Consider the following 69389-nt stretch of genomic DNA (forward strand, 5'->3'; position numbering starts at 1 on the left):
TGGGGCCAAGGCGATGGTCGCCCACCCAGGAGACCTGGCTTGCAGCTGCCCGGCTCCCTCCCAGCCCCCTCCGTGGTCCCTGCGTGGCTCCAGGCGTCCCGGCCTCAGGGCTGTCCCCTGCCGAGGGACGCCGCTGTCCCCAGGTCCCGTCCCGGGCCTTGCACCATCCCCCTGGCCCAGACAGCTGTCCCTCTCGGGGGGTCGAATAGCCACCATATGTCACGGCTGAATCCCTCGCATTCATGGGTCTTCCTCCGAACGCCCACCTGTCCTCCAGCTCGCCCCAGCCAGACTCTCCCACCCCGGGGAAAACAGCCCCTTGTTGACAACCCGAGTGCACCCCCCGGTCCCTCCGTGACACGTGTGGGGACAGCCCGGCCAGGGCCACCACGCAGGGGGTGGAGGAGCCGCCTCATGCATGCCGAGGATGCCCCTGGCATGGGGCGACTCCGGATGGGAAAGCCCATGGTGGGGTTTGCTACGGGGGGTCCTGCTGGGTGAACCCCTCCTCCGGCTGCAATTTGGGGCTGGGGGCTGGGAAGGGGAAGGGCCGTGTCCAGGCCATGGGGTCAGGGAGCAAGGGAGGCCAAGGCGGGGCAGAAATGTGGGAGGTTTAGGGCTGGCAGTGGGGCAGAGCATCACCCGATGTGTGCAGGCAAGCAGGGGGGACAGGATGCCCAGTATGGTCCCTGGACTGGGAGCCAACAGACTGGTGGGTCAGGCCACCCAGTATGGTCCCTGGACTGGGAGACAGCAGACCGGTGGGTCAGGGCACGAGGTTTGGTCCCCAGAGTGGGATCCCAGCCACTGGTGGGTCAGGGCACACAGGATGGTTCCTGAACTGGGATCCAACAGGCTGTGGGTCAGGGTGCCCACTAATATCCCCAGACTGGGATCCAGCGTACTGGTATGTTGGGGCACCCACTATTGTCCCCAGACTGGGATCCAGAGGACTGGGGGCCACCTCTCTGTTGCTACCCAGCCCCCCGTCCCAGGTCAAACCTGTAAGGGCAGTTAATAACCAAAATGCAACCGTTGTCCAGCCGGACGTCATATCTCCACCGTTATCCCTGATTTCCTGATGGGAAAACTGAGGCACAGAGGGGCTGAGAAGCGAGGTGGGGGCCAAGGGTGCTGAGCCCCATGGGGACACGGTGCTGCAGGGGCATGAGCAGCCCCATCCCACCACCCTCCCAGCCCACCAGTGAACCCAAACTGGGCGAGCTGGCACATAGGGGTGAGGAAGGTGCTGCCGGCTGGTGCTGCCACCACTGCTCCCGTCCCAGCCGGGGACAAACAGCAGGACACCGGCCCCATGGCTCCCCATGGGCTGCGCCTAAACCCAACCCCGAATCCCCAGCAGGCTGAGACGTGGCTGTGCAAGGTACCGGCTGGCGGGGATGGGGTTGAAGGGGCAGGTTCTGCCGTGGCCCCATCGCGGCCGAGCAGCTGTCGCTGTCCCAAATCTCCGGCGAGCAGGCACGTCGGAAATCCTGGGTGTCGGAGGAGAGGTCTGCTCCACATTCCTCGGCCGGGAGCGGGGCGAGGGCCAAGCATCTCCCCGCCGCCTGCAGCTGCTCCCAAATATGTTACGACTTGTCACTGTGGCAGGAAGGGATGTCGGCAAGCCTGGAAAGTGAGAGGGGAAGTGGGGTAGTAGGGTGCCCCGGGGGGGGAGCGGGAAGGTGGGTCCCATTGGAAACGGCACTTTGGTGGGACCCCTTTCCTGTGCTGAAATCCCAGTGGGATGATCTCTTTGCTGGGTCCTGGCCACCCCCAGCCTCTCTTTCCCCATCAGTGGGATGGTGCCCGCGCCCCAGGGGTGTAGATGCTGCCTCCACCACCCAACTCGCTTCACCAGCCCCTAAAACCTGCTGCTTTTTCTGCCCTTTCCGATGGAAGGAGCCAGCTGGCACCGTCCCCACCACCGCTGCTTCAGCACGGGGACTGTGCAGCTCCGTGCACCAGGCAGGGATGTGCAACCGGTGTGTGCAGCTCCGTGCACCAGGCAGGGGTGTGCAACCAGCGCAAGCAGCTCTGTGCGCTGGGAGGGACATGCACTGGGTGTGTGTAGCTCCATGCCCAGGCAGGGATGTGCAACCAGTGCAAGCAGCTCCGTGCACCAAGCACGGGTGTGCAACCAGTGCAAGCAGCTCTGTGCAGCTCCGTGCACCGGGTGTGTGCAGCTCCGTGCACCAGGCAGGGTTGCGCACCGGGCTGCAACATGCTTATGTGCTTCCCCAAAACTCAGCAAATCCAGACCATCAGCTACAGTGGGAAAGCCAAACAGTCAGGGCAGCCCCCGGGCGTCTCTCCACGACCCCGTCCTGTGGACCTGGCCACCGGCTTGGGAAGCTGCCCCGGAGGAGCAAGGACAAACCCTCCTCGCTGAGATTTTCTCAATGGATGGGTATTTTTAGCTCAGGCCTCGTGGCTGGCCGTCCCCGCCGGCTGTGACAGGGTGAGCCGTCCCCGCGAGGCCTCCGCCAGCCGGGGGAAGGTCACCCCGTGACGGATCGCAGCACGTTCTGCCCGGGGCTCACACAGCGTCGCCTTTGTGTGCCTCCCAGCCGCCACCATCCATCACAGGCTAACCTGACAGCCGGCAGCAGAACCCTAATCCCCCGCCGGCTCCGAATTACCCGGGGCGCAGCCTGCAGCCGCCGTGGGCACCCATGGGACCCGGGAAAAACCGTCCCGCTTGTCCGTACCCCAGCAGTCGTCTTTGCGGGGTGCTTGGGGGGGGTGCGGGCTATGACGGGAGCCTCCCGGTTGCCCAGACACCAGCATCCCTTGATGATGGCTACTTGCCTGGCAATTATCGTTATCCCTGATTTGTTATCCGCCGGGATGAGCCCGCTGGACACATGGACCCCAGACCCCACTGCGTCCCCTCTCTGTGTCCAGGATTAGGGTCATCCTTGGCAAAGAGGGTCCAATGGAGGAGCAGAGCCTCGGCCAGGTGGGCGCGGCGTTATCCCGGCTCCCCGTACCTGTGGCAGCATGGACAGCCTGGATGAGCCCCCCAAAAGGTGCTGGAGCGAAGGCAGGTGCTGGGGCTGCTACCCCAGCTGGGGTCCCTCTTCCCCAGCCCCCTTCCCGCGCTGGCACTGGGTGCCTTTTCCTCCCCATCTCCACAGGCTGCCTCCTGCCTCCACTGCCCGCTGAGCCGCGGGGACATGGTGGCCTCAGTGGCCCATGGGGGCTGGCTTGCCCCCATCCCTCCCTGCTCCTCTCCTGGCCGGGGAAAGGCCACCGCAGCGGCCGGCGCCTGCTCCGCCAATGCCGCCCCTCTTTTATGAAGTGCTAAATGCTTGACCGCTCTCTTGTACGGGTCTGCCACGTGCCCCACAGAGCCAGTTATGTCACCGCCGGGTTCCTCATCCTCCAAACACCCTCTTGCAATTAAAAAAAAAAAAACATTTATATGGTAGAGCCGGGGCAGTCCTGCAGGCGTCCCTCGCCCAGGGACCTGGCTGCAGCCGGGGGGGCTCACCAGGGTCATGTCCACCAGCAAGCGCCGCTGATAAAGGTCCCCAGGAGCGAGCCAAACTGCTTGATGTGATGATGTGAAGATGATGGGAAGCCCTCGGGCTCAGGTTATCTCCCTGTAACAGCTTTGCGCCTGCCCCTGGCTCCTTGGTAAACTCTCAGGGATGAATCCTGCCTCTTCCTAACTGCTTCTCGCCTAACTCAGGGGCCAAGCTGGTGCCCTGATTTCTTTCCTTCTTGAGTATTTCAGGGGTTTGATTGACCCTGGGGAGCACAGGGGCTGTGCCGAGGGTGAACCTCAAGGCTGCGGGTCCTGCTTTCCTTGCTGCAGATTTTTTATAGATGCTAAAACCGTGGGGACAGCAAATCCCCAGGGCTGAGACCCCGGGAGAGTTGAAATCAGGGTGAGGACATGTTATAAGGCTCCTGGCACCAAAGAAATCACTACAAAGAGAGAAGAGCATCGTGGTGGGCTCCAAAAAGGCTAGAAATCAACCCAAAGTGAGCAAGGGTGCTGGCAACGGGTGCAGGGAACGCGCTGCGGCGCAGCCTCTCTGGGAAGGGGGGATTTGGGGAAGGAAAATCCTGGCAGGGCTGGCCCTGCTCTTTGCTGACATTCTTTCCACTGACCGATCCCTCGGCTGGAATCTGGCCCGGAGCAGGAATAGGAGGAGATGGGAGATGGTTTCTGACGTTCCTGATGGAAAAAAAAAACCCAACCTTCTGAATTAAAGACAAAGCAGGAGAGACGCAGTTGAGCAGTTGGAGTCAGTAGGGAAGGGCTAGGGATGGGTTGAAATCCCACCTGCGCTGCTGCTTGTGCAGGGTCTGTGATTGTGCCTCAGTTTCCCCATTGGGAAGGCGGGAGCGATGCGTCTTTGCTGGGAGAAGGGTGCGGCAGGGTGGCGATGGGGCTTTGCTTACCCGCACGTACAGAGGCCGGTCCTGGAGACCAGTTGGGATGAGCCAGAGCCGGGGCGGGAGGGGATCCAGCCCAGTTCAGCTCCTCTGCCGGGGCATGGGGACACGTGGGGTCCTTTGGGTTTGGTGTACGGGAGAAGCCACGAATGTGGATTTTGTGCCAGAAATGCCGCTCTGGGATAAGGGACTCGGCCAAGGACCTTCAGGAAGCCCATGGTGGAGGGAAGGCTGAGCCTGGCGTGGTCCTACCTGCTCCTGCCTGCCTGCTCGCTCCATTCCTGGGGGCGGGCAGGAGGGACGGGCAGCGGAGCGCGGGGGCTGGCACCGGGACGGGTGCTGCACGGCCAGGGTGCCCACGGGGAAAGGGCTGGACCCTGGGGTGCTCCCGGCATCCGGGTGCCCGTACCAGGGCTGGATTCCTCCGCTTCGCCGTGGCTTCAGCAGAAGCAGGATCAGGCCCTTATGCTGTGACATGGGCTGGCAGGATGGGGTCACGGGAAACTCGGGAGGCGAGCGGGAGCGGTGTGGGGCGGAGCGGGGTGGGGAGGTGGGAAAGGCCAAGCGGCGGAGGGTGCTGTGCCGGCGTGGGGTCCGACTGCAGGGAAGGCGCGGACCCAGGGTGCAGGGTGGCCGCCACGAAGGGACGAGGGTGCCTTGGCCGGGCAGGCCACGAGGCCAGCGTGGGCTCCCCCCAAGCCGGCCGTAACCGAAGGGACCAGATGATGCGGGAACGCGGCGGGGAGCTGGCAGCCCCCTGCCGTCCCCGGTGGCACCCCTGGGCTCGAACAAAGCCCTTGTTCGCGGGGCGGCCGAGCTGCCCTCCCCGCCGTGCCAGCTCCCCCAGGCCCCCCCGGCACGGCTGCGGTCCGGGCAGCGTAATCCCCGCGGGGAGAGCACATGAAATCAGATGGACAAGTTTTGATGTGAGGCAGCAGCTTAGGGTGGGCTCAGGTTTCCTTTAGGTTTTCTATATTTATCTCCGTGATTTAATGCCAGCGCCGGGGTTTAAATGGCACCAAGCAGTTGGCGTGAGGAGAGGGAGCAGCCGTCCCCAAGCCGCGCACACGTCCCCGAGCCGCCCACGCGCCCATGGAGCTCTTCGAGACCAACCCTTATTTTTTCCCGGACCAGAGGTTTTACGATGGGGAAAATTTCCTGGGCTCCCGCTTGCAGGGCTATGAGCCGGCAGCGTTCCCCGAGCGGCCCGAGGTGGCCCTGTGTCCCGAGGGCAGGGTGGCTTTGGAGGAGAAGGACTCAGCCCTGCCCGAGCATTGCCCCGGGCAATGCCTGCCCTGGGCCTGCAAGGTTTGCAAGCGGAAGACGGTCTCCATCGACCGGCGGCGGGCAGCCACCCTGCGGGAGAAGCGCAGGTTGAAGAAGGTGAACGAAGCCTTCGAGGCGTTGAAACGCAGCACCCTGCTCAACCCCAACCAGCGGCTGCCCAAGGTGGAGATCCTGCGCAGCGCCATCCAGTACATCGAGCGCCTGCAGAGCTTGCTCAGCACCCTCAACCAGCAGGAGCGGGAGCAGAGGGACCTGCGCTTCCGCCCCGCCGCTCCCCAGCCCGGGGTAAGTGCCCCTGCGCGTCCCCTGGCGTCCCCAAACCTGGGCTGGGGACCGGCACGGGGGCGATGCCCCGTGGGGGTGATCCCAGGCGGAACCATCGTGGGCAGCGCTGGGGCACTGGGTCCTGCTGGGGGGAGCAGGACCCCCAGCCCTGGGTGCAAGGCAGGGGCTTGCCCTGTCGCGGGCTGGTAAATCCGTCCGGCACAAAGGCTCGGGGCAGCGATGATCCAGCCCCAGCTCAGATCCCCGGCAAAGGGGCTGATAGGAGCTTTTTCCCCGTGAATGGATGTAGTGGGGGCTAGGGGGTCCGGTGCTGGATGCTGCATTAAGCGTGGCACATGTGCCTGGGCTTGGGAAGGATAACAAAGGCAAAAATGAGAGAAAATAATATAAAATTAAAATAAACAAAGCAAAAAAAAAAAAAAGACAGAATAAGATAAAATAACATAGAATAAAATAAAATAAAATAAAATAAAATAAAATAAAATAAAATAAAATAAAATAAAATAAAATAAATAAATAAAAAAATTAGCACCGCCCCTGCTCACAGACACAGGCACACACTCCTGGTTTCTCCCTGTACAGTCTTGGGGTGGCAGAACCCACAAAGCCCGCAGTCAAACACCGTCACGGGAGTCACCGCCTGCTGCCTCCCGCGACCCCCGCAGATATCGGTGCTCCTGGGTGCCGAACCCGCAGCTCCCCTCCCCTCTCCCCCGCCGCCCTGCCATTGCCGGTGCCACCGAAGGTGCCGACTCGAGAGCTGGGCGAGGAGGCGCGCAGCCGCTGTGTCTTGCTGCAGCCCCGAGCAGCGACGCCGCGAGCCAGGCCCCGTCGCACCGCAAGATTTTGGTGGTTTAACCGAGTTTTTGAGAGATACTTTTAGCTGCCGTCTGATTTCTGGGGGGATGTCTGGGCATGCACTTCCCTGCTGCTGTGAGGCTTTGTATATGGAAATGTATAGATAGCTATAGGTATAGATGGTATAGGCAGAGATTGTATAGATGTAGAGGAATTGGTTTAGTGGTGGACTTGGCAGTGTAGGTTAATGGTTGGACTGGATGATCTTAAAGGTCTTTTCCAACCTCAACAATTCTATGATTCTACATAGATGTACGTACAGGTATAGGCATTGATGATACAGATATAGATTATATAGATAGATGTAGATGTTGAAGTTGATATAGATGGAATGGATATGGATATAGCTACAGCTATATAGATAGCTATAGACAGATAGAGGTAGAGATGATAGATATAGATACAGATGTAGATATATAGATATAGATATAGATATAGAGATATAGATATAGATATAGATATAGATATAGATATAGATATAGATATAGATATAGATATAGATGGACTTTATAAGAGGCACAGAAAAGAGGGGTTCACAAAGATTCATCTCCTTTCAGAGTAAGGGATTTAAGGACCAAAATAGCAGGTACCCGGCTAGCCCAACATTTAGAGCTGAACAAAGGACCGGAAAAGCTTTTAGGCTCCATCATCTATATTCTTGGGACTTCCTGGTGTAACCCCAATGCATCCACTTGGGTTTGATTTGGTTGGGTTTGTTGGCTGCTCCTGCAAACGTGACCCAAACACGACCCACACCAACTGCGTCGCTGCTGCTCCGAGCCGTCCCTTCTCCCAGGCACAGCCAGGGGTTTACGTATTGAGTGCAAAATCCAGTATTTTGGGAAAACAAAAATAACTACCTGTAAGAATTTCCTGCTTTAGTAGGAAATAAATCCAAGTGTTAATAATTAGCCTGTGCTGCCACGAGCCCGTAGACCCAAAGTGCCATTTCCAGGCTGCTACAAATAGTTGGGTGCTTGGGGTTGCTCCTATAAATCATATTTTGGGTTTAACCCCGTCTGGCATCCAATTCCAGATAAAGACACACACACACAAAAAGTTAATTCAGAGCTTTGCTGAGCAACGCTCTCATTTTTCAGGCTGTCAGCTCTTTTCTCTGAAATAGCTGTTCAGCCCCAAATCCACAAATCAAACTGCCAGAAGTTCTTCCCCAGAAATCCCCTTGGGATGGCCTGAGGGTGTCCAGTCTGTGTGTTGTTTTTTATGAGCCCGATGAGGTGATTTTCAGCAAAAAGCTGTTTTGCCCAAGGGCGTTTTCCATCTGTAGCCTTTTCTCATAGTCTCTGGGTAAAGAGACACTTTTTTACCTGCCGTGAGCAGATGGCCCCGCTTCTCCTGTGTCCAGAGCCCAAAAAGGAGTTTTTTCAGCCTTTATGGTTAACGAAGCATCTGATGGGTCCTGGGGACCCCGAACGCTGCTTTGCAGGCAGGGAGGGACATGCCCACCTCCTCAGGGATGTTGTGCTGCAGTGATCGGGCACCCGGGGTATTTTTGGGGTGGCTGGTGGGCTTTGGCCGGGCTTGGAGGAGGTGAGACCCATGGTCGGCATCTCGGCTCTTTGCAGGCAGCCAGCGAGTGTGGGTCCGGCAGCTCGTCCTGCAGCCCCGAGTGGAGCAGCCAGCTGGAGTTTGGCACCAACCCTGCGGGTAAGGTCCTCCCCACCTCGCCCCGGCGTCCTGCAGCCTCACTGGGCTCTGCGGGGGGAGGCAGTGGGGTCACCACAGCTCTGGAGCAGAGCACGGCTGAGCCAACCTGCCCCGAGCAGGAGATCCTTGGAGCAGGGTACAAAAGGAGCCTTGTCCTTCGCTCCCCACCCCGCTGTTGTGGAGAGATGAGCTCCCTCCGGCTCATAAATCCTTCCTTGGCTCGATGCTCAGCGAGTTCAGGCGTCTCTCACTGCCTGATTTCACCAAGACGCCTGCTCTTCGGAGCTGAGTAACGGGACTGCAGCAGCCCCGGGCCCCAGCGGCTTGGTCCCCATCAAGGGTTTGTCCGTCGCCGTCCCTTGGCTTGGCTTTGCCTGCTGCGGTGCTGAGCATCGCTGAGCATCGCTGCTCCGGGCTCCCCTTCCCTCCCCACGCCCCCTCTGCAGCTGCTGATTTTTTTTTTTCCCCATTATTGCAGTTATCCATCCCCCTGCCAAATCCACCTGTTTTTTTTTCCCCAGAAGGCAGAAACTTAAATCTCATTTTCCAGTGGGGAATAAAACCTAAAAAGTGTCCAAAAGTTTCACTCCCCATTGCCCTCGCCAGGGGAAGGTCTCATCCCCCCCAGGGTGGGAGCTGGGAGCGGGTCCCCAGGTCACTCTGGCCGTGCGGGGGGTCACGGGGTCCCCCCTGCGCGGAGCCAGGAGCCGTCCCCACCGTCACGGTCCCCGTCCCCGGCAGTCATCAGCCGCTTGCTCCCTGCAGATCACCTCCTGGCCGACGATGCGGCGGAGGACCGCAACCTCCACTCGCTCTCCTCCATCGTGGAGAGCATCGCCGTGGAGGATGTGGCCGTGACGTTCCAGGAGGACCGGGTTCAAAACTGAGCCGGCGCAAACCCCGGCGGCTCTTCGAGCTGGTAATGGGGTGGGAATAAGATGCCGGAAGGGTCCAGCCGCTGGAAATCGTATTTACCCCTCCGGCGTCGTGGACTGCACCGCTGAAACCACTCGCCTCCTTTCCCACTCCTCGCGAAACGCTCCCACTCAGCCAGCTGAAAAAAAAAAGGGGGGGAGAGGTGGGATTTCGGCAGCTCTGCGGCCCCACGCTGGCGCGGCCCCGGTTCCTGTGAGGGCGGCCGCCCGGCTTCGGGCTCTGCTTCGCTCCCCGTCTGGGGGTGATCGGTTTTTGGGGGCCAATGTGTGTGCTGGGTTCGCTTGCTGATTTTTTTCCAAGATGCTCTTCGACCAACGACTCTCTCTGGCTGGTGCTGAGCCCCGCGGAGGCTGCCCACGCCGTCTTTTCTACTGAACGCTGTGTGGAGTTGCTATTTGATTTTTTTTTTAATTATTATTTTTGCTAACTTATTTGGATTTTTTTTTTTTTTAAATAAAGGCATTCTTGTTTGAATGGCTTGGGGCTTCCTTTACTGCTGTCCTCCTCTGCGCAGGTCTCCCCTAATTCCCAGGTTGGGGATTTCTCTATATCAGAAAATTTCTGATAGAAATAGATTTCTGATAGAAATAGATCTAGATTTCTCTATATCAGAAAATCCAGCTGCACCTCAGCGGTGGGAATTGGATGTTCCACACTTAAATCAGCCCTGCAGAGACCAGTGATTTCACTGTTTGCAACTGGTGCTCAGCCCTGTACCCCAAAAACTCTTGGGGGAGCTAAGATTAATTATATTTTTAATTTGGGCTCTAGAAAGAAGGCTCAAGTCGGCACTGTTTTAAAATCCTGTTTATTGGAACACACATACATCCTTTCCTGACCCGATCCAGGGTTTGGAGTCCATGCAGTACCAATAATATGACGAAAGAAATAGGGCATCAATATAAAGGGCTCACCGACTCTTCAAATTAAAAAAATATTTAATACTGTATTAGGCAAATAATACACCGAAAAGACATCGTGACTGTATAGCCTCTCAGATATTGCACTTCCAGACAGCACATGATAAGTATAAGGTCATTCCAGCCATCAATAAATATCACATCAGAAATAGGGGCCACACAAGGCAAACGTGGCATGAGGAGATGAAGAGATCCTACCCTACGGGGGGGAAATGGGAAGAGTTAAGAGCCTCCTGGATTGATCCCTGCCCGTAGCCTGGAGGCAGGAGGGGAGAGCATCTCCTCTGCACCCGGAGGGGAAGGGATGGGCACGTCCTGGGGCGGTGGGTGCCCCCGCCATGTCTCCCCAGGCACCCAAGGAGGGTCCATTCTCCCGCGGGTGCCAGTACCATCCCAGCCGGCATCGAGCCGAATGGGGTGGTTCCAGCCCTTCCCCACGCAGCCCTTCGTGGACCCGCCGTGCAGGCGCAGCCTCCTCCCCGCGTGGCATCTGGCAGCACCCCAAAACGCAGCGCCCCGGCTGCCCACCCCTTGGCAGCCAGCCACTCTCCTTGCCCCCACGATGGCCGGTTCCCGCTCCGTCCCGTGCAGCGCCGACCCTGGCACTGGCTCCGGCCCCTCAGCCCCTCCTGGGGGCAGCTCCTTGCCTGGCCGCCTCAGCGTGAGGATTTTCATGAGCCTGAATCTTCCTTGGCGTCGAGTCCTGTGGGCAGCAGCGTCCCTGATGCCCGGGGCTTGGGCGAGTCAGTGCAGCAGCCCATGGCATATTGGCAACATGAACCAGGCAGGAGAAAGGTTTCCAAATATCGCAGCCCGCTTTTGGGGTGTCTCTGCCGCTCCGCTGGGTTGCACCACGCTTCTGCCAGAGACGGAGCGGGCACCCAGCGAGCGCATCCGTAGGCCAGCCAGCGCGGGGAGAGGTGGGAGCCAAGCCACAGGCGGGAGCCACGGGGAGCCAGAGGAAGTGGTGGGGTGCACGAGCAGAAGGGAGAGCATCCCTTTCGGTCCACAGCAGCAAGACTGCAGCGTCTGTTGGTTTGCGCCGAGGAACAGGCGCAGGCTGGGCCCTTGTCCTGAAAGGCAGCCGGCACGTGGCCGTACGGACAGTGGGGATGTGCTGAGAAGCGAAGCGGGAAAGGTCCCGTGAGGATGGCGGCTCACCTCCGCATGTGCACCCGCCCGCCAACAACCCCAGATGGAGCTGGCAATGAATCCTCCTGGCGCAGGGGTGCCGTGCCCCAGGGTACAGCAGGGTCCCAGGAGCCTCTTTGAAGTGCTCAACTATCCTTCTCTCAACCCAGTGGGACCTCCCATCTAGGATGGCAACCTGGGGTCCCCAGGGGAGCTGTCTGTCCAGAGCCTGGACAAACCGTACATGATTGGGATGCTGAGCATCCCTTCTGCATCATCTCAGGGTCCTGTGAGCCTCAGGCAGCAGCAGGCTGTCCCCCCACCGCTGAGGTCTCCATGGTCCTCCATGGCAAGGCAAACCTTGGTGAAGGCAGACACCCTGCCTGGTGATGCTGGGCAGAGGACGCTGGGCCTCATGCTCTCCTTTCAGTCCCCATCCAGCTCCGAGGCCTTCGTCCTCCTCGCACTTACCCAGGGCCGGGCTGGCTCCCGTCACGCTGACCCTCAGCAAGAGTACGTCCGGACTGTGGAGGTCTCCAGCCTTGGCGACCCAGAGGCACCAACTGGAAGTGAGTCAAAGAGCAGAGCGTGCAATTAGCGACTGCTCCCATTAGCCCTTGGCTTCCCACCAAAACATTTATCAGGCAGCATCTGTGCACTGAAGCCACATGAAGATGAGGGTCGAAGGAAGAGGCATGTTTGGCCAGATCCGATGCTTCCGAGGATATTCGGGAAGTTGCCACTTGCCACCCCTGCTCTTGGGCAGTGACCTCCCTGCTACCCATGTCTGGCTACTGCCAGACCTAGGGATTTTGTCCCAGGTTCACTGTCCTCAGACAGGTGGGAATTGCAGCTTCCAGGGATGGGGTGGAAAAGGAAAGGTCGAGCAGAAGTTTGACCCAAACTGCTGGATGGAAAGCTGTGAAAATGGAGCAGATCTGGAGATGAGAGGAGAGCCGAGCCCAGGGCTTGGAGCCAGAAGGTGAAAACACAAGTTTATAATTTGCATTCAGTCATTTCTGAGCCTGCTGAAGCCAGCCCTGACCACTGGGCATGTGGCAGGTGGCTTGGGACAGTGGCACCAGGGTACCTGGCCCAGGGGACAAACCGGGGTGACGTGGCTGGAGCTTGTGCCTCCCTACGGCTTTGGAAGGGACCAAGAAAACTTGCAGAAAGGAGTCGTGTGGTGGTGGGGCAGAGCCTGGGACACGTGTGCTCAGCTAAAACACACAACAGCCAGCAGCACGGGCAGCAAGCGTGTCAAAGCAGGTCCCTGCCAGCCCTGGGAGAGCGGCTGCTCAGCAGCGCTCAGACTGAGTTGAGCTGGTTAATTCAGTCCCTTTGGGGCCGGTTTCCAAAAGGCAGGGTGGACAAGACTGGCCTAGACTGGGCTGCTGCTTCCTGACAGCCCCCAATGCTTACCCCAACAGGCTCTGTCTGACCTGGATGCCAAACCCAGGGTGGGTGACACATACCCCCATTTCATGCCCCCATCCAGCCCTCTCCCTTGTCCTGGCAGTTCGAAACAAAGAAACCACACACCAGGCCAGAGTCTGAAATAACCCTCCTGAAAAACATTTACAGCTGACAACGGCTCAAGGATCACATGGATTCAGCATCACAGGCGACCAGCAAGCCTCTCTCCCTCTCCTCTCTTGGTGGCACATCATTCCTATACATTCCATACAAGCTGGAGAGGTGGGCCTGTGTGAACCTCATGAGGTTCAACAAGGCCAAGTGCAAGGTCCTGCACCTGGGACGGGGCAACCCCCGGTATCCATACAGGTTGGGGGATGAAGGGATGGAGAGCAGCCCTGCGGAGAAGGACTTGGGGGTACTGGGGGATGAAAAGCTGGACATGAGCCGGCAATGTGCGCTTGCAGCCCAGAAAGCCAACCGAATCCTGGGCTGCATCAAAAGCAGCGTGGCCAGCAGGTCAAGGGAGGTGATTCTGCCTCTCTGCTCCGCTCTGGTCAGACCTCACCTGGAGTACTGCGCCCACCTCTGGGGCCCTCAGCACAAGAAGGACATGGAGCTGTTGGAGCAGGTCCAGAAGAGGGCCACCAAAATGACCCGAGGGCTGGAGCACCTCTCCTACGAGGCCAGGCTGAGGGAGTTGGGGTTGTTCAGCCTGGAGAAGAGAAGGCTGCGGGGAGACCTTATTGCGACCTTCCAATACTTAAAGGGGGCCTACAGGAAAGATGGGGAGAATCTTTTTAACAAGGCCTGTTGTGACAGGACAAGGAATAACGGATTTAAACTAACGAAGAATAGATTTAGAATAGACATTAGAAAGAAATTTTTTACACTGAGGGTGGTCAAGCACTGGCACAGGTTGCCCAGAGAGGTGGTAGAGGCTCCATCCCTGGAAACATTCCCGGTCAGGTTGGACGGGGCTCTGAGCCCCCTGGTCTGGTTAAAGCTGTCCCTGCTCACTGCAGGGGTTGGGCTGGATGGGCTCTAAGGGTCTCTTCCAACCTAAAGCATTCTGTGATTCTATGATTCTATGATTCCCCATACTCATCCTGAGGTCTGAGCAGGGGTGGGAGAGGACCCTGGGGGGAAGGGGGTGACCTACCTTCCGGGGGCATTTTCTTGGCGGGGGCAGATGGAGGGGGCAGGGGCACCAGGCTGGTGACGCGGAAGCCAGCGGGCAGCGTCTCGGCCGAGCCACTGAGCATGTTGATGCTGTGAACGTCTCGTGGGCGGAAGCGCTTTCGCCAGGACGGGGTTCGACGGAAGGTCTTGTCGTCACCCTGTGAGGGAAGAGCAGGTTACGGGCCTGGCAGCAGCGGCAGCAGGAGCTTCTGTGCCTGTGAGATACCAGCACTGCTTCCACCTAACTAAGGGTGCGCCTGTACACGGAGACCAACTCAAACAGTGCAGAAGTGTGTGATCAAATTGGGCCAAGGACATAGGAGACCTCTCCAGGATCCCCTGACATCGGATTTATCCTTTCCAGCTTGTCTTCTCTCCAGCCTGCCTGCAAAGATGCCTTGGAGACATCAACACGCAAGCCCCAGTAAAGGCCTCAAGGGATGCATCTAACCTCAGCCAGATAATGGCATCTGGAAGTGCCTGCTTCACTCTGTACTCTAAAAAAGAGGCCTGACTAGCTCTGCTATCATATCTCATGGAGGAAAGCTGTCCATAGGAGAGATGAATTCCCATCTTCAGTGACTCAACGTGAACAGCTTTCTGGCTGCCTAAAGGGGCATCTCCAACCCACCAGCTTTACATGCTGCAGATGTGTCATGCCCAGAACATCTGTGACTCTAAAGGCAATATTAAAGCCGCTGGCAAGGAAAGTCAGGTGAGTCTACTTGAAATTCAGCCCACTAACCACGAGGCTAGAAATGATGCACAAGTCTCTACCTCACCTGCCTCCACAGCCTGGCAGCACATTCCTCATGGCCCTGTCTAATAGTTTGAGCTTATTCCACTGCTACTGCTCATGCGACTGCTCTACAGAGTTTGTGATGCACTATTTGACACCCCTTGACAAGGAGGGAGAGAGCAGAGGTCTCTGCTCAGCATGATCTGGACATGGAAGAGGTTTTGTACTTACATCGTCCAGCCTCCGATCTGTGCCCAAGGCGAGCAGGTTGTTGAATTCCCTCTCTAGCACTTGTCGAGCCTGAAAATAACATCAAATGAGCATTCCCCATCAGTGGGAACAGTTCCCAGCACAAACCCCCATCCCAGGAAACCCTGAGAATGACAGAGAAAAAGCCCCTGCGCCATCTGAGTGCTCTGCTTTGAAAGGCAGAGTTGAGTTGGTGGGACTGGTGGAGTCCACTCTCCTCCAAAATCCCCCAAGCACGCTGCTCTTACCTGCGTGTTCTGCGTGGGGATTTGCAACACGAGCGCCAGACTGTTGTGGTCAAAGTTTTCATCGAGGGCCAGGAGCGCCCCATGCACCCCACTCTCGACGAGGTTGTTTGCATACTCGCGAAGCCCAATGGACTGGATCCAGTGAATAACCTGGTCGTTGGTCCACACCAACACGTCTACAAAAAAGCAAGGGAACGTCTCAGAGCCAGCTCAAACCATGGTCTTGGTTGTGCGGGGACCTGACGATGTCCTGAAGCCCTTTGGCACAGCCCCAGGCTGATCCTGGGACCCTCCTTCCCGAGGCAGCAGCAGTACTGGGTGCTCAAGTGCCAGGAACAGCTCACTTCAATTTATCAAACTAAATGCTGAAATAACAGGCAGAAAACAACTGTGAAAATTAATCCTAAGAACTCACGGCTGCTGGTGTAATTAGGAGCATTATCAATAATGAGATGTAATCTAAGCAGCAGCCAGATGTGCAGGGAATCTCAGGACAGCCAACGAGCAAGGGGAGGCTGAGCAAGCTGGGAGGTGTCCTGAGCATCTGTAATGGGCAGGAGAAGATGATCTGATCCTCGGGCTGGATCTTTCCTGTCTTGACACCCTTCCTCCCTCCTCATGCCTGACTGGGGTAAGCTGCATAAAGGCACTTGGAGCAATCTGTTGGGGAAATACTGCAGGGATGTCCCTCCTGGAGAACTGCCCTGTGGGCATGGTTGCTCAGAAATTATGATTTTCCCTAGGCAAATGCTGTGTTAAAAATAAAGGATAGGAGGGAGACCATCACTGGGCATCTCTTGGGAGGTTTCTCATCTCCTTTTCCAGAGCTGGATCATGTATATGGCTGCTAACCTTTGATTTCGTGTTGGGTCTCTTCCCGCCTCCTCTCGAGCTCTTTGCGGTCGTAGTTGAGCCTCTTCAGGCACATGATGCCGTACTGCAGGCTGGTGCTGCAAGGACACGAGACGTCACCTAACCTTCAGAAGGGCTCAGCATCGCGGGGCAGGTGGCTTGGAGGGACCTGAGGAGGGCCTGACTTCCCTGCTTGCTCTCCATGTGCCCAAAGGATGCTTCGGTTCAGGGTTGGGTCAGGACAGACACAACCCAAAGGAAGATCTCAGCCAGAAAATGGGGAATGTCCCTCCCCCAATCCATCAGCTTTACTCTGTTCTACCTGCCTGAGAGCACATGGACCCAAATAATGATACTGTGCTTGGTGGCTGGAGAGGGAAGGGAGAACCAGCTCATGGGGGGTGCTCCAGGCTGAAGGGTTCATCCCCAGAGCAGGGAGGGCGCTGGCAGGCCCAGGGACCACCCCATGGGTAGGGGTGGATGGTGGGACTCCACAACAGGGCTGGATACTGGTGCTTGAGCAAGGTGGTTGGGATGGCATGAGCCTTCTCCAAGCTGGGCTGCTGGCAGATGACTGCTCTGCCTGCCAGTGGGGTTACCACGTGGGACGAGCCTTTATTTTTGCCTGTGGTTTGCTCCACAGCCAGGAGAAGGCTTGGCCCCCTGCAATTTTGCTGCAAGGAGTGTGCTGAAGGAGAACATTTGCCCATATGAGCTGCCCCAGACCGGGTGGTTGAGTTTAGCCTAGAAGAGCCATCCTCCAGCACCAGGGCTGGTCAAGACAGGAGAGAATACCTCAGATTGCTCCATCCTCTGCTCCATGTGCAGATGTCAGGGATCTCCCAAAGGAGGGGACTCACCGGTGGAAGCTGTCCACCATCTTCAAGTGCACTCTGAGATCTTTCTTGGTGAGGTGGTCCAGCATCCGTGCATCAACAAGACACTCCATGAAGTAGCTGCGATACTGTGGGAGACCCAAGCTGGGCAGCCACTCATTCCCAATCCACTCGTGGTTCATGTCCCCATAGGCCAGCGTCTGTGGAGAAGCAAACGGAAAAGCTATGGAGAAACCAGAGCTTGGTGGAGGTGCAGACTCCAGGACACCAGTGACAGTTCAGGGCTGCAGCCTGGGCAGCACTGTCCTGAGCACCAAACCTGGGCCAGAGGAGTTTAACCCTAGTTTGTACTGAAGGAGCTGGAGGGAAGTCCTGTTGGCCATGGTTTGTCTCCTACTGATGTCCACCAAGGAGACAAGGCAGTAGCCAAAAAGCAAGCATAAGGGGTAGCTGGACTTTATGATCAGCTTCTTCTGGAAAAAGCGCATTCATGAAAGCTGAAACAACTAAGAAATAGGTTTCAGTGCATTCCCAACTGATTTTTAAGAAGCTTAGAAGTCACCAAAAGATCTACTTTATGACTTCAGAATGAAACAAAGGTCAGTTTTGGGCAGAAAAACATCCATTCACTTTCACTGCAAGCTGATTCTGGGTCTGAAAATCCACCAGAATCAAATTAAAACATTTGAGTGATCAAAACCAGAAGAGATGGATCCAAGCAGGGCTTTTTCCTCCCACCTTTTCAGTTCATGAAAATGGTCTATATCCTGAACTTGGGGCTAAAAAAAAGGTGAAAACTAAATGTCTGTGCAGCCAGAAACCTGCCTCCCATGCAGGGTGGCTGGTCACTCTTATGTTGGGATTTTAACACAGGATCTGTGTCTTACACAGAAAAAGTCACTCTGCCTGAAGCAGAGATGGATGCTGTTTGATGCAAGGTCTCAGGAGGACCACCCTGTGCTTGAGAGAGAGCTCAGAGGAGCAACCACAGGGTGCAGGCTCAGACTCCAAGCAGGGCTTGGCAAGTACTGATGTCCCAAGCTCATCTCCCGGGTGCCCTGTGATGTCTGGTGCTCCCTCCCATAACCACCCCCTGTACCGCCCGCAGAAAAGGGTGACATGGGGACCTCACCTGTGCCCAGCTTCCTTCCTCTGTGTCCTAAGCGTGACACATGCGGCATGTCAATAGAAAGGACAAGTAAAGTCAGTACCTGGTGGCCCTGCACCATGAAAGCGTGTGCTACACATGCTGAGCATGGGATCCCCTCGTCACGGTGCGACCCAGAGGGGATGTGGGTTGGTCTCATGGCTGCACGGCTCGGGGAGCTCAGCCTTGTTGACAGGGTGCTGGGGACACCCCGACCCCACTGGGCCCACGTTTCACCCCATCTCTCAGACAAGTAAGGAGGATACAGGATGAGGTTTTTCTCATGGGTCTTGGGCTGGAAATGGCACAGACACTGGGGCTCATACATCTTTGCTGGGAAATATGGGTAGTTCTTGGGTCCCCCAGAGACAGATGGATGCAGAGAGAAACCTAAGCTTCAGTTCATGGGTCACAATGCCCAGAGGGGCTGCCCAACCTAATGTGCTGATTTTGTAGCTATTTCCTCCCTTGTCAACCTGTGCTGGTTTTGCTCAACCTCACAAAGCCTGCCAAGGGTAAGTGTCATGTCCCTGCTGTAACTCTGAGCTCTCCTTCCCCAAAAGGCACCTGCCAGTTACAGGTCTGTGCTACTCAACCAGCAGACAGAAGCTTCAATAAAATGCGTAATTCACACAACAAATCCAAAATGCTGTCCCTGCTCTGAGACACAGACATGGGATCATTAAGTTGCAGAGACGGGAGCATGGCTACATCTCTCCAAAGGAGTCAGAGCTTTTGGGAGCATGGCCACATCCCTCCAAGGGACCCCAAGCTATCAGCCAGTGGTAGGGACAGACAGTGGGGACAATATTTGGGTGTGCTAAGGTCAATGGGAGATTAGACAGTGATCTCTCTGGGTGCAGAATGACCAATGTGGGACTCAATCTCACACATCTATCTTGAGATCACTCTTGGTTTTTGTCTTTCATTTCTTTCCTCTAACTCACAACTGGCAGACACGCTACTCTAGAAACCTAGCAAAACCCAGAGGGGCTTGACAAAGGAACATGCATCTGATGGTTTTTAAGCCAGTTTTAGAAATTGTTGGGATACTAAAGGTTGAAAGATGGTTTCTAAACAGGTGCATGGTGCTGGCCAAGAGCTGACACATGAGACGCAGCAAAGATCCCCTCCCCTCCCGGGGTTTAGCGCGTTAATGCACACCCGGAGCTCAGCTCGGTAACCGATATGCCATGCAGCGGCAGTGGGGCCGGCCAGCCTCACCGTCTTGGTGGAAGTCGCCATGTTCTCCATCTCCTCATGGGTGACCCAGACGTTTCCGGAGGACTGCAGGGAAAAGTGCAGAGTGGTCAGGGTAAACCACCATGGAGCTGCGGCCTCGGTTCACAACTGTTCTGGAAACAAGCCCAGCTCGGGCTGATGGAGGATCAGGCCACCCTTGCGCTTGGAGCTGTACTGGGGAGATCTTGCAGCGACCTTGCAGCTTGGGCTGGCGGCACCCCTTGCCCATGAGGAGCCTGGGCTGTCTGTGCAGCCATGAAGAGCACAGCAAGGACCACTGGCCCTTTGGCTGCCTTTATACTTTGGTGTTATGCTCACAGAGTCTGTAGGCTTGTCTTGGACAGCTGTGACCCCAGCCATGGCCATCTGAGGGGACACAGCACGCTTGGGGCCCTTCTGCTGACTGCATTTTTACAGATGTGTCCTGGCATTACTGGGGCACCATTAATCCCTCAGAGGTTTTGGGGACCATCACAAGACACGGTCCCTCCTTCTGTTCCACGTTGTGCTGGTTTTGGCTGGGATAGAGTTAATTTCATAGTAGCTCGTACGGGGCTGTATTTTGGATTTATGATGAAAACAGTGTTGATAACACAGGGATGTTTCTGTTATTGCTGAGCAGTACTTACACAGAGTCAAGGCCTTTTCTGCTTCTCACCCCACCCCACCAGCAAGCAGGCTCGGGGTGCACAAGAAGTTGGGAGGGGACACAGCTGGGACAACTGACCCCAACTGCCCCAAGGGATATTCCATACCATAAGACATCATGCTCAGCATATAAAGCTGGGGGCAGAAGGAGGAAGGGGGGACATTCGGAGTGATGGCATTTTGTCTTCCCAAATAACTGTTATGCATGATGGAGCCCTGCCTTCCTGGAGGTGGCTGAACCCCTGCCTGCCGATGGGAAGTAGGGAATGAATTCCTTGTTTTGCTTTGCTTGCATGCACGGCTTTTGCTTTACCTATTAAACCAGCTTTACCTCAACCCATGAGTTTTCTCACTTTTACCCTTCTGACTCGCTCCCCCATCCCACCGGGGGGAGTGAGCAAGTGGCTGTGTGGGGCTTAGCTGCCGGCTGGGGTTAAACCACAACACGTCCTATCCAGGGCAAGGCTGGGATCTGTGGTTGCTTTGACCTGCCCCAGGAATTTCACATGGTCCCAGGAAAAGGCTTGTATTGAAATGATTGAGAAAATGGCTGTGCATAAGGGAGCTGGCTCTATAGATCATGCATGTGCTGTTTGGGTGGGATTTTATCTTCTCCAGGGCAGACAGTCCCTGAGCTTTGCTCTTTGCAGGCTGCTCGGCAGGGTCAGCCTCTTGGTGACAACCTCTGAGTGTGAGGACAAGAGCATCTGCTGGTGCCTCAGGACAGGAAAGTGCTTCACGCTCGATGGCAGAAAATTATGTTTGTGCCTGAGGACAAGTGTCTGGTGGTTTGACGGGTCCATGAGGGAACGTCACCCCCTCCATGGCTGCGCTTGCCTGTGACACTGGGACTCCCTGGGGACTGATGGACCACTGTGGTCCCAAGCAGCTGGGGAAAGGGGGGAAATGAGTGTCATCCTGCCCCATGGAGGGTCTGTCTGGGGGAAGAGCGGGTCTGTGCATGGAGCACTTACTGTCCGTGAGGTGGGTGGTGCCGAGGGGCTTGTCAGCGAGACCATCTCCTGGATGGCCAGACGCAGCTTCAGGCGATGCAGTGCGTTGCTGATGCCGATCTCCCTCTGGATTTCAGTGTCGGACAGGGCCGACATGATGGCTCCGCTCTTCACGTTGGCTCGGCAAGCAGCAACGTACCAGGCCGGCATCCCCACCCAGAGCTGCCAAAACAGGGCAAAGCCAGTGACTGCTCAGTTTACCTACCCTAACTTCCTCTGGTAGGATCAAGCTGTCTGAAGCTCAGTATCAAAGCTGGATACCCACGTGGGGCTTCCTTTTTGTTTGTACCTTGCACAGACCGCCTGCGGGCAGCCCAGCATCCCTATATCTGATGGACACAGCACAGGGAAAGAGCACCAGCTGAGCCTTTCAACTCAAAGCTCTACTCAAACCACAACTCTACAGAATATGTGAGGGATCTGGGCTCTGCTCCCTCAGGTTTTGCAACCACCAGCCATGTGCACTGACCAAGCATGGTGGGACTGTGGGGTGCTGTACCGCTGCCGGGGGAGCACACTACAGACTGGCGGCAACTGCAAAGCTGTTGGTGCATGGGGATGATGCACAGGCATGCTCTGCCTCACCTCCAGCCAGGAGACAACGGTGGGGCCATCCCAGTGAGCAAAAGGCAATCCTTTCCTCCGAGCTTCTTCCAGGAGTTCGTGCCTGGAGGGAAGAGAAGCAGATGAGTGATTTATTGGGGGCTGGTGGGGAAGGGAGAGCTCTTGAAAAGGAATAGACCATGGGCAGTAAGAACCAGCTGGTAGCAAAGCAATAAAGGAGCTAAAGGGGCTCAAGAGGGTGAAGATGAGAAGCCTTCCCAGCAATTTCCGGTCCCATGCCATGGCTTCTCAGCCATCAGGCAGGACATTTTCTTGGTGAGGCAGGGAAGGAGGTTCACTCACTTCTTCCGCAGGCGCCGATCCTTCTCAGCCTGCGCACCCAGCTTGCCAAGTCCCAGAGGGTCCTGCATGCCCACCTCCACGTCAGTCAGCAGCACTGTTGGGCAAGCAAGACATCCTCCGGTCAGCGTGACGTCCCCAGGGTCAGCATGACATTCCCCAGAGTCAGTGTGGGCACTGCCACAGTCCCCATGCCAGGGTGCTGGGGATGCACAATCGCAGCACAGGAGGTGACAGTCTCCATTTCCAACCCACCCACAGAGCTCCCCTGCATCTCTGGGAAGCCCAAGGGGATGTCCACCTGCTATCCCTCCCGTTTCAAGATGCTCAACATCAAAGCAGCAAAGGATTTAGGAGTGGAAAAGCAGCTCCCACCAAAGGGCTGTGCAAAATCACTAAGGTCCCATGGGGAGGGAAGCAGATTTGGGGACATCAAAGATAAGATACAGTGATGGGAGGTCACTACCCTCACTGCAGCTCTTGCAGAGCATTAAGACTGATGCCATGCTCATGCCAGAAAGGCCCGCAGGGCAGAAAGCACCAGGACCCAACTGCCCTGAAGCTGCAGGGAGCCCGAGCCAGTGGCCACAACATCCCCAAAGCAGCAGGGGTGTCCCTGCTCCTCTGCCTGTCACCCCAACAGCACCCCAAAGCCAGGCAGTGCCAGGAGGGTGCCAGGAGGCATAGAGAGAGCCTGGCCCCAGAGGACGCCCGCCCGGCACGGATGGGAATAGGGCTGCTCACGGACCCTGCCCCGTGGCCCCTTCTCTGCTCAGCTGAATCAAGCGACCCTTCTCTTTTTTCCCGAACAAGCGCCCGATGGAGGACTTGATCCCCTTCCTCTTGGAGCCCTTGTGCAGGGAGTCCTGGCTGCTGTTGCTGCTGGGGTTGCTGGCCTGCTCCTCCAGCGAGCTGGGGACGGAGGAGGGAGAGGAACAGCAAAGCCTTTAGGTTATTCCCGAGCAGTGCACAAGCCATGGCAAACCCCAGACCATCCCACGATCCCACGCTTGCCCCACGTAAATCCTCAAACCAACAGAGCAGGCACTGGTGTGAGATCCAAAGGGTGCTCCACGTACCTCTTCCCATCCTCCTGACTTAGAGCGGGGTGGCCCAGCTTCTCCAGCCGCAATGTCCTGGGTGAGGATGGGGGGGACGTCTCACATTTGATGGTGGTTTTATCCTCTCGGCTTTCATCCCGAGCTGCAGGCGACTGAACAAGCAGAGAAGCCATGAGGCTGGGTGGCCAAAGCCCAGCTCCATTCTTGCCCTGCTGCCTGCCTCTCTCTTGCTCCATGGAGGCATGGCCAAAAGAGCCACCAGGGCCCTGAGGCTTTGCCATGCTCCATGATTGGCCTGAACTAGAGCTCTGGCAATGGCTCGAGATGCCCAAGCAGATGGGGAGGATGTGGCCGTATGGCCAAGATCCTGGGAATAGGGAGGAGAGAGGATGCAGCCTCATGGTCCAGGTCAGAGTAAGGGGACAGAAGCTGCTGGCCCTCAGCAGAGGGCTCTGAGGAGCACAGATGGGAATGTCCCAAAGACACCCTGTCGCCAGAGGGGACACACAATGTTTGAGGACCCACTGGCTTTCTGAACTTCCCCATGTCCTGCCAGACCCCCCAGGCTGCCAGCCGGCACATGTCCAAGCACCTTACGGGATCCTGCTGAATCCCTGGGGTCCCCAGCTCCATCCCGCGCCTGCTGCACCCTGACCTGGTGTGGACAAAGCCAGGAGCAGGCTGGAAAAGGGGCTTGGACAAAAACCAACGGGATGGGAGCCACTCACTAGAAGTTTCCTCCGGTGCTTCCTCAAGTCGCTGGGCTGATTGCAAGGGGGAAAGCGAGAGAGACACAGAAAGGGGGGCAGTTAATGGAGAACCCCCGCGCAGAGCAGCCCCGGGGCCAGGCGCGCCAGGCTGGGAGACAGCAAACACGGGCACCCCCGTTCCACATCACCCTCCCGCACACCTGTGCAGACACCTGGGCATCGCTCCCCCCCTAAGCAGCCACACACGCACCCTGTCCAGCCCCCCCACCCGCCCCGTGTGCCTCCTCACCAACGTCATGATCCCCATGCGGTCGAGGTCTTGAGCAGCACTGCGGGAGGAGAGCTTGGGGGTGGAGCGGCCGCTGAGCGGTGGAGATGAGCTGGCCAGGGACAGGGCTGTCAGCGAGGTGGGGATGGAAGCCCTTTTGCAGAGCTGGGTGAGGTTGAGGCCCTCCATGCTGCCGCTTGTGACGCGGGTCTCCAGCTCCTCTGCCCGGAGCTCGGTGGACTCCTTCTCCTCTTGGATCATCCTGGGGGAGCAGCACGGCTTAGGGCTCCTGGCTCCCCACCTTTCTGGGGAGTCTTCTCACACCTCCCAGCCATAGGATCTCCCTGCCCTGGGGATATGCACCTTGAGTGCTGTGACTCGAGCCCCCAATCTCCAGGAATGGCAGCAAGACCCATCGGGATCCACAGAAACCAGAGCTGAGACACACCACAGGTTTTTTTAATATTCATGGGGGACTTTCTTTAAAAACAATGATTGTTTCTGTGAGCCAGCACTGGTGCAGCTGAGGGACAGGGAGCCACGTGCAGGAAGGACCAAGCCTTGCAGCTGGATGTCCTGGAGCCATTTCCCTGGCTGAAGCTGGACCAAGACCTCAATTTTAGGGCATCAGAGCCTCCTCCAAACGCCAGACAGTTTGTTGCCCCTTGGAGACATTTCAGAGCAAGGCAGTGGTGGGTTTTGGCCACGGTCACTACCTGATCTCCTCGTTGATGGCATCCAGTTGCTCCTGGAGCATCATGGCCAACGTCTGGGCATCCGAGTGCCCGCCAGGGGAGAGCACGTCCATGGAGCTGAAGAGTGTCTCACGGTCATCGTCGTCCACATCAGAGATCTCGGGGTCACTGTCGAAGGCGTGAGGCCCCGTGGCCAGGACGCTGCCTGCCTGGGCCTGCTCCCAATCCTGGGGGAACAAGGTCCACTGGTCCCACATGGCCCCCTTGTGTCTCCAAAAGCCAAACTGGAGGCCTCCACACAACAGTCCTACCTCAACACTTCCCCAGTGGGGAAACCTCTCCTACCATGTTAACCCCATCCACGCACCGGGCTAAGGAAATTACCCCATGTCCCCAGATCAGGGACAGGTGAGACCAGCGTGCAAGGCAGGAGGAGACCCCAGCCCCAACTCTGACCCCATGCTGGCATGCAGATGGATTACCTTGGCTGGCTCCTCTCGCCGGGTGGTGAATCGGCCCTTCTGCGCCCGAGGCAGGCCTGGGGCCGTACCGAAGGGCTCGGCAGGGGCATGGACCACAGCGCTCAGTGGGAAGCGCAGGTCTGTGGCACTGCCCATATGGGACCTGGGAAGAAAGAGCCCTGTTGTGGACATTGCTCCATGCAATGACACCCCCATCCCCAGGCTGCTCCCCTAGCAGTGCTCAGGATAGAGGAGGAGGATGAGGCCGCTCCGGGATGCCCACCCCAGCGATGCCTGCCTGCTCTGCATGAAATGATGCAAAGCCAGGCTCCACAAAAAGGTGCCCCATTACCCCACGCTGGCCCTGGAGATGTGCTCACAGCCTCTAGGAAGCTGAGCCCCAGGCTCTACCCTGCTGCTGCCTCCCCCCTCACTGCAATACCCACTGGGGCATCCAGCCAGTTCTGGCCAAAACCACCCTGCGCAGCAGGTCTGCTGTGAAGCTGTGGGCTGAACAGTCCCCTCCTGTCTTCCCCTCTCGAGAACATCTTGCACCTCCCAACATGTACAGCACGTCTTGTGCCTGTCTTCTCCATCCCCATGGAACAGAACGGGGGCCAGCCAGGGGAGCTTTTCTCCTTCTTTTTATGTTTTCTTCAGCATTTTAATGAAAAAAACTCCTGATGAATAAAATCCGATTTGAAACAGATCTTCCAGGTGTGGGGCCACAAGCATTGTTTGGGATCTCCCAGCAGAAACCAGCTGGGACCTCTTCATCCTCCTCCTCCATGCTCGGGCTGGTGCTCAGGAGCGTGTCCCCATGCCAGGCAGAGCAACGCAGCGGCTGCTGTTGGACACAACGCCACTTTTTGCAGCTCGTAGTACTCAGTGCATATCTCCATGTTGCCTGGTTGCTCCTCCTCTCCCTGAAGACCCAACCATGCAGCTGAGCAAAGCACCTTCCCGGAGCATGGAGTCATTACTCCCTATATGCATTGCCATAGGAGGCATGAGGGTTTTTTGATTTAAAATGACAAAAGCTGTTGTCCAGAGCAGATCAAGGTTTTTCCACCGCAGTGGGTCTGGTTTCCAGTGCAGATACAGATCTGGGCTCCCCACCCCGAGCCCAGACAAAACCGCTAACACGAGCAGCTTGGCTTGGCGTCAGCCTGGTGTTTGCAGACGAAGGCACAGCCCAAGTTTCAAGGGGATTTAAGCTGTGGAGCCACTGACAAGCTGCTCCTGAGCTAAAACCAGATAAAGGCGCCTTAGACAAAAGCTGACATTTCAGCTGGGGGATTATTCTGGCCTCTGTAACTCAAGCTTTCTGCTGAATTTTCCTCCAAGAAATTAAAAAAAAAAAAATCGCCCATCTTGCTTTTACAGACCCATACAAAGAGGTCCCACACATGCTCCAGACACTCCTCTGGCACTCAGCTATCCTTCATCCTCACAAGCTCTTCCTTTCTCTCCCCATTTCTTCTGTCCATGACGGACACAGGGCCTCCAGGCCTTCTCCTCTCTGCCACAGCTGCTGACAGATTTGACGCTGGTAACACCGGCTCCTTTCCATCTTTCCCAGCCTTCCTGAGAGGTGAATTTTCCCCACTGGTGGTGACTCTCATTGATCCCTCGCTGCCTCTAACCCACGTCGAAAGTGCTCAGCAGAGGATGTGGTCTCCCAGGCGGCCGCAGCAATGCAGTGGGGTGCATGTCGTTCTGGCACCTTCCTTTTCTAATCCCCTGGTTTCTTGCAGCGGTGCTGGGTGCCCTGGTCAGTGCCAGAAGCTGAGACCCGATGGACTCACCTCTGCTCCTGGTGCTCTGGGCTGGGACCTCCCCATCTCCCAGCTGACTTTAAATGAAAGGGTGTGGGAGGACCGGTGTAGAGAGGAGGGTCGAAAACGGGGAGGTTCATTCTCCTTTGGCTGCAACACCTCAAAAGAGATTCCTCCTTCCCCACCAGCCCATCCCCAGCACACCACAGGGGGAAAGATGTTTGGTGAACATACAGTTTTCATAGAAAATTAAGCCCTAAACCCTTTGTGCAGAAAAAGAAACAATGCCCAGCGGTTTTTCACCCTTAGAAGAGCAAATTCTGGGCTATTCAGTTGGGCTGGGCTATTCTCAACAGTCTGTGTCCCACCCCAGGGCAAATCCACGGTGGGGACAGCATAGCCGGAGCCAACCCTGCTGCGATGAACCACCCTGCAGCCCTGCGCTGAGGCTTGGTGAAACCAGAAATCCTGATGCCAACAGCATTTTGGGACCCTAAAAGCAAAACACCCCAAAGCCATGGGTGCAGGATGCAAGCGGGGTGCGCACAGGCTGGCGGGGCTTTGGCAGGAGGCCCTTACCTTGCATGCACGGTCTCCACAAATGTCCCACTTCTGGTCTTGAGCTGGTCAACCTCCAGCCTCAGTTTGTCGATCTCGTCAGACAACCGTCGCTGTTCAGGGCGAGACAAGAGGCAGGCAGGGGTTGGTTTTGCTCTGAAGAGCAGCCAGATTTAGGGCAATCCACATCCTTAGTGATTTCCAGGTTTATATTCCCTTTAAAAATCCCCACCCCAGGTTTAAAGCACCTTTGACACATCGGTAAAGAAACAGCTCATGCAGGCGACAGTGAATGACGATGCTGGGGTGATGCCGTGAAGGGAGGAAGTGCTCACAGGCCAGACAGACGGACACACGCGTGCTCGAAGCAGTGCTGGTTTGAGAGATGAAGGAACATCGGTCCCACTAGGATGCTCTGGCTTTGCTCCAGACTGCACGTGGGTGTTCGCCTTGGCAAAGGGCCGGCAGTGAGGGACCTGCTAGCCAAATTTGATGCTGGCCCTGTCCCTCCCGCTGCCAGCCCCGTCCTCATCGGGAACTTGTGCCCGCACTAAGTGGCCATGCTGTCCTGCGGGAGATGTGAGGGGGGAGGCTGTGGGCAGGCAGGGAGGCAGGGGAGACAGGATCCTCCAGGCACAGCAGGATCCGGTGCTGTGGGCAAACAGGCTGAACCAGGGTGGGCAACATGCAGGCAGGGTCATGGGAGTCTCCGAGCTTTGCCTCTGCCTGGAGCTGAGCAGCCATGGCTGGGAAGTGCAAGCAGTGCCCGCACATCCTCGCCGCGGGCAGGGAGCATCTGGGAGAGCAAGGCCCTGGGCAAGGGGGAAAGCAGCCCCCCGGTCCCCCCAGCCACGCATGAGACATGGGGCACATCCCAAAAGCTCCCATTCCTTCAAAAAGCTACAACCCTGCAGCTTTCCAGCACAGGCCAATGTGGACTCGTGTTGTAGACCCTACTTAGATGCTTTATCTGAGATCACGGGAGGTGCGAAGACCTACAGGGCCTTCTGCAAGCTAGGCATGGAGCAGATCTTCCCCCCAGTTCGAGTGAGGGGGTCGAGAAAGCCTTGGGGGTGAAGGGGACGTGGCTGCCTGAGTGGCACTGTCCCTCGCAGCTGGGCTGCACCAAGGAGCGCTGGGGTAAACCCTCCTCTAGACATGCGGGTGAAGCCACCCCGGCTTCGCTGCTGTCCTTGGCAGGGGGTCAGGGATGGATAAGCGTGATAGAAATATGGAGATGGGACTGAACGTGCCTGTTAGGGAACCGAACCGGGGGTCTCCAGGCAGGTGGGTGGCAGCTTCCATCCAGCCACTGCGTGGGTTAGTTTGTGGCCTCCTGCTGCTGGGCGCTTTGGGATCCCAGCTCCTCCAAAACTAAGGTATTTTAGGAGGCATGACTGCCACTAGCCGGGGATTAGGAGTGAGGAAGCGCAGTCACTAGGGCAGGCTCCCTGCAGCGGCATTTACCTTGTCGTGCTGGTGTTCCTCTATCTGCTTTTGGGTATTTTCCAGTTCTTGTAACAATGTGTTCTTTGAAAAACAAAAGAAAAGGGAACAAAAACAGGAAAGAAAAAGAGAGACCGTTTAGAAAACGGCCGTGTGGCCTCCCGGGAACGGCCAGTATGGAATCGCTGTGTGGATGCCTGGCAGGAGGGATGGCAACGGCTCCCTGATCTTTTCCTCACCTACCTGCCTGCAAACCAGTCTTCTCTGCAAACCTCCTGCTCCTCGAGCAGGGCTGCCATAGCTCAACTCCTGCCCCACGCCGGGGCCGGGGCATGGCCATGGAGGGCAAGCAGCGATTAGAGATTTGATGGGCAGGGCTTGAAGATTAGGAAATGTGTCTGAGAGGAGATCAACTCCTCCAGCAGATGGGTCAAAGGCAAAAAAAGTCCCCTACATCTAAGCTAGGGAGTAGGCAGGTGGAAAAGTAGATGTGTTTGCAACTGCCTGACCTTGTGCTGTTTTTTGGGAGGTGCCGGCAGCCCAACAGCATCATTTTTGCCTGCGGAAGACCTGGGAAACCCTGGGTGAGCCAGTGCTGGCAGCAGGCTGGGGAGCAGACAATGCCCCTTTGCAAGGTGCTACCACTCTGGTCCCTGTTGCTTGCTAGGGTGGGAATTTGGACTCAGCCCCATGTGCTGGGTCCCGTTTTTTATCCAGGGCCACTCAGACATCTGCTGAACAGCTGGACACGCTGGCACAACAGGTCTGGTTGGGGACAGGAGGCGCAGAGCAGCAGGGAGACAGACCCAGTCCTGGCAGGATCAGCTGGGGGATGCAACCCCTCTGTGCTCTGACTTGCTAAGGGGAGCCTGGTCCCTGCAGGAACCCAGACAGAGGTGAATTATCAAGGGCTGACCTCCCTTTGGCATTGCGAGGTTAATCCTTGCTCTGAGCCACCTGCTCTCACAGCTAATTGCATTCACACCGGGGCAGCAGCAACTCCAGCTGGCTGCTCAAAGGAAAGCCCAGTTCCCCCAGAGGAGCGGGGTGGGAGCTGGGAGGCTGCTCACGGACCCTGCCCTGGCTTGGAGAAGGCAGATCAGTCTGGGCTTGGGGGACAGGAAGGTTTCAAGGCAGCATGGGGAGGGGATGGGCAGGTGGGAGGGGATGAACGCTGCATTTTCTCCTGCAAAATGCAGTAGGGTTTTGCTCTGATGGCTGGGCGCAGGCTGCAGTCAAGGCTGCGCCAGAGAGACACAGGGAAGTGAGGGAACGGAGCAGCACAAATCTTGCTGCTGTCGGAGGTGAAAGGCGGTGGGGAGTGGGTCTTACTGGGCGAGGGCTGGCTGGAGGCGAGGGTACGATGCAGAGCACGCTTCCCTGCGCTCCCACCAGCCCCGGTGCCCAGCTGGCATCCTGCATGTGATCATTTCTCCATCCCTGCACAGGTACTTCCAAATTCCTGTGCTGTGGCTGGCCGACGCTCCATGCTGGAGGAGCTGCGGACCCCTCAGCCCCCCCCTAGCCCCCCAGAGGACCCCCTGCCCCAGCCACTACCTTCTCCTCCAAGGCCGCCATCCTCTCCTTGAGGTGCAGCTGCAGCCGCTCGTTGGACTCGCTCAGCAGACGGTCCACGGTGTCCGAGAGCCGCTTGTTGTGCTCCTCGTTCATTTTCTCCCGCTGGCGGGCCTGCAACAGCAAACAGTGACCGGTCCCATCAGATCCAGAGCTCCTCCTGCCACGAGGGGCTCAGTGCCCTCCTGCCATCCCACGCCTGCTGATGGTGTCAGAGCTGATCTACCAGGTCCAGTTTTTGGGGACAAATTCACCCCTTACAGCACAGATCGGACTCTCCACTGGGGCTCTGCTAGCCTCTGCCATTTCCCAGCCAGGGATGAAGAGGAGAGAGCACAGGATCCAAAGAGATCCTGCCTGCCTGACCCTCAAGAAAGTCTGACCTGTCTATCTGCCAGGGACAGCCACGCTGGGGGCACGTTCCAGGCCCCAATGGGGGACGATCCTCTGGATTTGCAAAGGTCTCTCCAAATCTCTGCCCTAGGCCAGAACAACCAGGGGCTTCCCCAGGGACACACGCTGTAATGCCACCTGGGTGACCCGAGAAATGGGCATCACAGCCTCGTGCGTGCACAGCCCAGCCACTGGCTAAGGAGCACAGCAGATTGCGCGTCCCATGACACATCGGCTCGGCCTCCCTGTCTTCTTGAGGGGCAACACCCTTTGCTCCCAGTGCCCATCGGTCTCGCCCTGCTGCTCATCCAGGCTGGAGGGGAAGAGCAGCTGGAGCCTCCCCCTCTGCCCTACATTTGGGGTCCCAGCTTGGCCCGGGGGGTGATGCTGGGAGAACAGTGGATGTGGCATGCTAACAGCAAGACTTGGATGCCTGGGTGAGGGGGGAATCACAGCAGAGAGTGTCATGAGCTCCTGGGTGGCTCTAGTTTAAGAGATCCTGGATGGGAAAGGATTAACCAGTCTCCTCTCCCCATCCTGCTTCAGAGGCACCAGCAAGCCAGTCCTCTGTGGTGTGCCCAGGCACCAGCCACCATGGCAAGAGGGAGCCAAGGCCGGATCAGGACCTGCAAGGACTCCCCCGTCCAGGCTGAGCAGCGCTTACCCTGGCCAGCTCCTGGTTCTTCTCCTCCAGCTGACTCTCCAGCTGCCGGAGGTGCTCCTCGATGCTCCCATGCCTCTCTTCTGCCTGGGAAAAGCAGAGCAGCGCTCTTGGATGCCGCTCCCCAAAATCATGCGGGGCTTCCTGCATCCCTCCCTCCATCCCTGCATCTGCATCGTTCCCAGGGATGCGGCAGTCCCTCCCACTGCCTGCATCCCCGCCATGGTTCCCTGCGTGCTGTGAGCCCAAAACAGCCCTGCTAGCAAGGTGACGGGAGATGGAGGAGCTCTGTGAGTGACTTGGCACCCGTTTCAGTGTCCGGAAAGGGCAGGGTTGGCCATATCCACACCTCCCTCCAGGCCTGCACCCTCCCAGATCCAGCCTGGGTCCTTCCTCTTCCTCCTCATCCCAGAGTGGTCCCAGCACAAGCTGAAGGCCACTCAGATCGACAGGGCCATCTCTGCCTTGGACAAAGGAGCTGAGGGAAGGGAGCAAACCCTGCGTGTGCAGGACACATCAGGAGCTTTAAAAACCATGCATTGTCCCTGCAGCCATGGGGGAGGCAGAGGACAGCAAAGCTCAGAGGCTGGGAATGAAAGCAGAGCACCCTGGGCCTGCCACAGGCTCCATCGCTGCAGGGGGTGGCCAGACCGGCCTCTTCCTCTGGTTCCTGCGCTCCGTTCTGGCTCTGGTCCCCGATCACCCCGCACACTTGCCTTGGTGAGTGCGGCGATGCGCTGGGCCAGCTCTGCTTCCACCTCGGGCAGCGTCTCCGCCTTCCGCATCGTCTGCTGCAGCTTCTGCTCCGCCAGCTCCAGCAGCTCCTGCAGGTGCCGGGCTTTCTCCTCGCACTGCGGGACAGAGCAGGATGGGTGCCTGGCACCGAGGCTTGCCTGCTTGTCCCATCCCCGGCACCTGCTTCTCCCTCCCAAGTCCCCAAGGTAGTGGGAGCCTTTGGGTCCAAGCTTTGGTACCTGGCGGTGCAGGGACTCCTTGTTGGCCAACTCGCTTTCCAGCTTGTCATTGAGGTCATGGATGGAGGTGGCTTCTCGCTGGGCTGCCAGGTAGCGTTTCTCCAGTGTGGTGATCCTCTCTTCCATGTCCTCTTTCTGAGCCAGGGCCTGGGGAAGAGATAGGGCTGTCACATCCTGATCAGTGACCACCAATTTGGGAACAACTGGGCCACCCATCTCCCATGAGCCTGGGACACTCCCAAATCCAAGCATGCAATGAAAACCCTGCTCTGCACAGGAATGAGAGACAGCAGAGTGGGACAGCAATAAAGGGAGAGTCAGGCAATCACAGAAAAAACCTTTTAGCACAGACACAACTCACTGCCCCGGGTCTGCAGCACACCTGGGTACCTTGGTGTCTGCTTATAACCTCAGGGAAGTCCTGCTGATGGGCTTGGGGACAATCTCCCAAAGGCAGTGGCCTCTTTTGGGGAACAGTGGCCTTTACCCTGCGTACAACAGGGATTACAATCCCTTCCCAGCCCAGAGCGTGTGGAAGCTGCTGTGAATGTCTCTGCAACTGCCACAGGCTTGGCAGTGTGAGCTTGGCAGTGTGAGCAGGCAGTGTCTAACCTCTCGGAGGTCCCTCTGGTACTTGCTGCTCATCTCCTCCGATTTAATCAGATCCTTCCTGGCGGTGCCCAGATCCTCCTCCAGCTCGGCGACGCTGGCAGCCAACGCAGAGATGCGCTCCTTGGCCTGGACCACTTCGAAATTCTGCTTCTCCAGGAGCTCCTGCAGCTCCACCACCCGCCCTGCCTCATCGTCCGGGTGGACGGAGCCGTTGGAGAGCCGCTGCAAGGCAGCAGAGAGGGAGGCGGATGCCAGGCTGCCCCAAAGCACGGGCTGGCATTGCCTGTGGCTATGCAATGGGGAAACACGGCCCTGCAGGGACCCAGCGAGCTGCTGGGGAGTGGAGACATGGGGCTCTGGGACTCTAGTCTCTGCTAGCCAGGGATGTGGCTTCTCACTGACATGATGGAATAGAGATGGCTGAGGGCTTCCCAGATCATCTCTAGGAAGCAGAGCCCCTAGGAGCATCTGAGTGGGAGTACAAATTCCCCTCCTCTCAGAAATGGCCTGTATCCACTGGAAAGGGCATTTCCCAGGGGATTGGACCCAGGGGAGAGGGAAAAAGGTTTTCAGCACCCTGGAGCCAGTGACAAGGGGGCTGGAGAAACAACAGCCTCAGTAAGCATGGTCAGAGCAGGGGTTTCTGGGGCTCTCACCTTCCAGGGAAGCTTCTGCGCTGGCTCCTTGGGCTCCCTCTCATCGCGCTCACCCACCGGGGCCTCCCGCGTGGTGCCTTGCTGCAGAGCTGCCACCTGCACAAGAACAGGGCTTCATTAATGAGAGAAAGCAGATGAGACCAGCTGGTCAGGCCGCGGGTGAGGCCAGCCCGTGGTGCACCCAGCTCTGCAACTGGCTTCCTGCTGGCTCCTCCACTGTCATATTCGGCTAGTGCCTGTGGCTGGGGGGAAGATAGGGTGAAGAAGAGAAGGGAAGGTGACGGTGAAGGGAAGGGAAGGTGAGAAGGGATGCTGTGACGGCTCAGCACTGATGGAGGATGAAGCCACGTCTTGCATGGACACAGCGGTGCTTGCTACAGGCACGCAAAGAGCCTGAGCCCCAGCAGTAAGGTTTTCCTGGTGAGCTCCTGGGGACCTGAGACCTGCATCCCAGGACTCCCCCCCAACTCATTTCACGAGTCTGTAGCCAGACAGACTCCAAACCCGGTGCAGATGTAGCCAGCAGGAGCAGGGGATAAACACCGATATCGCACCCTGCTCTGCTGGGGGAGGATGGGGAAAGGTCCCTGCAAGGTGACCGAAAGCCAGGCACTGCCTCCCCACTGAGCCTGAGGAAGTACCGCGAGACATATTGTGGGAACTAGAAACAGGAGCAAAATTTGGGCAGGCAGAGGCTGTAAGGATGGCTCTTTCCTTTTGGCAGTGGTGGCTGGGCACAAACTTCAGGAAGGAAAATGGGGCTAATATCTCTCCAAGATGAAAAGGGCTAGATGCTGGAGACAGCAAAGTCCCCATGCACGGGCCTGAGCAAGGAAGGAGATGGGGGATGCAAGATGAGGTGCTCGGAGTGGCAAGGTTTGCTGAGGCAGGGAAAATCCCAAGCCACTCTCAGCCCCCTGAAATGATTCAAGTTCAGGTTGCTTTTGTCAGTGAAATGAACACCAAACGGCAAAACAACAGAAGAAACCTCGCCCACAAGAAAAAGTTTTCATAATATTTACAAGTTTCCTTAAATACAGACAATCCTCCACGTAAATAGCAATTTTAGAATAAAAGCCTTATATTAAAAATGCCCAAACGTCATTTCTGTGATCTGCACGATCACCTGAGGGTGGTATGTCAGCAAATTCGAGCAGTCCCAGCCCAGCGGGTGCCCCAGCAAAGGCCCAGGGTGGGCTGCCCAAATACCTCTTACCTGCCGATGGGCATCCACGAGCTGCTCCTCCAGGGTTGCCACTCGCTCTAGGGCTGCTCGCAAGCGTTCCCTGACCTGCAGTCATGTAAGATAATGGGAAAGGCCATTATTTATCCGTGATGAGGGTGCCCAGGATTTAGGCAAGCTCCCAGCCCCTTCTGTCTGGCTGACAGCCAGGCTCAGGTGCATTCCCGGCCAGGGCACAGGTTCAGGGATGCTGCAGCCCATCGCCTGGGACACTGAAAGCACGTTGGGGAGGAACAGCCTGCGCCAAGCTGATTCTTGCAGAGCTACAGCCAGGAGAGCTTGAAGACATCTTTTAGCAGAGCAAGGAGATGCCTGAGGCCAATGAATCAGGAGGAACAATAAGAGTTGTAACGCAAAGACTGAACCAGGGTGCCAAATGCCAGCACTCACCATTGGGTGAGCCGGGGAAGCATGTTCCCCATCCCCAACAGCCTCAGACCCACAGCATCCACTCGGCAGCCCCACCAGCTCCTAAAATGAGGGTGCTGCAGCTTTTGGATACCCAAGACCTTCCTCCTGTAGGACCCCATGTCATCACCCAGCTTAACAACAAAAAATGGCATCCAGAGGGAGGGAGGAGGAGGGCTGGGAGAAGGTCAGCTCTGAGCAGGGGATGCTCATGGAGTGAGCCAGGAGAGGTCCCAGCAGCCTGTCTCACCTTTTCATCTAGCGCCTTGTGATGCTCAAAGAGCGACTTGAGCGCCTTGAGCACCTCGACCTCACTGGAAACCCCGGACGGCGACTGGGCCTGACGCTTGACCACGGTCATCCTCAGGGACCGCTCATGCCTCGACACCAGGCACTCCAGGTGCTCCAGCAAGAGCTGCAAGAGGGCAAGCATGAGGATGTCACCCCCCTGGGGGCTGGCGATGCCGATATCAGCCCAGCAGCCTGCAGTGTCCCACATTTCGGAGGACAGAAAGCCAGAGAGCAGGTTTTATATGCTTACCCGGGTGTTATTGCGCTCAGCTTTCAGCTCCGAGATCTCCTCTTCCCTCTCCAGGAGCTGCTCCCGGCACGCACTGAGCTCCCGCGTCAGAGTTGCAAACTCCTGCAGAAATCGGGGCACAGCCGTGAGCAGGGAGCGTGGGATGGAGACGGAGCCAGCGTCCCAGCCCCACAGCCAGGACCTCCAGCACAGAGCATTTCCCATCCAAACCCAACCAGTGAGAGACGGGGACACCAAGGGGAACGCTGAGAAATCAGTGGAGAAGCACAGCTGGGAGGTGATCTATTCCTGGCTTCCCTAAGTGCTTTGGACAAGGCAGAATGCAGCATCCCCAGTATTTATCCATTTGATGTCCAATGACACAAGAAACTGCTCTACAGCCCCAGGGGCACTCGATGGCATTCAAAGCATCCCAGTCAAGGCCACCAGCATGCTCCCATCCCCACTGTCCCCTTGATGCAACCCAGCAAAGCACCCACCTTGGAGCATCCCATCAGGCTTAAACTCACCGCAAAGCCACAGCCAGCCAGGATGTGTCCCCTGGCCCCACACCAGCCTCTGCCATGGCCTCAGGACCTGGCATCATCCAAAATCTCCTTCAAAAGGAAAGAGTAAGATCTGCCCCAGTCCAGCATGTGGGGCCCCATCGAGCTTCTTATGGGGCACCCCCAAGCCCCAGCTTGAGAGACGGGGCACAGCAGGAGATGTGACAGGTGCCACCAGTCCTCACTCCGGTCCCCGCTCCCTCCGGGGAGATGACAGCCAGCAAGGAAGAGCCGTGCACAGAGCGATGCCAAAGCAGAACTGCAAAGCTAGCACACCCTTTGGGATATGATGGGCTCCTCAGAAACAGAGCAATCGTCCTTGCGACTGTGTCAGAGGGGAATGCCACCCCTGTGAAGTTCCTAGGATGCAGGAGAGTTCATTTTCCCTTAAAAAATGAAAACCAGGCACCTAGGTTAGCCCAGGAGCACTCTTCCATTGCTCCCAGTTGCTCTTTCAGTCGCCAAGTGGTGCCAGGACTAAGCGACATTTTGCAGCAGGGATTTTTTGGGGTGAAAAATGCAAGTGTGGAAACGCTTCATGAATTTACACTAGCTTCACAGTGTTGTTGAGAAGAACTTAAAAAGGAAAAGGGTTTCAGAGGAAGCTGAGAAGGATTTGACTGAGCATTAACAAACCAAATTTCAACTGGGGCTGAGAGCGGTTTTACAGCGTGAAATTCTCCTTCGCTTTAATTTTCAAGTTAAATAAATAAAAACCCTTCAAACTCAAGCAAAACGTTGAGGCTTAGGTAGAATCAAATGCGCTGCTCAGCTCAAAGTGAACCTCTTGCAACAGCTGACGTCCCTCCAAGAAATCAAGAGCTTTTTAATCTCTGTGTGTCCCAGCTAGATTTTCCTTCTCCCTTCCCGCCCCAAACTGCTCACGCTGGTGTGGTTTTTAGCCTGGGGTTGGTGGGGATGGTGCTGTCACTGGTGATGCCGAGACCCCACAGTGGGACAGGACCCGAGCATGCCACAACGTAGAGGAAGAGAAAGAGCAATCACAGCGGTCGAAGTCAGTCATCGTCCCTATAAATAGCTGCTTTTCTGCCCATCACCATGCCTCAGGGCTGCTGCCACCCGACATCCTCACCCCAGCATCGCCCCAGGGCCTGAGTCCCCCAGCTCCTTTCCAGCCCCACTCCTGCTCCATCACTTCCCCAGGGACCACTCCAGCCCTGGGGTCACCCCTGTCCCTATCACTTGTCCCCCAAGTAGGTCACAGCCCTCCAAACCTCCGTCACCAGCCCCTGCCTTGCCCAGGCACCATCCCACGCTTGCTCTTGGACCCTCCCACAGCCCCCCAAAGTGCAGCGAACCCCACTGCAGAGCTGGTTCCCTGGGAGATGGCTGTGCCCAGCCAAGCCTTTCCTGGAGCCGTGCTCTCCCAGCCGGTGGGGATTACGGCTCGGCGCAGCCCAGCAGCACACGCATGTGCGTGCACACCGCTGGGTTATGCAAGCGCTGCACGCAGGAGCGAGCAGCTCGCAAGTATCCTAATGGATTATATCAGGGCTGGGAATGCCGGTGAGCAGAAAGCGAGAGCGGCATTGAGAGGTGCCAGATTAGGTGCCTGTGCACCGGTGGCTGCTTCAGGTTCAGGGATATGTCACTCCCCCCGTCCCTCAATATGCCAGGAGACAGGCAGCAAGGCTTAAGGAGCTCTGCAAAAGCATCCTCGCAGCCTTGATGGCCCCAGGAATGTCTCAGCAGCCCAAGCTACAACAGTGGGTGAAATGCTGGCTGCGGACTCTGAGTCTCCCAGCACCAGGGCAGGGACCCTGTGGATCCAAAGCCCCCAGATCTGCAAAGGCTGGAAACCTCTTGCTCTGCCCCATGGCTCTGCCCCTGGGGTTGCGGACGTGGATGCTGTCCCCGCTGGAGTCAACAGGGCCATGTGCAGCGTGGGATGGACGGGACAAGGCATTGCAGGCAGCAAGGGAAGAGGGATGCCACGCTGGGGACAGTGATCGCTCAGCTCTCCTCACCCCGTGCACGGCCTGCCCGGGCTGGCCAAGCTGTACAGATTGCGCCCACAATCAGGCTTTCATCCCGAAAGGCAAGGAGATTAAAAGAGAGAGGAAATCTGCTGCAGAGACGCAGTCAGCCCCCACCCTGGCCAGCCTGATGCAATCCATGGGTCAGCGGGTCAAAGCGTGGTGGTGGCTCCGCTCCCGGGCACAGCACAAAGCTCCTGCCCGACCCCATTCCATCGGGTGCTCCTCTCCGAGCCCTCCACCCCGCCAGGAATGGCTGGCCGGATCCTGTGCTGTGTGTCCCAGCAAGGCTGCCAGGCCAGGAGCATCCCACGGCAAATAAAGGAGACCACGGTAACTGTCCTTTCTTGGGGAAAGGCTGCAAAAAGGAGCATTTACCACCAAAAATAGCAACGCCCCTGCAGCGAGACAGGACAGCAGTAGGGGTTAGCCGAGTACACAGGGCTGGGGGCATTTGCAAGCCTGATTTGGATGCCTTGGCAATAAAAAAATAGGAATAAATCACTCCAGCACCTGCCTGTAGCTACCTCCATCAGCCCCGGATGGGCCAGACGACTGCCCTAGCAGTGCCACCTTGCTTCTGGGCCACTGGCGGGCACCAGGCGAGTTTGGGGACCGTGAGGACAAGCTGTCCGCAGCTCCCGTGGAGCGCAGCTTTCACCCCCGGCTGCAGGTATGCCATTGCCCTAAGTCCCAGCGAAATGGCGATAAAGAGGATCTGGGTGATATTCCTCCACCCTGGCCAGGAGTCTGCTGGATATGCAGAGGCGCCTACCCCTGGCTCCGATAAGCTCTCAAACTAAGCAGGGATACCTATAAATGGATTAGAAAGTGAAGGAGAGGTGCCTGATCTTGGAGGGAGGGATGATGAGACACAGCCCTGGGAGTCCTTGGGAGCCCTGTAGGCAGACTAGCAGCCCAGGAAGTGGCTAATTTGGATTAAAACCAAACCACCCGAGGTGCGCCTGGCTGGGCTCAGCCCCAGACCCTGGGGCAGAAGGGAGCAGGGTGGACAGATGCTGTTTTTACCGTCGGAGCAGGGAGGGAGACCTGGATCACCGCACAAGGTATTGAAATGGGGCGTTGTGGCTCGGGGCTCGGATCTTCGGTCAGCGCCAGGTATGTTCGGGGTTCGGGGTGTTCCCCCTTGGCTGCATCAATGGGGAAGGCACCGGGAAGAGCTGGTGGGAGGCCAGAAACCAGCTACACAGAGACAGCTGGGAAAGCAAGGAGGTTTAGGAAGCTTGGGGGGAGAAGGCTTACAGCATGAAAAAGCTGAAATGCAGAAGTTCTCAGCCCAGAGCCATCTTCTGCCTTTCCCCATTCTGTCCGCAGCACAGACAGGGATGCAGTGAGATTGCACCAAAGTGAGCAAAATTCCCCCATTTGTGGCAGGAGCGCAGCCACTGCTCCAACGCAGCTGAGCCTCGGAACCCAACTGGCTCCAGCTGCAGGATTAATGCCATTTTAAAGCCCCTAACTGGTGCGATTGCTCCCGATGAGCTGGGCGTGTGATGGAGGGTGGTGTGGGAAGGACGCGTGTGCCAGGGAATCAGCACTGCCGACTCGGCATGTTGGGGATGGAGCCCCATCCGTCCATCTGTCTGCACTGGGAGCTGGCAGACCCATCACCTCGGTTTCTCCTTGCTGTCCCAGGAGCAGTGCAGAATTACAAGAAAGCCCCAAATCACAGTCGAGGGGATAAACACAACCCCATCAGTGCAGAGTGTGGGATTACGAAGATTAAATCCTGCGAGGTGAACCCAGGGCTTCGACCATCACCCCCCTCAGCGCCGAGCAGTGCAATGGCACGTCCTGGACCTCTTGGCCACAGCACCATGACTCTGTGGGGACCACCCATGGGGAATTGGTGTCCCCCCCTCTCACGCGTGGTCACGCTGTGTATTTCCACCCAGGATTCCTCGGGGAGGAGCATCATGCAGCTAAGCAAGCAGGAATCCAACAAACATCTCAGCACCCTGGTCTTGTGGGAGGGTGGCCAGCTCCAAGGGTTCAATGCTGAGCCACCAGATCTCTCCATCCTTCCCCAAAATCTTGAGACACTTTAAAGGTCTCACCCAGTTGGTGTTTTCCCCAAGCTTGGAGCTGCTGGGGTTCCTATTTTCACGCTGTTTTTTGCAAGTGTTAACTCTAGATACATTTTTTAAGTTAAATGGGAGGAATTTGGGGTGATCGTTTGATGCCAGGACCCTCCCCAGCTCCTGGGCGAACTCCAGGGAGCTTGGGGAGTCTTAGTGGTGTGCCCACCCCAAAAAGCCCAGCGCTCAGCTCCCCAGGCAGCCGCAAGAGGCAGTGAAGGCGCAGCAGAGCGGGGCCTGGAAGGAAGAACTGCGGGAGGTTTCCGCAACCATCGGTAGCCCTCAGCACAGCAGCCCCTGTGAAAACTGGGAGCCTGTTCTCCCCCTGACACAGCTGGGGACACGGACTCCTGCCAAACCCCCAAGCCCTGGCAGGGCAGGGAGAAGGGCCATCCCTCACAGGACCCCGCACCGGGAACACATCTGGATACACCTGGAGCCCTGCATGTCGCATCCCTGGGTGGCACCTACACCCAGGAGAGCAGGAGGGGAGCTGAGCTGAGTGGCCAGGCAGGAGGGTGCTGGCAGCCGTGCCAGGGTGCCAGGGGGCTGCTGAGAGCACCCAGGCCCTGGCCAGGGCTTGGTCCTCGGCCACACACCCCCTGAGCAAGCAGGGAGGACAGAGGGATTGGAGCCGAGAGCTTTCAGTCCGATTAAGTCACGTTCAGCGCTCCCACATGAATAAATCAATCACGTAAGAAGCATTAAGGCAGCTTAGTTTCCCCAGGAAATCGCCCTGGAGTTCTGCCTTTTGGGGGCTGAGGGATGCCCCCATGGATTAGGAGGGGGATGGCTTGGCCACCTGGCAGCCAAGCCCCGCACCAGCAAGGGGGAATGGGGGCCGCAGGCAGGAGCATCCCTGGTGCATCCCTGCCTGCCCCATGCAGGTGTTCGCCCCAGACACACGCGCGTTCCCTGCCTGCCCCACCGATGGCTCTGCTGGCACTCTGGATCCCATGCGGACACAGCGGCATCCAGCTGCTCCTGTGCCCTGAGAGGCTGCAGAGTGCCACATCCCCCAGCCACCACCCCCAGCCCTCCCCAGGCAGCACATCCTCCGCACAGCCAGGGCTTGGCTCTTCGGCGACACCGGGGAAGGGCTGGCAGCCTCGTGGGTGGCCCCCAGTGAGGCTGGGTGCCCAACCCTGCTCCAAAAAAAGGGTTTCTTTAAGCAGTCCGGCTTGAATCCCATCCCAGTGGGGTCTGACATGTTGCAATAAGCTCCTGGGCAAAAGGGCTCAGAGTGAAGGAGGAAGAGGATGAGACAGGCCCGTGGAAAGCCCCCACACAGCGCCCCAGGGAAGAGACCCACCGCATCCTGCTTACCTGGTACCTGTACATGCTGGGATTAATCCCATTGGGCAGGTGAGCGCCTTCGGGTTTGCTCCCCGCGTTCATGCCGAGCCCTCATCTCCCACGAGGGTGGCTGGTGCAGCCCTGCGGGCGAGCGGCACAGCGGGCACCGGGGGCCGCCGTGCCCGGGCGCAGAGCCCCCCTGCCCGTGCAGGGACAGGCAGGGCAGCGGGAGGCAGCGGGAGCTCAGGGAAATTCCCCATCTGCTGCCTGCCCTGATCACATCCCTCGCCGCAGTGCAGGGAGCCGGAGGCAGCCCCGGCTGGAGTGGGCACGCAGCGGGCTCGTGGGTGCAGGCGCTGCCACGGAGCCCCTTCGCGCTGACCCAGTTTGCTCTGCACGCTGCCCATGCCGAGGCACCGAGGACCCTTTATTGGAGCAGGAGCGGAGACTAAATCCGCATGGTCCCTTAATCCGAGGCGGCTGTGGCGGGGCGGGCGGCGCGTGCCCAGGGTGACCTGGCTTGCTCTCGCCGGCGTGCGCTGGCTGGGGAGCCGGGAGCAGAGGGCACACCCCTGGCGCACGGGAGGCGGTGGTGGTGGCCCTGCCTGCACCCAGCATCTCTAGGGGACCCCAGGAGCTCCCGGGGAAGCACTGTCAGGCGTTTTGCTTTTGGTGGATGGGGACATGGGCTGCCTTCCTCCTCACTGCTTTCCCCTGTTCCGAGCAGATGAGGGATGCCGAGAGCTGGCCGGCCACCAGCCCAAGCTCTGTCCTGGTTTGTGCCACCAGTTTTGATCCATTGGTTACCTCCCATCTCCCTGGGGTGCCCCAAACCCCAGCAACCAGGTAAAGCAGAAGGATCTAAGGTCTCAGCAGTGGCACAGTCGACGCTGACACAAGCGTTTGAAGCCTCCTGCATCCCCGGGCTGCTGGGCTCCTCGCTGCCTCTCCCCACATCACAACCACAACGGAGTGGTGCAAAAGCCCCCCCGTATCCTGCTTCCCCCAAGTCTGGGTCCTGGGGTGCTGCGTGCTGCCCCACAAGACCCCACAGGGAAGGTGGGCAGCTCGTTTCCATCTTGTGCAGCCCTGCAACGCTGATCTACCCCATCCTCTTCTGACCTCAGCATCTTTGTTTGGGGAGGCCAAGCTCAAGTCCAGGTCTCTGGAGTACCTGGAGCGGGTCCTGCAGGCGGAGGAGCCAGGAGCAGAGCAGCACCAGGCTCTCAGCAGAGCCAGAAACCCCAGCAGAGCCATGGCGAGTCCCAATTTCCCCGTGTCCTGGGCTGGTGGCTCAGCACAGACCTCTGGCAGCCTCCCTGCCTGCTGCCCGGCTACTCTGGCTCAGGGAACAAATGGGCCCATTGCGATGTCCCGATGCGCGCTCTGCATCCAGATCTGCCTCCAGCGTCCCCTCGCAGGACCGAGCTTGAGACGAAGGCCCCATCGCCCCACTGGGTGATGGAGCTGATGGAAAGGATCCCTCCTGGCAAGGGAAGAGGCAGGGAGCAGGGCCTTCCCTCCAGCAGTGGGGAAGGAATGTGGTTAACGTCCCCATTCGGGGACTCTGTAAGTGCCAGTGGGGACTCACGAAACCAAGGACTGCCTGACATCCCAAGGAGCCGACTGGAGGCAGCAAGCCAGATCTGCTACCCGAAATGTGCTGTCTGCTCCTTAAGCACTCTTCAGTGCCAATGGGAGAGCGCGGGCTCTGCGTCTGCTGCCCCGTTACCCCGGGGTGTCCTCAGGAAGGTTTTGCCCCTTCTTCATACCCACTCCCCTGCACGAGAGGGGGAATTACAGTCCCACACCTCCCCGCATGGACTCACAGACCAACCAGGGGTAGAGAGGAGAAGGGGAGATGTTCCAGCTGGTTGTGGCTTGGCCTGGGAGAACCTACGGGTTTTACTATTGGCATGAGGTGCAACACACCCGGCAGCATCACCGCTATGGCACCAAGCTGGCCTTCCTAAAGGCACGAGCTAAAAATCACATCCGAGCGGCCAGTCGCCCTTGTATGCCTCAGTGAAGGCTCTGGCTCGTCCCAGGGCCAGATCCTTACCTGCGGGAGGGCCGAGTTGAGTTGCCTCTGGAGCTGGTCACGCTCCCGTAGGGTCTCCTGTAAGCGGCTCTGGGTGACAGAGAGTGTTTCGCGGGTCTCCCGCAGCGTGTCCAGCAGCTTGTCCCTCTCATCCAGCATGTTCACCATCAGCTGCTCAAAGTCGGCATCCGCCTCGGAGCCCTGTGGGGGCCCCAGAGGGTCCCCCTCGCTGATGGTGGGCATCACCTCACACATCATGGTGAGGCGTGACAGGTGGGCAAGGTGCCCAGTGGGGTGGGTGGTGGGTGTCGTTGAGCTGCGGGGCCCCAATCACAGCGCTACGGGCTCCCACAGGTGAGGGGAGCCAGCACGGGATGGGGCAATGGGGTGGTGAAGGTGGGGGGGATCCCCCATCCCTTCTTGGGTGCTAAGCAGAAGCTGGCATCACTCCGCTGGGGATGGAGGGACGTCCTTGGCACCGACAAGGCCCTCGCAGTCTTAAATCCCCCCGCGTGGCTGCTTGTCACTGCCAGGGTCCCTCGTGTCACCTCTCTGATGCCTTCCGGAGGGGCTGCAGCATCAGTGAGCCATGGGAGTGTTCAGAGGGGAACAACGTGACCCTTGAGGACTTGTCCCAACGGGGAGCCCAAGCTGGCAGCAGCACAGGGAGGGCCCGGGGGATATTTGGGCTGCCCAGGCATGCTGAGGAGGAGTCCGGTGATGATGAGATATTCTGCTCAAGGCTGGATGAGATGTTCACTGCTGGTGCGGGAACGTGTCTCCGTTTGGCATCACAGCTCTTCAAACACACAGCGGTGACCTAAAGGAGAGGGGACAGAGATCAGATCCCTCCTGCTGCCCCCAAAATGCCCAGGGCACCCACCCAGCACCCTTTGCCCCCCATCAAACCCTGGAGGCCCTCAACAGGGGAGCTCAGGACCCATGGGAATGGGCTGTGTCAGGTTGTACCACCCTGCACCGGCATGGTCACTCCATCCAGTATGGTACCAAGCTGCAGGGAACAGCATCCCCGGGACCCAAAATCCTGCAACAGCCTTTGGCATTCACATATTCCAGGACAAGATCCCGTCCCCTCCACGGGGCACCTGGCTGCCGACAGACCCCGTGGCCCAAGTGTCCTCCGGCCACAGAAACTCCGTTTGCAGAAAATCAGGCTCAAACCTGAGTTTGGCCCAAACCTGGCATGAAGTCACAGCAACAAATGAGTGGAATGATCAGATTAATGTTCACCCCCCACTCCCTGTGGCACCAATGGGCACAGATGCGGTGGGACCGGCCGTTCAGTGTTAAATGAACTTCAGTGCATCCTCCGTCAGTCAAACCTCTACCCGGGGGATGGAGGCAGCAGCATCCCCAAATTACTGCCCAGGCACAAGCACCGTTCCCCACCCAGCAGCAGGGATGAGAAGCTGGAGGGCAGAGGCAGAGCTGCCGATTTGGGCAGCAGCCTGGACTTAGGCTGCATTAAAGCATGGGTGGACCCAGGGACTTGACCCCAGGGGTGACGCTGGTACCTGCAGCCTCACCTCCACTTCCGCAGCCCAAAACCACCGGGACGAGAGACTGGGATGCCTCCCACCCCAGCCGCAAACAAGATGCCAGACAGGGATTTTTGGTGACACAGACCTTTGGGTGAGCTTCAGCCCACTACAGCTGGACGAGGGTCCCCAGAAGTGAGGGCTGATGTGCCACTGTCACCCCAGCTGCCCTGGGGACCTGCCCACCCTATATTGCCATCTCTGCCAGGCTTCGTCTGCAAGGGGATAAGCTCAGTGCAAGGGCCGCTGGTCTAACGCTGGTTATGGGATAGTCCCCCTTAACTTAGCAAGTTTTTAAATCTTTACAACACATATAATGCTTGAGGCCAGGTCTGAATATCCTTATATCACCCCCCTTTCAAAACAACATGCACGCTGGGACAAAAAGGACCTGCACGCAGCCATGGGCCAGATCAGCCCGTTCTGGCCCTTTGGACTGGAATAGAAAGAAGCTCGTGTCTCAAACGGCTCGGCGGCACAGCGGGGCACTTCTCCCTCATTCAAAGGCGGCGTGCGTAAGGAGATGCTTTTGTGCGCACCCAGACATGCAGACACACGCTGCCGGGGCCGGGGGAACCGTAGCTCCGTTCTTGGGATGACATTGGTTCATCAGCTGATGGGAAGTTTGACACAAAAAACCCTCTAAAAATAGAGAAGCTCTGGCAAAAGCACCGGCCCCTCAATGTGCGTGCAGCGCATTACACTGAAAGCCAGCTCCTCCTGCGCACTGGGGACGTGGTACAGGGCATCCCGCAGGTGTCTGTCCCACCTCCTCCCCCTTTACAGATTTAAGTTGCGTTCCTCAAGTGGGATAAAACCTGTCACAGGCATGCAATGCTGTCCTGAACCTTTGAGGTTTGTTCACACTCCTTCCTGGCTCTTGGGGCACAGATGATGGGATAACTGTGACTGATATCCCGTCCCCGCAGCATCCTGCAAAAAGGAGGCTGGTGGAGGAAAAGGCACAGAGCGAGGGATCACTCCAGCTCCCTGCTCTCCTTGGGTTGAGTTGGACATGAGCCCCCTTCCCATAATTAAGCAGGTAAAATGTTTTCCAGTCCTCCTTGCCCTAATTAGAAGCCCCAGTGGCACCCACACATGAGCACGGCCACGCTGCCAGCCTTCCTGGAGGGCAGATATCCCAGGCTCTAGGGATACTCGGGGCCAAGAAGAGCAGAAATCAGCCTTACCCCAGGGCTAAGCTCTATTAATTCGTGTGCAAAACCCAAATGAGGTGACTTTAACGCCTCATCTTGCTGCTGTGCCTCTGCTTGTGGGATGAGCATGGAGAAAGCACGTCCACACCGTGGAAAGCCAGACAGCCCCATGAGCGCAACGTGAACGGCAACATCAGCTGTGTGGCTGCGTCCCCACCTCGGCTGCTGGCGAGGAACTGAATGAATTAGCAGGTGAATTAAGAGATATCAATCAAGGCACAGAGGGGAGAGCCCTGCAGGCACTCAGGGAGGGGAAATGCTGCAGGGAATGGCCAAGACATAAATCTGACGGGAGCGATGATGGGATGGAAATTTATCCCAGCTGCAAAGGAGAGACTCGCTTACCACAAGGAGACTCTGCAGATGCCAGTCCCAGCGGGGCCGTGGAAGCTCCCCACACCCCGTGGAGGCAATTCACGGGGCTGGACCCACACGGTGCAGGAGGAGGCACAGATTTACCCCATGCATCACCCCAGGGCTAATTTTCTTTTTGCTTCCCCCACGGTTGAGCCATGCATGGGTGGCTGGGGTGGCTTGGGTAAGCCCATGTGCTGCTTTGCCTCACTGCAACCTGCTCCTGTACACTGTTATATCCTGTTATATCTACCGTGCTTGGGAAGGGAGGCTGGGGATGATAAGCACAGCCTGGACACCTCAGCCTGGGGAGGTGATAACAGGATCACGGGGACCTTGCACAGCACCGATGCTGGTCCAGGACAGACTCATCCCATGTCGCTGGTCCCCAAAAGCATCTGTGCTCTGTGCTCTGCCCTCCTGAGCACGCTCAGCAAAGGTGTGATACAGCGTAAAACTGTCCGCCCACGACAAGGCAATGCTTAGTGACTCAAAGCTCCTCCACGCCCAGGGCTTGGAGCATGTCTTCACTGGAGGGTGGTCATGTTCTCCTCTTGCATCCCGGGCCACCGGGCATGGGTAGTATGGAGGATATGCACTGTGGCAATGAGCTGCTACAATCAGCTGCAGCTGGAGAAGCACTACAAGCAGGGATGAGACTTCCTACCACCCCAGAGAGCCGCCAAAGCCCTCCTCGTCCTGGCCTGAAGCCCCCAGGCAGGTGGTGGGCAGCCAGCCCAGCGCTTTTGGGGCTCTCCACACTCCCTGTGACACCACTGCACCATGAGCATCCCTCTGCCAGTGGGTCCCTGGCAGGTAAATCCAGGCTGACGCTCTGCCACCTGAGTGTGGCTGAATCCACGGCAAACCCCACAGGTGGAAAAATCCCCGCACTGCGGAGGCACCGGTCACATCCATAACCGCTACAGACAGACACTGAGCTGCCTCTAGTGTCCCCATCGCAGAGCCGTCCCACCAACAACCACCGGCAACTCTCCTACTCCACAGACTCTGAGCGATTACTTCTGGATTCAACTGCAGCACCTTTCACTGCAAAACCAGAGCAACAGCAAAACCACAAGCCCCAGGAGCTGCCCAGCTAATGAGAAGGACCATCATCTGGGGTCAGGGTGGTTGCAAGGGTTTTATTTGTGATGCCAAGTGAGGAAGCCAGGACCAGGCTGGGTTTGATACCTGCTGTCTTCAAGTCCTTTGGAACGGGAACTGCGTTCGGTGAGCAACAGGCACGGGTGAGCATGCAGGGCTGTGCGCACACGCAGGTCCATGCACACATGCAGCAACATCCATGCAAGCAGGGACGTGCACATGAGCAGGGATGTGCGCGGGTGCAGGGATGCGCATGCGTGCAGGGACACACGTGTGCAGGAAGCTCCTGCCTAGGGTGAGCTCCCCTCGACACGAGCATCCCCTCATTTCTGTACCACCTCAAACCTTGGGATTTTCTCCATTCTCCAAAAGCAACAGAAAATCACCCATTCCCATGCACCTCTTCCCCGGGGAGCCCAGCTGGTGGTTGCATACACAAGACATTGTCCCCACATAGCGAAGCTCAGCTTAGGCAGACCCGCATGCCCAGCCAGTCACTTTTAAGGACCTTGGGGATGTCAGTGTGGATGACAGCCCAAATGCATCACACACTTCACTGGTGACTTTAGCAGCAGCGAGGGCAGACTGAAAGCAGCCCTTTGGCACTGGGTGCCGGAGGGGTCTAAGCTTGCTTGCAATTAGCAGCAAAACGCTGCCTGTGAATCTCAACCTTATCTGGTAAAACTACGTAAATGCTACTGCCTGGGTTTAGAGGGCCTTAACTGATGGGATAATCATTGGGTAGAGGAGTGAGGATGCGAGGAGACAGCTGGTGAACTGAGAAAACAGAGACTGCACAGCCCTAGCCCTTTGCTGGGTATTTTTAGTCCCACAGGGCTGCCAGGCACAGACTTGCTGGAAGCAGGTTTGTTGCCAGTGAAAACGTGCTTGCTTTACTATCCCTCACCCCCCAAAGTGATGCTTCCCCCACTCTTTGGGGTGGAAAACAGCACAGTCACACACTGCCCACTTGGAGAGGCCGGTCTGCAACGATGGTGCCCAGAAGTGCAGCAGCTGATGGAGAGCAGAGGGGGTTTTTTTTTGCCCTTGGGCTGATTATTTGCTTGGCGTGACTGTAGCAAGCCAAGCTGCCTGCAGGATGCTCAGTCCACAGCGCAGAGCACGGCACCCACCCAGTGCCCAGGGAGCACCCTGGCTTTCCCATTTCTACCAGTGAGAGAAGCACACCCAGCATTTATCCACACACAAAACTTCCTGTGCACCGAGGCAGAGACAGGCTTGTGGTTTTTCTCTGAACAGCTTCACTCTCATCTCAGCCCCGACAAGAGAAAGTAAAAAACCTCCATGGCTCTGTCAGCAAGATCCGTCACCCCAGCAGGCAGCTGGCAAAGAGGCTTTAACGCACACCTCGGAGGCAACAAGCTCGCAGAGATTGATCATCCCATAAAAATGTCAGTTTGATCTTTTCCGCTGCTAGAAAATCCTCGTCAGCCGCCCAGCCTGGCCTCAAAAGAGCAGCGCAGTCAGGGCGGCAGAGCCCACACCGGCGGCCATTGCTTGCAGCTCGCCGGCGCAAGGAGGCTTCCCCTCCACCGAAGCAGCAGAGGACGGGGTCCCGGCGTCCCGCACTGACCCCTTCCCAGCCAGACTGGAGAGGAAGAAGGAGGGTGATGCCCTTTTGCTGTTGGGTTTTTCCTTGCAGCACTTCTTTTTTCACTTTTTCCTTGTGATGCTGCATTAAACATGATTACATGGACAGGCTGCGGAAGGGCCGTACCCTTACATTTCCAGCAAGCTCGTCCTCATCGCTGTTCCCGCAGATGGAGCCAAGTCCTTCCCACCCTTGTTGAAGTTGGACACCACTTTGGAGCAGCCAGGACATGCTGAGCCACTGATCCCCCCAGTCTGCTCTGGACGAGGTCAGTCCTGAGCCACTGAGCTGAGGGACAGCTTGCGGATGGCAGAGCAGGAACATCCTCAACATCTCCATCAACCCACGGAGCCCGCTTTCCATTTTACCCTTGGTGGGAGACGTGGTAATTAGAGGCGGAGATTATTCCTGTGCACAAGACAAAGAGGATGCTCAAGTGCCCTGGCGCAACAGTGGAAATTGCTGTTTTAAGCGCAGAGCCTAGAAATGGAAATCTTCACCCACAGCAGGTGTCAGAGATGCCTTTGCCACATGCTTGTGCAGGTCACGGGCTGAGATTTCACCTCCTGAGGCGTCTGCCGTGAGACCACAGGAGAGCTGCTGCTCGTGCCACGGTGTCCAGACAGGGCTTGTCTGCATTGGAGACGGACAGCTGAGCTCCACGTGTGCCAAGAGATCCTCACATCCCTCTCTATAGTCCCACAGACCCCAAGGGTCCCTTCCTCATCCTTTCTTTCCTCACCCCCTCCCCGTGCTTGGGCACAAACCACAGGTTTCTTAGTTTTACAAGGCTGGACCTGAGCAGTCCTGTCTGCAAGCTCAAGCACCCTGGCTTCTCCATCCTGGACGATCCACAGGGAAAATGCTGCATTTCACTAAGAAAACCAACCAGCAGATACAGCCTCATCCTAGCATCTCCCCTCAGTCTTTATATTTACTCCCGGGATGCACTGTGGCCTCTGGGGACCTCCAGTCCCCTGAGAAGGACAAAGAAGATCCAATTTACCATGGGGCCCATATGGTGACGGTGCCTCCACATTCCCTAACGCAGCCCTGCCGACGGCAGGGTGCCACACAGATGGTACCTGGCTGATGCCAGGGACAGCCCGTGGCCAGGACACCCAGGGATAATAAGGGAAATGAGGCATTCTGGCTAGAAATAAGGTGCCAATTTTTAGCAGCAAAGGATTAGATTCTAAAGGGGTGAGGATGGATTCGCAGGGGGAGAGTCACCGCTGCGGAGATCTGTGTTATGGATGTGATCGAGCCCTGAGAAAAGATGTAGTGGTGCTTCCTCTCTCATCCAGGCCTGGGAAGTCTCACGAGTCCCCACAGCTGCAGCAACATGTCCTTCGCTCTCCAGGGGACAAAGCCCAGCTTGTCCCTTGCTGGAGATACAATTCTGGCAGGACATTTCCAGGTCTCAGAGACTGCCTCAGAGGTGGCAGGGAAGCAGCGAGTGCCCCTTAAAGCATGGGGACAAAGAACCCTGCAAGGAATAAAAGACAGCTACTCCCAATATCTTACCTTAACGGGCCCGCTTCTGCCCTGAAGGCTTGCTCCAAAACCAAAGAGCGGTTCCCATCCTCAGCCCTCGCTCACTCCAAGCTGCTAAGCCAGAGGAGAAACCAGGAGGAAAAATGTCCAGATCTGGCTGTTTCTTTGCAGGGAGAAGTAAGTGTTAGTATTCAACTGATATTTATAGTTCCCAGTGGGAGGGGAGGCATTACACACAACTTCCAGCGGGTATTTTCAGAAAGCCACCTGCTCCTCGCCATTGTGCAGAAACACAATTGTTCCGTAACAAAGAGCTTGTCAGACAGTGAGCCGAAATCTCTGCCGGGTCCTCCGGTGCGGATACGGGGTGCAAAGTGCGGAGGACGGTGAACACCCCTAACAGGGGTTGGCACCTAAACTCGGTCATGTACGCCAATTTACAGGACTCTGTTACCCCTTGGAGAGTGTTGTATTGGTCGTGTTATGGTTCCTGACTCAGTTTCCCTGCTTCCAAAATGGGCTACGTGCCCTCAACTGACCCCAGAGAAAGGCATAATCTCAGTTTATTGCAAGGAGGAATCTGGCACGGGAAGGGACTGCTGGGGTAAAGACACACCAACACGCAAAGCTCCTGCCTTTGCACTTTGGGGTGAGGTGACAGACGGGAATGAGCCTTGGAGGGGCTCCAAACTGGATGATCCCTCTAACAAGTGGGATCCCAAAGCCTGGCCAAGAGACTCAGCAAGCCCAGACTCACCTTCAAACTTCATCTCTGGGTTTGCAACAGCCAAAAACACAACTGAGGGGAGAGAGAATGACAGGTCTGAAATTGCTGCTAAACTCATGAGGAATCCAGGGTGGCCAGGAGCTCACGCGGGTGCCCAGCAAGCGTGCTCGTGAAGCAAGGGCATATGGTCACCGTAACAAGCCCATAAGCTGGATTTCATGCTGCTACAGACCTGCCCAAGCAGGAAGAAGGGGTTACCCAAAACCATTAGAAATGCAAACCAAATCCTCCAAATCCTGTGACCGCAATCCTACTCCAGTCACCTGCGCCAATAGCATTTTGTAGTGGATTTCCACAAAAACCCGGCAGCATCGCTCAAATGATGGGACTGCCAGCAATGCCGGAGAAATACCAATTCATAGAATCATAGAATCATAGAATTGTTTAGGTTGGAAAAGACCTTTAAGATCAGCCAGTCCAACCATTAACCTAACATTACCAAGTCCACCACTAAACCAGTTAAGGGTAGAGTAGCAACCCCACGCCTCCTGGCTTGGTGGCTGGATCATTTATAATGCAAGTAAAAACTAGGAATCATTAAGATTGGAAAGGACCTCTAAGATCATCAGTCCAACCATCAACCCAACACCCCCATGCCCACTAAACCATGTCCCCAAGTGTCACATCTACCTGTTTTTTGAACTCTTCCAGGGATGTGGACTCCCCCACCTCTCTGGGCAGCCTGTTCCAATGCTTGACCACCCTTTCCGTGAAGAAATTTTTCCTAATATCCAACCTAAACCTCCCCTGGCGCAGCTTGAGACCATTTCCTCTCATCCTATCATTATTTACTTGAGAGAAGAGACCAACACCCACCTCCCTGTCCCCTCCTGTCAGGCAGTTGTAGAGAGCGATCAGGTCTCCCCTCAGCCTCCTCTTCTCCAGGCTGAACACCCCCAGCTCCCTCAGCCGCTCCCCACCAGCCCTGTGCTCCAGACCCTTCACCAGCTCCGCTGCCCTTCTCTGGACACGCTCCAGCACCTCAGTGTCCTTCTTGTACTGAGGGGCCCAAAACTGGACACAGTATTCCAGGTGCAGCCTCCCCAGTGCAGAGTACAGGGGCACAATCACCTCCCTGCTCCTGCTGGCCACACCATTCCTCATACAAGCCAGGATGCTGTTGGCCTTCTTGGCCACCTGGGCACACTGCTGGCTCATGTTCAGCTGGCTGTTGACCAGCACCCCCAGGTCCTTTTCAGCCAGCCAGCTTTCCAGCCACTCTTCCCCAGGCCTGTAGCATTGCGTGGGGTTGGTGTGACCCAAGTGCAGGACCCGGCACTTGGCCTTGTTAAACCTCGTACAGCTGGCCTTGGCCCATCGGTCCAGCCTGTCCAGGTCCCTCTGCAGGGCCATCCTACCCTCCAGCAGATCAACACTCCCACCCAACTTGGTGTCATCTGCAAACTTACTGAGGGCACACTCAATCCCCTCATCCAGATCGTTGATAAAGATATTAAACAAGGCTGGCCCCAAAACTGAGCCCTGGGGAACACCGCTCGTGAACGGCTGCCAACTGGACTTAACTGCATTCACCACTACTCTCGGGGCTTGACCACCCAACCAGTTTTTTACCCAGCGAAGACTACGCCCATCCAAGCCATGAGCTGCCGGCTTCCTAAGGAGAATGCTATGGGAGACCGTGTCAAAGGCTTTGCTGAAGTCCAGGTAGATGACATCCACAGCCTTTCCCTCATCCACCAGGTGGGTCACCAGGTCATAGAAGGAGATCAGGTTGGTCAAGCAGGACCTGCCTTTCATAAACCCATGCTGGCTGGGCCCGATCCCCCGGTCCCCTTTGAATTCCTTCAATGGGTGAGTGGTTGGGAAACCACCTTGTGCTGCGAGCAGGACTCCCTGGAAGGGAGAAGGATGCGCCCGATGCACGACACTGAGCTCACATCCCTCTTCCGGGATGCAGTCTGCACTCAGATCCATCTACAGAGACAAGGAGGGGTATTAACAGCAACTAACCTGACACAAGAAAGCCACAATGCTGGCTTACAATCATTTCCTTTTTCACTAGCTGGTCTGCTTGCTATCCCTGTGTGTGCACGTGGCTGTTTCATCCTTTTTTTCTATAACTTTGCAACCAAAACCTCTGTCCTTTGCTGTTAGGACAAAGCCTTTGACTTCTGCTTCATTCAAGGTTAGTTTAAACAAGCAGCAGAGGGAAATGCAATCATAGAATCATAGAATCATAGAATGCTTTGGGGTGGAAGGGACCTTTAGAGGTCATCTAGCCCAACCCCCCTGCAGTGACAGGGACATCTTTAACCATGTCAGGGTGCTCAGAGCCCCGTCCAACCTGACCTGGAACGTTTCTAGGGATGGGGCCTCTGCTACCTCTCTGGGCAACCTGTTCCAGTGCCTCATCACCCTCATTGTAAAAAATTTCTTCCTTATATCCAATCTAAATCTATTCTTCTTTAGTTTAAATCCATTACTCCTTGTCCTGTCACAACAGGCCTTGCTAAAAAGATTGTCCCCATCCTTCCTATAGGCCCCTTTTAAGAACTGAAAGGCCGCAATAAGGTCTCCTCACCACAGCTCTTCTGGAAGCAGCCTGCTGAGGTGAGCCAGCCCCTGATGAATCCGCAAGCAAAGGTGAGCACTGGGATCCCAGCAATCAGGCTGGTTTCCAGCCCAAGTTGGATGCAGACTCCTTTGAGAGGGAACAAGGCACGGAGAAACAGTCTACAACCATGGGGAGAAAATTGTGCGCTTGTCACAGAGGCGGCATCACTGCAAAAATCCCCTCACCTTTGGGTGAGGCATTGTGCCTCAGTTTCCCCACTAGCAGGGTGAAATCATGAGCCACTCTCAGCAGTGGGGACTGAAGGGGAGAGCCCAGGGCATAATGTCAATTGTTGCTGTGAGTTGGAGGGATGGCTGGTGATTTTCCATTATTTCACTTGAGGTTTTGCCACAGGTACATCCCTCCCACCCCCATGACACCTTTGATGAGGAGTTATTTCATCTGGAAGCCTGACGCCCCGGTGCCAGGGGCCATCCTCCTCGCTGCCAAACCAGCCCCTGCCCTGCTTTAGTCACACACCATGAGCACTTGCTGGTGCTAATTTATTCAGCGACGGGGGAAGAGTCACCAGCATGAAGCGGGGCTGCTGAAATCTGCGCCACGGGTGCACCCAAGCCCCGTCAAGAGGTGCAGGGGTGCCTCTTCACCCACCCAGGCCCCGGTACCCACACTACAGCAGGCAGCTTGGGCTTCTGCGCCCAGCCCAGGGGACATGGGAGGCTGCTGCTTGTAAAGCAACCCCACGGCAAACACCATGTGCAGCCTAACGCAGCGGCTGCTTATCCTAAGTAGCTTGCATGCCTCGTCTGCCCAAGATCCAGGGCTTCCACCGTGTCACTCAGCTTGCTGGCATCTCTTCCATACCCAAAAGCATCATCTGCACCCTAAGCACGACCTTCTGTGCAACAAACCTCAGCAATAATAACTGCTCCTTGACATCTGCTTCACATCTGCCCATTTCCCATTATAAAATCTGGCCACCAATTCCATGAACAGTGGAAAGGGAAGGCAGCTCAGCGAGCTCCCCGGGGCCTGGAGCAGCACCCCACTCCCTGCCCTGCTCTGGCAGATCTTAAGCACTTTGCCACTATCCTTCACTGGACCACAAACTTTGAGTGGTGTTGAGGAACAGCCAAGGGAGGTAATTTGGAGAGCCAGAGAAGAGGCAGCCTGGGCTTTCAGTGTGAAATTTGGGAAGTATTAGCGGGTATTCGCAGCCCACAGAGGAAGTACCGGGGAAGTACCTAGTGCTGCTGGCTCCCATTTGAACCACGGCAGACTTGGGAACACGCCCCTGCATCACGCTCAGGGAGATTTTGCGGCCAACGTGGCCTGAAAAGGAGAAGCGATGGTCCTGGAGCACGACCCATGCCACTGGGAGGCCTCCAGAGATCAGCAATTCTCCGTTGGCCACTTTAGTGCACAAGCAGAGATAACGGCGGTAAGACCTGCGCCCCAAGCCCTCCCCGTGCTCCCCATTGCACCTGCAGACAGTCCAGGGTCTCCCCCAGATGCATCAGGACATCGCTTTCCTCCGTCCTCCCAAAACACGGGAGGTTTTAGTCCTTCCTGTTCAGGAAGAGCGGTGACATCTTGGCTTGGGCACTGGATGACCCCAACCAGAGGTAACTCGGATGGTTTTCATAATTCAAGAGATGTGGGGTTCCCCCTCGTATTCATCCCTTCTGCTTTCCCTTCCTTGTGCTAAGTAACTTCAGCAAGTTATTTAATCTCACTGCTGATGGCACAGCTAATTACTAAACAGCTTTCGCCCAGCTGCAGACATGCCTTGGTGGCAAGCAGGATACCAGTGTGATGCTCGGCTCTGTGCAATCAGGCTGCAAGGATGGTTGGGCCAGATCCAGTACCAGGACAGCTCCGCAACATCCACAGGGAAAAAAACCCCAGACATATCCCATGCATCTCCACCCCTACTGGGACACGTGGGTGGATGGGATCTCAGAGCTGTGGTTGCTCAGCTCTGTAAAGGGTAAGGCAGGATCATGGGGGTAAATCCCTGCCTGGCTGAAACCTGCTCTTCCTCCCAAGCACCCTTGTGCTGCGGATTATCCCAGTTGTGATTACCACAGCCTTCCCTGGCCAAGTTGTGGTCCTTTGACATCTTGGCTGTCCCCCCACATGGTTTGGAAGGGGTGGATGAAGCTGGCAGAGGAGCACAGAAAGCTGGACTGGTCCCAGTAAGGAGCAGGCAGACATGGAGACAAACTGCAGCACGGGCCCCGTCCCCCCCAGACCGGGCTGGAATAACCCTGCTGCCGCTGCCACAGTGCCCGTGCCCGCGTGCCTGCGAGGGCCCAGCGAGCCGGGTGTCAGCTCCCGGCATCTCATCCCTGCGGTTCATGGCAAGCAACAGGACATGGCATGGCATGGCAGAAGCAGCCGCGTGGGGATGTCTGAGGACAGTGACATTTAAAAGGTGGCCAGAGGCAAGGCACAGACACTAGAGCTCTGTCTGCTTCTGTCTAACCTGCATCAAACAAATCCACGTCTTCAACCCACGCTCTTCTCTATGCAAAATTAGCTCACAGATGAAGCTCGCCCGGCACACAGCTTCCAGCCGCAGCAGCAGGAAAGCGCCAAGTGCCTGCCTCAGCTGGACAGTGCTGCAGGAAGGCTTCTCCTGCAATTTTAAACCTTGTTTCTTGCAAGAAGGAGTTTGTGGTGGTGACTCGGCCCCCACGCATCCCCAAACACCGTGAAGCAGAGGCCTATGTTCCCAGCTCACTGTGCCAGTGAGGTGGAGGTCCTGAAGATGCTGTGCTTTGGGAACTGAGTTGAGAAGGAAAATCCAACTCGTTTCCCTTTAGGAGAATGGTGGAATTAGCTCAACCCTTATTAGCCATCAGAGAAACCACAGCAAGCACCTCAGAAATACCCTACCATGTAAAAAGCTCCATCTGGAGCTCATTCCTCATAGATATAGTCCACAAGGAAGATATAAAGGATATATAAGTCCAGTTCCCTCCAGAGATCCCAAGTACTGGAGAAGATCGGGAAGAATGAATCAAGCTTTTTGTGAACGTCATGCGCTGTGTTAGACCCAACAGGGAGCTTTGAGCAGAGCCTCCAAGGGCTTCACCCAGCTCCACCAGCCCCCTCCTTCCCTCCTCTCTTCATTAACGAGCACCCCCGTACCCCGGCTGATGACCCCCAGGGCTTACGGGGCAGAAAGGCCACCTCCTGCAGCCCAGGCAGGCAGAGCAGGGACGGGGTGGCCCGGAGGGCAGAGCAGCCACGGACACCAGCCAGCTCCTTACCCAGTGCGGTCCCAGTGCGCCGGCGGCTGAGCCACCGGGGATGGGGCTCCCATCCCAGCTGAGAGCCTGGGTGTATCAGTGGGGAGGGACGGGGGTGCCACAGGGCAGCCATCCCTTCGAGGTGTCCCTGAAGAGGCCAGGGAATGTGCTGGCACTACGGAGCATCCAGGGATAAGTGAGCGTGCTCCAGCCCATGCTCCCACCATGCTCATTCAGTGATCCTGGCACCCATCCTGCTTGCCACAGTCCCAACGGTGCATGCCCAGCACTGCCTTCATCCTTGTTCCTCTGCACCAGCACCCGATTTCAGGATGCTCAGCACGGTGCTGGATGAGCAGAGAGGCCGGCCAGAGGAAATAGTGCCCCAGCACTGCTCCCCTGGTTTGGGGGATTTGAAAAAACAGCGCAAGCTTCAAATTGAGGGAACTAACACGAAATTGCTCCAGAAAGCATGGGGAATGTCGCGGTTTGCAGTGGGGTGGCAGCTCTTCTCTGTGTCAGCAGAGCTCTCATCTGAGCATTTATCGTCACAAAAAGCAGCGCTGGGCATTAGTTCAGCTCAATTTCCAACTCATTCCCTCCTAAAATGTCAGTTCCGTGGAGCTAAGCTAATGCAGTGAGCTCTGCGTCCTTGCCGGCAGCACCCAGTGCAACCTGGGCAAAGCCCCGTGCCTGGCACCGAGAGACCCGGGAGCTTGTGCCCTTGTCCCCACCGTGCTTCCTGCAAAGACCCACAGCCATGCCCAGCTCACCCAAGAAGATTGCAAAGGTGGTGGCCCCAACCACGCCATCATCAAGCCTGGCCCGTGTTTCTGTCCATCACCCCCAAAGAGTGCCCAAGAAGCATCCACCCCCGTCACACCCACTGGCACAAAGCCCCTCAACACAGCCCTTTGCAATCCCCCCCAGCACTTTGAGGAGCTCCTGCACACACTGAGTGGCCCTGTGGCACCAGGACAATCCCCCGAACCACCCAGGAGGAGGCGAGAGCAGGATTTGGCCGATCCATGTAAGACATCACCAGGAGAGGGGGAAACTGCATTTGCAGCTCAGCAGGCTTTTAAAGAAATTAAATGTAGGTAATTACATTGGTGCACGACTAGCTGGAAGAGACGCAGGCATGGTGGTTTCCATCCTGGTCCCTCTGTCTGAGCAGTGCTCCTGCGGGCACTCAAAAACATGGTGGCTAGGAAACTTTAAAATCCCTGGAGTGGGGATGAAGGGAAGGGGGTGACCCAATGCGTTGGCAACACATCTGCTGCCTGAGATGACAATGCTGTTTGTGCACCCTCTCTTTTAAAAGCAAGCAGCATATTAAAGCTCACAAGCCGACAGGACGCACCCAGGGTTGGGAGTCCCTCTCCACACACAACTCAAGCACAGCAGCTGAGCCAACATTTTCTAGAAGGTTTAGGGACATTTTTACAGAAAGCTTCAAATTTCTGGCTTCTTTACAACACAATTTTGCACCCTGGGCATCCTACAGTGCCCTGTTCCTGCAGATGTTAGACCAAGCAGAACCCAGCTCCACCAGCACTGGCTTAGGGATGGTTCAGCCCGAAGCAGCCCATCCCCAAGATCCACCACGTCACCGTCGCAGTGCCAGTGCTGTGCTGCTGCAATGCTGCAGTCCCTCCAGGGCAACGTAGGGGAAAAAGAACAACGTGTGTCAGGGGTTGGTGGGATGCTCACCCGAGCAGAAGTGGCTCCCTGCCTGGCCTCCCGTGCCGCGCCCTCCTCCCACCTTGCCAAGCTCAGATGCTGCCTGCAGCCACCAGCCCACCTGAGATGACCTTTACCTGCCGTGCCGATACGGGGGCATTCACCGAGTGATGCTCAGGACGTGCACACCTGACAGACGGAGCTCCCTGACCTTGTCTCCACTAGGTAAATGCACCAATCTATCTTAACCAATTTTGGAAGGGGCCTGGTTTGGACAGCTGCAAGTCCTTCCCTGCTGAAATACGGTGATTCAAGGCCAGCTCGTCTGAAGCAATGCTTGCTGCTGGGTTTCACCTTGCTACCACATACATTAGGACCTTCAGTCTATGCAGACAGAGCAGCAACAACTCCCTGACGCACAAATCCACCCAGTGCAGGAGCTCAAAAGGATTGAATTTGCCTTGGACCCAGCATCCTGAAAATGGGAGGTGGGATTCTTATGCATTGTCCTTTGCAAAGGGCTTGGCCCTGCTGAAGGACATGGCGGACTTCAGGCTTGACGAGCCTCAGGCAAAGCATTCACGGCACCTCTGGGTATGCACATTGACACCCACCCTGTAGATCTGCCATTGTCACGGCATGGCATGAAGTGCTGTCCAAAGACCCTTTTTCCCCTCCAACATCACAACCACACCTGCCGGTCACCACGTTTCAGCTCAGCAGAGCCACCTACACCTATTTGGACCTGCTCAGAGCTGACACCCCAGGATAACTCAAGGGCTGGACTCATATCCAGCAATGCACTGCATCCTTACAGGCAATGCAGCACACAAAACCTCTCCCAAGGTGCTCCCACCCCAGACGTAGAGTCAACGTGAACAAGACTCGTCTCTCCCTACAGCCAAAGCCACCTTCCTCCCAGGCACTAGGTCCCTGTGGCACCTTTGTAAGTCCAAATCCTTCCACGCATGGAGTAGGCATAGATACGAGCCCACCTTGCTCCTAGATCTCACAGGATTTCCAAAGAGCATCAGCCAAGCCAGAGCACTGAAAGATAAGGTCCAAATCTTCTAGAGGTACGGAGGAATCTAGTTCCTGAGACCCAAGAACCAAATACCCTCCCAGATTGGGTCTCACCACCTCCTCTGCTCTTTGTGAAGCATATGGCCATTCCCTAGCTGTGTCTGGTCTGAGGAACACAGGACAGTAGAAGACAAGAGGGTTTCTGGGTCAATCTTGGTCTCATGAGGGGGAACAGATGGGTTTTCTGGTGGGACTGATGTTCTGAAAAGCAATTACACATGAAGACATCCCCAACAGACTATGCTGTGCTCTGGCTCAGAGCCCAAGTCATCGTGGGTTTGGATTTTAATTAGCCCCGTTTTGGTATCTGTTCTCTACTTCCCTCCAGATAATGATTTAATTATTACAGACATGTCTTCAAATTAGCAGCTTCCTCAGCGGATTATTCAGCTGGGATCTCCTCAATTACAGAGCCCATCTCACCACCACCAAAAGAGAGGCTGGAGAGAACAAAGGAAAACCGGAACCCTTCTCGGAAAGAAAAACCACACAAGCACCCAGCTCCTGAGCAGGGGCCACTGTCAAGCCCTTCTCCTACTTTTATCCATGTCTCACAGTTGGTTAAAAAACCTAGCTCCAAAACACACCCCAAACATCTGCATCCTGCATGACCATGGTGGCATCAAGGCTGGTCTTGTCTTCCCACCACCAAGCCTTCTTACGCAGCAGACCACAAGTAGGTGGAGAGGCCAAGCAAGGTGGAAGGGATGCACCGTGAGCTGGGACACAGAGCCACTGCTGGGCGTCCCCCCTAATGGGATCACATGTTTGGGGATCCCTCAGGAGAGGGGAGCCCATGGGGACCTGGTGAGCTCATTGCTAGGCTGCAAGTGCCCTTGTGTTCTCTGCAGGGCTGGTGCCACCCAGCAAGCCCCCCACATTGGGAAGGACCACAGGGGAGAGGTGAAGGCAGGAGCCTGGTGGGACCAGGCAGAGAACGAGGCACAGCTCCCAGTGTCAAGCCCAATCTCCTCCTCTGGCAGTGAGACTAGGCAGGGGCCATGCCGAGGTTCAGCAAGGCTGCAGGCCTGAGGGACGAAGGCTGAAGAGAGAACAGCAGAACGGGTTGCCCAAAAGAAATCCCAGATGTACACGCAAAGCAAAGGACACAGCACAGCAAGGGTGAAGCCTTCAGAGTGCAGCTGTACAACACAACTTGGTGCCAACGAGCAGTAACTCACCTGCAGAAAAGCTAAGTCCCCGGCTAGATTGCCAAGCAGACAGGTTGCTTCCCCACTGCGAGACCTGGGCAGAGCATCTCCATGCTGCAGGGCTTCAGCAAACCCTCCTCCCCAGGCTGGCACCATCCCTCTCCCCAAGCTAGGCTGGGAAAGGAGGGGACACGCTCAAGAGGTACCCCATCCCTTGCTGCAAAGGACAATGAGCTCCAAGGACACACTGAGAAGCATTTTGGTCCTTTTCCACTGATGCACTTGAACTACCAACTGCACATGGTGCTTCTCCCAGGACCCCCAAGATTTCCCTCGGCAGTAGTGCTACAACCCCCACGTTACTACTAGGGAACCAGATTTTGCAGCAGCCACTGGAAAAGCTCTACCGCCTCTCCCTGCTGTAGCACAGACAGCAGCGGAAAATCTCCGCTGGCTCCTCTGTCACTGCAGTTCACACTCCAGCAGATTAGCTTAAACCAGCTGCAGCTCCTGCTGCTGCAGGAAGAGCCCTCGAGCACAGCCACGCGCGAGTCTGTGGCCGAACACACAGCCCAGGTCTCTTGAAACCCAGACTAACGCCTCATCTGTGAGGCTAGAGCGACTCTCCTCCTCTGGTTCCCTTCCTGAACACAAGAAAAGCAGCTGGGCAGCAAAACCAGCCAGGCGATGCCGGCTGTTATCCCATTGAAGGGGCTTGGGGATACAGCCCTGGTGCCCCTCGTGCTCTCGGTGGGATCCGCCGCCCTGTTCTCCGGGCGATGAGCCCCAGCCCGCTGCACCACCTCCAGCCCCTTGCACCGCACCCCTCCGGGGCATCGCCTGGCTCTGTCCTCCCCGCCAGCCATCACAAGCCCCTGAGCATTTCACGCTCTCCACCCCATCAGATTTGCTAAGAGAGACCAACACGTTTGAGAGTGAGCGGGGGGAGAGAAAAGGCCATGACGACACAAGCCCTTTATAGTTTCATTTCCTTAAGAAACCAGGCTAAAGAAGATGGAGTGGAAGCAACACACAAGAGAAAGAGAAGGATTTTCGTTAACCCGATCAAACCTCCTGGAATACAATAACAGAAGCAGTAACAGATACCTCCCCTCTGGCCAAGGACAAACAAAGGCTTCGTAGTTATGAAGAAGAGGAAGAAAATTGGAGTTGAACAAAGGAAATGACTCAAAAATGGCTGAAATGTCAGATGTTATTAAAAAGCCTTCACCTAGAGAGAAATAATGACTGATGAGAGCAAGGATATGATGGGGGAAGCCGAACAGCTGGAGAACAAGCGGGATGGGGAGCAAGCACCTGAGAACGGTTCCGCTCGCCCCCGAAAGCCGCCCTGGTGACCACGGTGGTGGGCTGACTTCTGGAGGTGTGCCTGGGGCGACCTGCGAGAAACTGAGGGTGCTGAGAGGCCGTGCCGGCGAGGAGGGCGACAGCAGCTGCAGGCGACGGCAGCCCCAGGCTAGCTTCACCCCACCGCAGACCAGTGAGTCCCCCAGGAGCCACGGTTAAATGCCTCCATATTTTGAAGCATCCCTTACAGAGGCCCCCATCCTGCTCTCCTGCCAGCCCTGGGCCATGTTGCCGCTGTACGGCACGGCAGGGTCCCTGCTCTGGCTGCTTGAGGAGAGGAGTGGGGATGCTACCTTGCTTTCTCAGGGTACTTGCAGCGCCATCAGCATGGCCGGGAACCCAGCTGCCAGAATCTGGAGCAGAAAAGCAAATTGAGCGGCCCCTCTGGCACCCCTGTGAGCATCACCCTGCGAGGGGACACCCACGCCTCCGACCCTGCCAGGGACCGTCCCACCCTCAGAGAGGCTGAGCCCGAGCATCTGCAGCCAGGGCCGAGCGGAGCCGCAGCCACCAGTGCCCGCATTAGGCAAGCGCGGCCTCGCAGGGCGCCGGCTTTTTCAGGCTGCCGCGGTGGTGGCCGGGGAGAGGAGTGTCTGGGCTGTATCAGTGTCACGCAGCATTGCAGGCTTGCTGGCTCCTGCTCCAGAGCAAAGGCAGCTCCATCCCAGCCCGGGAGGTCGAGCTGAAGTCACGTTGCTCTTGCTCTTCCAGTGCTGACACAAAGCCCCTTTCCCTTCTCCAGCGCGGAGACAAGCTGGCCCTCCCCAGCTGATCTGCCTCTCCGGCATCTCACAAGCAGCGGCGCGAGGAGTTCTGCAGGCAGGAGCGACTCAGATTCCCCGCAGCAGCCTCCCCTCTTGGCATCTCTCTCCACCGCTTCCCCAGCCATCCGCGAGCTGCATTTGCAGATAACATCCCTCCGAACGCCCCCAGCTGAGACCCCGACGTGCGCATACCCGGCTGCCTCCCCGGCTATCCGCGGAGGCAGGCACACAGGCGCTGAGCCTTGCTTTGGCTCCGCATTAATATGCACACAATATGGCCAGAGTCGCTCTGAATCTGACAATATTCGCTTTTTGGAAAACAACAAGAAGCGAGAGCCAAACTGCACGCGTCTCCCTGCTGGAGCAAGGTTGAGGCCGGCATTGAGCTGGGAGCTGCTGGGGGCTGCGGCTGCGCAGAGGCTGGACTCTTTCAAACCCAGACCATCATCTTCGGAGGCAGATACGGAGGCAACAGAGCCGTCACAGCGGCCACCATCGCTTTCTCATTAGCAGCATCCTCCTACCACTGCCAGTCTGGACCAGCTCTCCCCAGCCAGCCTGCTCTGGTTACTGGTGTTATTAGCACCCGTCCTGTGCCCGTGAGTCCTCACAGATTTACGAAAGCTTTGGGTACCACCGAGTGCACTTGGGAGCTGCCTCAGAGCGGATCAGCCTCAATCCAAGCCAATGAGGCTGGAGAGGAGACCATGAAGGTCCCAGCTGCCCCAGAGACTGGTTAACCTGGGTGCTCCTAAGCAGCTCCCAATCATTTGGGGATAAGTCCTGCAAAATCTCATGCTTTTGGGAGAACAGGCTCAGGCAAACCTCCAGCTCACCAGCAACTACGTGGGAGCTGACCCACGATCGCTCTCCTTCTGTACACACCTGCATTGAAAGAAAGAGGGAGAAAAAAGCTGAGGGTGAAGGCAACAGCATAGGAAGATCCTTCTGCTTCCTTTTCCGCAACAACAGGTTTTTGGCATTTCGAGGCACACCAGGTCAGCCTATGTGGAGCCAAGAGACCTTGGAAGGAGAAAGTCCGGGCACTGAGTGATGGAGGACCTGCCACATCTTGGTCTGACAGAGCAGGGTGGCTCTTCCTGACGGGTCACCACACTTGTCCCCGCCGGGGCAGTGGCAGCACCTCCCTGGCATCTCCAGTGGTTGGATTTCCTCCTACTTGCAGGGGAGAGAGGAGGAAACCAAGCAGCCAGTGTCCACCAGCTACGCAGGTTAGTGGCTGGTTTCCTCACCTTTTCAGCCTCCAAAATATAATTTGTTTGTTTGTTTGTTTGTTTGCAAGACTGGGGGAATTATCAATGCTTGCATCCATGGCTTCACCACATCGCAGCAGTGCAGGACTCCCAGCTACCAGCCAACCCCGTTAGCTGTGTGTGCCTCGAGCCTGTGCTCACCCGCCGCTCCGGGCTGCATTTACAGCTCAGAAACGAACGCCCCCAGCAGCGTAAGGGCTTATCACATGGGGACGGAGAGAAGAAAATCCAAATACCTTCAATCCAAAGTCTCCTAAAGAAACACATCTATTTAGAGCATCACTCGTTTTATAGCCTCAGCACCTCCCAGCTATGCTAAACTTCAGTTTTCACATTCATCGCATCCAGCACTGCTCCAAAATCCCCCAGTCAATGTCACAAAGCCAATAAGTGAGTTTGCCACTTCACCCCAAGATCACAGCACGTGACATTAGCCCTTGGCTTCATTTGTAGACCAACCGATGAGCTCTCCCCACCCTGCCAGCAAACCAGTAAAGTCAAGAGGCTGAAATCTGCCGGAGAAAAAAGCCTTCTTGCTTCTGAGTTACAGACCGGTCTGCCCAGTGCCCTGTATGAACTGAAAACACCAGCATGCCCTCTGCATTCACCTGCTCAAGGGAAACCCAGCTGCTCAGACCAAAGCAGTCAGTCCCCTTCCCTGTATTCCACATCTCAAAGCCAGACATGTAAATGTAAATTATATACTTACTGCAAACAGGATGGAACAGACACCTGGGACACACACACGGAGGGTTAGCAGGGATGAAGCGCGGTACACTGTGTTTTCGACAGCTCCTAAAGCATGCAGCTATTTGGACACGAGAGCATCCTTGCGGGTAACGCTGGCCAGACGGGCCGTGCACCTCCGCTCTCCTCGCCACAGGGACAGCTCAGGGGCTGGGAGGGCTCCCATGATAAGCTGGAAGGGATTTTGCAAGTGCCTTTCCCATGCCCTGTCCTGAGATGGGAACGGCCCTCGTTGGCCACTGCCAGCACACTTGGCCAGCCCTTCCCCGGGAAGGTCACCAGCAACGATGGCATTTTCATCGGCGGCTGCTGAGGGCCCATCTCTTTGGGGAAAGGATGAGTTTTGGGGGGTCTTTTGCTTGATGCCACATCAGGGATGAGTTTCCCCTCCTGGACCCTGCTTCCCTGAACGCCGCTGCACACCTGATTAACACAGCTCACAGCACAGAGAGAGTAATAAATGTTCATTCACCCCAAAGACTGACATAGCCATGGCATTGCTTAAAAGACGAGATCTCAAGAGCAGAATTTCACCCTCTGTAGCCTAACAGATGCCCTGCATTGAGCCATGCAGCAATATTTAAATAAAAAATGGTGGCTGTACAATAGCCAAGTCATTTGAGAATTAAAGCGCTGGTATTTTTAGGCAGCGGGAGTACGTGTGGGAGAGATCTCAAAGTGCAGGCTGATGCCATTTGCTGCAGGGCAGTTAGAATTAGATTTATTGACGACGTGTGATTTGAAAGCGACACCAGCGCTCACGAAGAGCCATGCAGCGATCAGCAATGCTGGGGCTTATCTCAGCTTCATTTTAAGAGACAAAATTTCTTTATACATGTGTAAACACAAAGGACACGTAGAACGAAAGCCATTTCTGCTTGCAGACATGCTCGGATTGCCATCTCCAAAAATGGCCACTGCAAAAGTCTTGTAACTAAATTAACTAGAAGCAGATGATCAAAAGGGGAAAAAAAATGTTCTTTTTTTAATATGGCAGCCCCAAAGTGTTGGCAATAATTGAGCGATTATCATCCAGGTTTTGATGCTGGGGAGGAGGAAAGAGAAGTCTTCTCTCCATCAAACACCAGCTGCTCTCTGGGCGGCACATCTGGATATCAGACAGGTAACAGCAGCAAAGCAAACCCTTTCTGGATCTGGGCTCAAAGGAAAGACAGCTCAGATCAGGAGAGATGAGCCTTGTGGCTCCAATTAAACACTTAATGGGTTAAAATGAGTTAAGCCATGTTATTCTGCACATGGTGACTGGAGAGCCCAAGCCCCTGGAAGGGTTCAGGGAGGCGTCTCTCCGAGGGATGCTGGCAGCGACCTTGGAGACCCCGCTCTGTCCCCTGTCCCACCGAAGCCTGCCGGCAGCTGCCTCCACGTGCTGTGACGCTGGGTAGGAGGAAGGACAGCAGCTCTTAGCAGGCAGATGGGAGCCTCCAGGACTTCCACCCACCCGCTCTCTAGCACAGCCGGGTTTTCCAAGCAGCAAAGCAGCAGCCAACATGCGGTTTGCTCAAGACCTCCACGGGTCCTTCAGGGGCTTGGGTTCGCAGCTCCTCTGGCCCCACACAGCCTCCTGCAATCCTCCCCAGCCTGCCTTAGCCCAAATGCCTGGCTCGCTTTCGCCATGCAGACTTGGCCCTGCCTGCCTCCTCGCTGCAGGAGATGTGGGGATCGGGTCCCCCTTCGCCTGTGTGCAGCAGTGCATGGTTGGACATTGCCACTGCTGACACCCCCAGCCCTGCAGCAACTATAAGTGTGGCACGGGGACAGGATCTCCGCTGCAGCCAGCACCTCTGCAGGGGGATGCACTGACAGCAACGCCATCCTCAGCCGGGGTGGGAAACGTTACCGGCACCATGGGATGGCAAAGGCACCAGCAGCACCACGTCCCAGTGACGCCCACCCTGACTGACCCCCGCTAGCCCCGGGCAGAAACCAGCTGCAGCAACACCAGGAAGCCCCATGGAAACAATCTCTGCTGCAGACACAGGAGAAAAGCAGGATCTGGCTGTGCCACCCTCACACTTCATCCCCACCACCCCTTCCTGAGAGCGGGGAGCTCAGCTTTCCAGCATGCCAGGGAAAGCAAACATGGGGAGAAGATATTCAGCGGCACCACAGCTACCTCATCCCGCAGAGAAACTGGCCAAGACACCGCGGCACTTCCTGAGCCTTGAAACAATGCCGTGCCCGAACGAGCCTTGAAACGCTGCCCTGCACTCCCCAAACCCAGGTCTCACCCAGGGAGACCCACAATCGATCTGGGTACTCCCTTGGATGGAGCAGGAATTTCAAGGCACAGTGCTTTCCACCACCCCAGGGACACAGGCCTCAGGTCTGTCCCCCAAGGACCGAGGACAGGAGGGCGCAGAGCCCGCACCGCCCGGCTGCGGGGCTCTGGCCTGATCTGAGCTCCCCGGGTGGGCTGGCAGGACAGTGAGCCATCAAGGTGCTTTATGAGAGCTCGCTCCCCCAAACGAGAACGTCATCTCGCAACCCCGCCCAGAGAAATCACACTTGCACAAGGTACTTGCGCATTATGTGGGACAGTTTGGGACCAGAATAACTTCCTCTCCTGGCTGATAAGCATGTAAATAAATCAGCCACAGCCAAAAATAACCTCTGGACCTTTTTTGACTCCTTCCTGCAAAAAACAGTTTGGGGGGATGCTAGAAAGAGGCCAGGATCTAGATAGCACAGCTGCCAGGCACTGAATTACAGGGCAGATTAACTGGATTATTGAGGCTGTAAACTTTGTAGAAGCCCATCTTTCCCCCCACTGTCTGCAGCCCCTGGCACCATGAATTTCTGTACGGGGAATAGTAGTAGGCACCACCACGAAGCCTGTTTAATCCATGATTAAGAGTTTGAGATCAGGTTTATGACACCTGTGCTAATGCCACAGCAAGGCTATAAACACCCTTCCTGATTTTGGAAGCCAGAAAGGCCAGGCTTTGGCAGAAGAGAATCCATTTGAGGATGAACTGCACTAACGAGGCTCCCGGAAAGGTGAGCGTTGGGCTGGCAAAGCGGCCGAACGTCCCCCTTTCCCCAGGCTCCGGCCATCCGATGCGCAGCCCAGCTCCCACCTCTCGGCTGTCAAACCCCCAAGGCACTGCGCAGCCGCCAGCCCCGCAGCAGCGCGTTTCTTCTGTCCCAGCACATTAGCCACGTCGCAAACGATGCTAGCGGGGGAGGTAAAACCCATCTGTAATTATGGAGAAAATTCATTTCTACCAAGAAAGGGTGGAAACGAGAGCTTTAAATCAAAGCGCCTGGTGGATGGGCAGTGATTTTGGGAGCGGGTCCCTTCCCCTTCTGTGCCAACCTGCCCTGGCAATGGATCTTCTCCCCTCCGGGAGGCTGGATGGAGAGTCCAGGTGGGAAGAGCATCCT

The 69389-nt window shown here is 56.7% G+C and overlaps 2 protein-coding genes across 2 annotated transcripts; one reads left to right on the plus strand and one right to left on the minus strand.

Moving 5' to 3' along the window:
* The first annotated feature begins 5502 nt into the window (after nucleotides 1-5502).
* MYOG (myogenin) lies at nucleotides 5503-9395 on the plus strand. Its single transcript, XM_075722383.1, has 3 exons — nucleotides 5503-5986; nucleotides 8431-8508; nucleotides 9274-9395. Exons 1-3 carry the CDS (start codon nucleotides 5503-5505, stop codon nucleotides 9393-9395), a joined length of 684 nt encoding a protein of 227 aa, XP_075578498.1.
* A 2604-nt stretch (nucleotides 9396-11999) lies between these two features.
* Nucleotides 12000-44246, minus strand: PPFIA4 (PPFI scaffold protein A4). The gene is made up of 28 exons (XM_075722569.1): nucleotides 44010-44246; nucleotides 36011-36112; nucleotides 35720-35884; nucleotides 35035-35109; nucleotides 33819-33914; nucleotides 33163-33384; nucleotides 32551-32697; nucleotides 32289-32427; nucleotides 31580-31659; nucleotides 30505-30636; nucleotides 27523-27614; nucleotides 25187-25328; nucleotides 24726-24931; nucleotides 24031-24271; nucleotides 23760-23795; nucleotides 23050-23183; nucleotides 22719-22882; nucleotides 21974-22067; nucleotides 21653-21734; nucleotides 21029-21229; nucleotides 19389-19451; nucleotides 18150-18176; nucleotides 17042-17217; nucleotides 16182-16279; nucleotides 15330-15505; nucleotides 15064-15132; nucleotides 14074-14251; nucleotides 12000-12058 (listed from the first exon to the last, which is right to left on the minus strand). The coding sequence occupies exons 1-28, from the start codon at nucleotides 44244-44246 to the stop codon at nucleotides 12000-12002; spliced, it is 3633 nt and encodes a 1210-aa protein (XP_075578684.1).
* Nucleotides 44247-69389: the final 25143 nt, after the last annotated feature.

The sequence above is a fragment of the Pelecanus crispus genome, chromosome 17, assembly GCF_030463565.1.
Source record: "Pelecanus crispus isolate bPelCri1 chromosome 17, bPelCri1.pri, whole genome shotgun sequence".
Classification (NCBI taxonomy): Eukaryota; Metazoa; Chordata; class Aves; order Pelecaniformes; family Pelecanidae; genus Pelecanus; species Pelecanus crispus.

Coding starts and splice junctions, on each gene's coding strand:
- MYOG (XM_075722383.1), top strand. CDS start 5,503: ATGGAGCTCTTCGAGACCAACCCTTATTTTTTCCCGGACCAGAGGTTT. Junction 5,987..8,430: donor CGCTCCCCAGCCCGGGGTAA/GTGCCCCTGCGC, acceptor CTTTGCAGGCAG/CCAGCGAGTGTGGGTCCGGC. Junction 8,509..9,273: donor GTTTGGCACCAACCCTGCGG/GTAAGGTCCTCC, acceptor TGCTCCCTGCAG/ATCACCTCCTGGCCGACGAT.
- PPFIA4 (XM_075722569.1), bottom strand. CDS start 44,246: ATGATGTGTGAGGTGATGCCCACCATCAGCGAGGGGGACCCTCTGGGG. Junction 33,385..33,818: donor CGCAGAAGCTTCCCTGGAAG/GTGAGAGCCCCA, acceptor GCTGCCTTGCAG/CGGCTCTCCAACGGCTCCGT. Junction 16,280..17,041: donor ATGGTGGACAGCTTCCACCG/GTGAGTCCCCTC, acceptor GTGTCCTTGCAG/CACCAGCCTGCAGTACGGCA.